Source organism: Agelaius phoeniceus (assembly GCF_051311805.1).
Source record: "Agelaius phoeniceus isolate bAgePho1 chromosome W unlocalized genomic scaffold, bAgePho1.hap1 SUPER_W_unloc_2, whole genome shotgun sequence".
Taxonomy (NCBI): Eukaryota; Metazoa; Chordata; class Aves; order Passeriformes; family Icteridae; genus Agelaius; species Agelaius phoeniceus.
Genome location: NW_027509867.1, coordinates 9,756,564 through 9,827,719, shown reverse-complemented (window position 1 = coordinate 9,827,719; position 71,156 = coordinate 9,756,564). Strand labels below are relative to the sequence as shown.

Genomic DNA, 71,156 nt, shown 5'->3' with positions numbered 1-71,156 from the left:
AACAAACCCCAAAATCTTTTAAAAGCCTGCTGAGGTCAGTAAGATGGATCCATGGCATCAGCCATACATTTACATCATCCATACATTTACAATGTAAATAACAGTTCTCTTTTTCAAAAGATCATTTACCTCCTAATGCAAAGAATGTAACTTTGCATTTATGTTTTGTTTTTTTCACTAACATTATGTTATGTTTTTTCACTAACACTTGGATTTTATTCTTATCTTTTACAATTTACCTATTTTTTCCCTTTTCCTTTTTTTTCCTTTAAATAGAAAACATGTCCTATCAAAGGAATGTCCTTTGCTCCTGGTTCCCGTGTGGAGCAGCTCCCTCCCTGCTGGCTGAGCTGCTCAGGCAGAGCCCGGCAGCTCCTGGCCCTGCAGGGCTGAGGCTTTTCCCCATTGCTGGGCACAGACTGATGGAGCAGCACTGCTGAACACGGGCACACAGAGGGACCAGCAGCAGCTGCCTTTGCCCACCTGAGGCTCCAAGGCCCAAACTCTGAGCAGCCAGGGCTGGAAGAGACTGGCAGGATGTGATCCCTGACTCTGGGCCAGGGCTGCACAAATGACCCCACAGCAGCAGCAGCAGCAGCAGCAGCAGCAGCAGCAGATGGAGCTGACTTTCAGCACAGCCCTGCCCCTGTTCCCTCCCGTGTGCAGCGGTGTCACAGCAGCCTGAGGCACCTGGGAGCCCCCAGTGCCAGCAGGGACTTGAGATGGCAGCCCTGGGCTCCTGGAGGCTGTGCAAGGAACGGAGCTGGGCACTCGCTGTCCATGGGGAGCTTGCAGATGGAAAAGGCTGCTGTGCCCAGGCAGCTGCAAGGGCACAGAAAGGAGGCTCTGGAGCACTGGATCTGTGCCAGTGCCACAGTCCTGGGCAGCAGCCAGCCAGCCCTGGGGGAACAGAGGGCACAGCACGAGGGACAGAAGCAGGCAAGGGCAGAGACTGGAGAGAGCCAGAGCCAGGAGCAGGAACAGCTGCTCCATTGCACTCTTGGAGAAAGCTCTTGGCTGGTTCCAAGCGCTGAAAGGCGTGAAGGGCAGAGAGGAGGCCACAGCAAACAATGCTCCTGTTTGCACAGCCTCCCCTCTCCGTGTCCCAGAAGGAATTGCATGGACTGTGCTCTTCTCTCCGAGTCGTCTCGTTCAGCATGAGCAGCTCAGCACCAGGAGCTGAAGGAGCTGAAGCCTCAGGCCGCAGGAGCTGGGCAAGAGGAGACTTTCTGAGCAAATGAATGCTGCTAACATGGACCCAGCTGAATGCAGTGGATAGAATCATGGAATCACAGAATCCTTTCTGTTGGAAAAGCCCTCTGAGCTCACCCAGTGCAGCCGCTCAGCCAGCAGTGCCAAGCCCAGCACTAAACCACGTCCCTGAAGTGCCAAGGCCTGGACAGCAGCCCTGAGTGAGGCCTGAACAGCAGGCCCTGAGCCCAAGGTGGCCTCTGGATGAACCTTCCAACCAAAGGTTATCTTTCTATCTGCTCCCTGATGAGATATGCATGGTCATTAGCACTGTGATAGATGTAGCCACTCCTTAGTGAAACATGTGTTGACCTTTGTGTATTTAGAAGCCAGACCAGGCCATGAAATCTGACATCTGGCCTTGTTTGGGGCTGAATGGTCAAAGTCACCTCCCTTGGTTCCTCCTGGGGCCCTGGCCAGCCTTTGGGAGGGAGCCAAGAGGAGGATGAAACCAGATGTTGCCACACTAGCAGTGCTGTCAGTTTGTTCATTCAGCACTGTCAGAGCTGGGCCCTCTCCCAGCGGGGTTGGAGCCTCAGCTGTGGCTGGAGGCACCTGCAGGAATTGCCAGTGCCCAGGAGTGGCTCTGCAGCCCTTGGCTGTGACAGCTTCCCCAGCTGCTGTGTGGGTCTGGGGGATGGTAAAGGCTGAGGGTAACTGGGGCTGGATCTTTCTCAATCACTGCAGGCAATCTTTGGTGGGGATGGTTGGGTGCATTGCTGAGCTGCTCCTGTTGTGATTCTTTGCTGCTTTGAGCTGCAGGAAATGACACTGATTCCTTCAGTTGGAGTCTGTGCCTTTGGTGCTGACCCTGCCCACTGGCACAAAAAAACTGGCCCAGTCTGGTCAGATCCCAACAAAATGTCACTTGTTCAGTGTAAATGTGAGGAATCAGTGCCATCAGAAATTCCCAGATGGGAAGCCCTTCCCTGGAGTTCCCTGGCTCTGGAGTGGGCTGAGGTCGGAGCCCCGTGGGAGCAGTGGGGCAGTCAGGTAAAAGAGGCTGAACCCCTGGATGGCTTCAAATGCATCCAAAAATTGCACATGGAAAAGGAATAGAACTTGTGGGTGTGGGAAAACGGGGGTGAATTTTGTTAACAACACATTGGAAACAGCAGCAACAGAAGGAAAAAACTGTTGTTGTAACACTCCCACATGGAGTGACAGAAGGTTTTAATCTTGAGCTCAGGTTCATTTGGACAAGTGAAATATTATTATTATTATTATTATTATTATTATTATTATTATTATTATTATTATTATGTAATATAACACAATAATTTATATTTTTATCTATGTATTTAAAAATTGATAATGTGAAATAATGCTGACAATACTAATTTGTCAGCTTTGGCTGCTCACTCTGACACTAAATACTCTACAGAAAAGGACTGGCCAGGACCCAAATGTCAGTGGTAAACTTTGTGAATTGTATACAAGGAATAAATGAGGAAGGGATGAAATTGGCTGTTTTTACAGGATCTGCTGATACTGTGATGCAGAGTGCTTTGTCTGTTAATGTGAAAAATGCAGTGATTAAGACTGCTGGATTTTTCATATCCCAGACAATCCACAAGCTGCAGGATTGGTTGAATGGGTGAAGGGGTTGTTAAAAGAGCAGTTGAAAAAATGAGGAGATGGGAACCTGTCCCCATGGAGAACCCATCTCCCAGATGTGCTCCATGCCATTAACAATGGCCCACTGGGGAAATGGAAACCCCTGGCTGTGCATGGCTGCACCCAATTTACATTAATGAACTAAATCAATTATTAGAAGAAGTAAGAAGTGATGCTGTTAAAATATCCAACAGCACATCCTGCGAGCTCCAACAAACACAAATGGGGCTCTGCAGAACTGCACGGCCTTGGATTATCTGCTTGCTGGCCAGGGAGGATCCTGGGCTATGCCAGGACAGGAATGTTGCAGGAATGTCTATCAGTGCTGGGTTTGAGGTCCAACAATCAGGAATCACCTCAATAGAAAGATCAGGAGAAGAGAGGCAGAAAGAAGAAAATTCCTCATGGTGGGATTGGCTCCCAAATTGGAGGCTGCTGTGAAATGCATTTGTGGCAGTCACTGCAATCATTACATTGTGAGCACTTGGTGTGTTACGATTCCATGTTGGAGTTATTGTGACACCTTGTGCTGGAAATGGAGTACTGGGACTTGTCTGAAAAGAGACACAGTCTCAAGGAAAAAAGGGGCATTTGATAAAGAACAGAGAATAGCAACTAATTAGGCATGTTTTAAAAGGAATTAAAATTATAGCTCTGAGTAATGAACTCAAACAGCACTTAATTGAAGAACAAGAGGTGATGCTTTTGTGCCTAATACCTAAATTTAAACTATGTTATTGCAATTGTTCTGAAGGTTGCAGTTCATCTGTAGGTCAAAGCACTGAGTGAAGCACTGAGGCCTCACCAGGCCCTGACTGAGGCCTGAACAACAGGCCCTGAGGCAAAGCTGAGCTCCAGATGAACCTCTCAACCAAAGGCTATATTTGTATCCACTCATCAATGAATCATTATTAGCAATATGATCTCTGTATGTGTTCATTGGTGAAATATGGATTTACATTCCTGTATTTAGAAAGCAGGCCAGATCCCATCTGGCTTTGTTGGAGGCTGTGGGATCAAAGTCACCTCCCTTGGTTCCTCCTTGAGCCCTGGCCAGGCTTTGGGAGAAGCCAATCAGGAGAATGAAACCAGATGTTCCCACACCAGCAGTGGTGTCAGCTTGTTTGTTTAACAGTGTAAAAGCTGGGTCCTCTCACAGTGAGGTTGAAGCCTCATTGTCTGCAAAGGTGGGTGCACCTGCAGGAATTCCCAGGGTCCAGGAGTGGCTCTCCAGTCCTTGGCTGTGAAAGGGTTAAAAGCACTGTGCCCCGGCATACTTGGGCAAGAATAAGAGACACTGCACCCAATATGGAAGCTTGCAAATATTCAGCCACAAGCTCAAGACACAGGATGAAACTTGGCAAGAAACAGAGAACAAAACTGGCAGAAATGAAGGGCAGAGCTTGCTAAAACCAGTGAGGAAATTGCTGAAACTGCCAGCAAGAGACTGTGCATGCCTAGAGGAGAAAGGTGCAAAGGGCACGGCGATGAAGACGTCCAGCCTTCATCAGGAGACCCCCGAGGAAGACGCGGAGCCTTCCTCAGTGCCAGCACCAGTGCGCGCTGCGCCTGCGCCTGGCGCATGCTAATGATGGTAATGAGTGCTGAGAGATCGTTTGCATAACCACACCTTTTCTAAGGAAAACCATGAATGTGCATAGAGTATAACCATCCATTGTAATCTCTGTGTGCTGTGTGCTGTCAGGAGGAGATATCCCCGCACACCCGGCGCTGAATAAAGCAAATCCCCCTCCCTGGGCTTTGTCTGGGAAGTGTCTCTGGGCCCCGTTTGGGGCCATCCACGTCCATGGGGTTCTGTCAAGTCCCAGTGGAACCTTGGTGCCACGTTGTTCCACAGCCTCACAGTGCTCTCCTGCTGCCATGAGGTCCCTCCCTGTGTGACACCCTGCAGCCCTGGCTCCATCAGGGTCTCTGGGGTTCCTTGGTGCACGCCTTTCTCCCATCTGAGCCTTGCTCCCATGGGTTCCATGGACTGACAGTGGCCCTCTGCATTCCATGGGCCCAGCTAGATCACAGCAGAGCCTGGCTTTCATCAGGTTCTGATACCTGTTCTGCCAGCTGACAGGGCTGATTTAAAGAACACAGAAACCAATGGGAAGAATGGTCTTATTTTACTGTGAGGGTTAAGGCAACACAAAATTATACATTCAATACAACTGCATGCTTGGCTTTAGCAACAAGCAAAAAGAAGCAAGGTAATGCACCTAATCATTATTACAGGAGAGAAAGGATAGGGACTGAGAAAGACACATCCCCAATTGCCTAAATACTTTACCATCACACAGAGTCTACAGTCGCTGGGGAGCCCCATTTCACAGCGAGGACCTGGAGAACTCTTGCAAGCACTTGGGAAAATCCCACGTGGTGCATCCACCCGTAGGTGAGGTCTCCAAATTTGCTCCAAAAGTGGGTCCAGGTTTTTAGGCCCAAATCAGCAAGTCAAAGGAACTGGATTATATTTTTAGCCCATGAACTCCTGGGTCTCCTGGCACTTTTGCTGACCAGGAAGACCCAGGGCTTCGCCAGAGCTGAGTCCCTGGCTTGGAGGGTTTCCCCTAAAATATCCTACAAGCGTCTATTCATGTCAGTTGGGAAAATTTCTCAGAGTGATACATTTCTTGCAGGTAACTACACAAGATTATGTGAAAGTCTCCAAAGCAGCTGGCTTGGTGTTAAACAGCTGCAGAAGCACCTTGGTCATCTATTTTTAGCTAACTAAAACTGATGGTGTTAGTCACATAATGCCCAGGGTTTGTCCTGTAAGCCAGCTCTGGCTGAGGGCTGCCACTCAGGCCTGAGCACATCAGCAGCTGAAGTGACCAGGACTGGGAATGGCAAAAACACCCCCTGGGACTGGCCCAGAGGCCCTGGGACTCCCTGGCATGGATCACCTCAGGAGACAGGATTTCAGGGAGCCCAAAGGACTTTTGGGAGAGCTGCTGTGGACACAGAGGGAATGGCACAGCTGGATCCCTTGCCTGGGCTCCCAGAGGACCCTTCTGCTGTGGGGCTGCTGAGGGTGGAGGAGCAGCAGGTACCCATGGCCACCCCAAAGCAGGGCCCCGTTGGCAACACGGCCCCGACCGGGGCTGCGGGACCCCATCCCTGGGATGAGTCAGGAGCTGCAGAGCTGGGAGTGCTCAGCCAGAGCCGCTGAGCCTTCAGCAGCCCCACATGGCCAGAGCGTGAGCCCAGTGGGGAGTGGGCACTGATGGGGACTGTGGGGCCTGAACCAAGGCCCAGCCCCACTGAGAGCGGCTGTGCCGGACACGCTGCAGCTCCAGGAGCAGCTGGAGCCCCAGGCAGCCAAGGGGTGCCACCATGGATGTTCCTTTCTTCCCCCTCAGAAAGGACACTGGGAAGCTGGAGAAGTGTCAGTGAAAGGTGCAGGGATGGTGGGAGCTGTGGAACAGCACTGACACGAGAAACCCAAACTCTCCTGAGAAAGGAGGGCAGAAATCGCTGGTGTCCAGCATCCTGCCAGAGAAACCCATTCCCAGAATTACCAACATAAAGCCATCCTCCAATTCTCTGGATTGTGCTGCTCCTGACCCACCAACACCTTCCCCCCAGAGTGAAGCTCTGAAGTGGGATTGATGGAGGAAAGCTGAGCCCTGAGCAAGGCCAGGGGCAGTGCCAGGAGCATCCCCTGGCGCTGTGTGACAGCGGCTCTGCAGGAGCTGGGGATGCAAACAGGACAAACCTGAGCATCTCCCACCATCAGATACCTCAGAGCTCACACAGCAACACGGCCGTGGCTCTCCCAAACTGGATTTAGGAATGGCACACCTACTGCAGCCATTGGATCCAGATCAGCCCAGATCCCTTTGGGACTGTTATAAATGAGAAACTTGACTGGGCCATTATTCAAGCACAAACCAGTGCCAGCAGTGAGCGGGGCCTGTTGTTTCAGGACTGGTTCCTATGGGAAACATCCCGCTTCCCATGGCAGACATCCCGCTCCAGTCAGGCCAGCACCCCTGGGTTAGAATTTGAAGGGTCTCAGCCTCAGTCCTCGGGGAGGGCTTCAAGCTCCGTCCTTGACAGCACTTGTGAGGCATGTTATGAATAAGAAGCTTGACTAGGCCAATATTGAAGCAGCAATCAATTTATTAACTAATATGGTAAAGTATGAGCAATACAGCGCTGGGGACAGTGGGGGAAGTTTTCCCTCCAACTGCACCCCGATAATTGAGGGTTACAGGTATTTATAGGGGTACTCATCAGTTTTTTTCAACAGTTTCTATTTCCAATTTTTACTCATCAGCAATTTTTATTTCAAATTATTACATCACAATTCTATACACAATTGTGATTTTAATTTCTCAGGATGTATTTTCAAAGGAGTATCCCCAGATGGTGATGGTCCGGTTTCCAAAAGAAGAAAGACGAATCCCATCTGGTGGAGTCCAGCTCCCCAGATGTGTCCACCTTTTAATTGCAGAGACTATAAATCTCATAACAGTGATGTCCAGCTTCCCTTTGGTCAAAATCATAAATCCTTGAGGTGATGTTCATCTTCCTTTCTCAAACTGTTTTTCTCTGCTTCAATAAGGCGTGAGATAAGCATATTTCCTATATATATGTTCCAAAGCTATAGTTTCAAGGATACAAGTAATATTCTAAAATTATACTTCAAAAGGTTATTATTGCAGAGCTCTTTTATGGATTAAATAGAAGCAAAAAGCAACATCCTTAACACCTTCATTCCAATGCTCTTAAATCAACCAGGGTTAATTGCAAACAAAAGATAGGTTCAAAGGCCTTTTTCCATGCTTTATTTTCCTCAGTTATTATTCGAATTCGCATCTATCCCATTGTTGATGTCCACACATTTCGCATTAGCAAGTACACACTTCGCCTGTTTGTACCTGACACGAAACACAGCTTTGCATCTCACAGGCACATAAGGGATCTTTGGACCATCCTTTTAAGACTGACATCCCAAAACGTAAAAATAATTATGCATTTCCTCTTAAAAATAAAATTTACTGAATTAATAACATTAAAATTATTTTTCTTATTTATAAAATTATGCCATATTTGTATTACCAAATTTGAATATTTATATTAAAAATTCCATACCTTTTTAGCAAGCAAAAAATTTATTGGTCATTGGTTCTAAGGAACACAATTCCCTTCATTAATTCATTGACCAGTGTGGCTATTGATTTCTCCTTCTTTATGCTAATTAGTCCCATTTTAAATCCTTTTTGTCATCTTTTTTATCATTTTCACAGACAGGGTAAAAGGGGCCACTTTGGGGTCCAGGGAGAACTTTCTGGGGCACATTTGGGGCAGTTCTGGGTCTAGGGAGGGAATTCAGAGAGAACTTGAGGGTCTGGAGGACACTTGGGGGAGCTGGGTGGGCAATTCGAGGGGCACTCAGGGATTCCGAGGGACAGTTCGGGGTCCGGGGCAGCACTTGGGGGGCTCTGATGGGGCTCTCTGGGGCGCGGGGTGTGATGGGAGTTGTAGGCACGGGTCTAATACAGTTTAACGGGGCCGGGGAGCATCACGGGAGATCGAGGCGCAACTGCAAAGGCTCTCGGTGGAAGCGCGGGGCATGACGGGAGATGAAGTCTCGGCTGGAAAAGCTCTGGACGTGCGCCGCGGAGCATGATGGGAGCCGTAGTCCCGGAAGTGGCTCGAACGCTTTGTTTAGGGGTCCGGGAAGGCACTTGGGGGACACTTTTGCGTCCGAGCCGCGACTTGAGATCCTCGTGGTAACGTAAACGGTTCAGGAGAACTTGCGGGGATCTCAGGGAGCTCTACCCAGGCTCTTTAGGGCGTGGGGCACAGCAGGAGTTTTCGGCGCTGGACTGTGTTATGAGGGGTCTGGGGCCGCGGAGGATGAGAGGAGATGAATTCCCAGAAGTGGCTGTACCGGGCATCTGTGGGCTTGGGAGCACTGAGGGGTCCGGGGACGCTTCTGGGGGGTGCCGAATGGGCGCTGAAGGGGGACTGAGGGATCCTGGGGGGTCTGAGGGACACTTAAGGGATAGAGGGGTTGCGGATACCGGGGGTTATGTGGAGTGCGGGGCATGACGGGCGTTGTAGGCCCCGCTCCAATGGGGCTCAATCGGCCCGCGGGGCATGACGGGAGTGTAGGCAAAAAGGAAAGATGGCGCCTAGCTGAGGACCGCCTTCAAGGCCCCTTTCCAGGCGCTGATTGGCTGTGGGTGCTGATGGGCGGAAGCCTCGGCAAATGGGATGTGGTGGAGGCGGGAACAGCCCATTCAACCTCTCCCAGTACAGCGCAGTTCATCGCCAGTACTACCCCAGTACAGCCCCAGTGCCCCTCCAATCCCTCCCAGGACAGCCCAGTAAAACCCCAGTTCCTCCCCAGTCCCTCCCAGTACACCTGAGTGTACATTGCCTGTCCCTTCCAGTTCCCACCCAATGTCATCCACAGGATGCCCCAGTGTCTCCCAGTCTTCCCCCAATGTTCCCAGCATCCCCAGTATGTCCCAGTCCTCCCCAGTGTCACTCCCAGTATGTCCCAGTGTCTCCCACAGCGTTCCCAGTGTTCCCCAGTATGTCCCAGTCCCCCCCAGTGTTTCCAAGGACAGTTTAATTTCTCTCGGTGCCCGTGGCAGCCAAACCCAGCAGTGGGGTCAGTGCAGTGCCCATGGCCACAGCCCCTTGCAGTGGCCCAGTGCAGCTTGGGCTGATGATCCACCCTCACAGCCGGCCCAGGGCAGCTCTGCAGTGGCTCTGGTGGCACCTGGGGCTGGCACACACCTGAGCAGTGTGTCTGTTTGCACTGGGGAAACTCAGGAGTTTGAGATTGCTGCAAAAAGCACAAAAAGGGAAAACTCTTCTTATGCTGGGTGCAGCCAGCTCTCCAAGCACAGCAGCTCCCAGGGCACTGAGGACAGACAGGATGGGGCTGGGCAATGTGGAGCAAGGCTGTCCACGCTGGGTCAGAGCTCCAGGCACAGCTTCTGTGAGCAGGCCAGGGCTGCTGAGGAGAGACCCTGGGTCAATATCAATCACAGAATGCTGCAATCACCTCTGCTCTAAAGAGAAATTTAATAAAAGACACCCTTTAAAATAGGAATGTGTATTTCTTACAAGTTCTTTGAAATCTTTTTCCATAACTGGACTAGGAAAACTTTAATGACCCTCTCAGGGCTTTGGTGTTGTTTACATCAGACTCAGTCCCTGAGAGTGTCTTAAAAAAAATTGTCAAAAACTCCAAGTCGGTTTCAAACTCCAAATTTTCTTGAAGTTTTAATGGATCCCACTGAGGAACTTGACTGGGAAAATGTCCCCAGGTTCCACTCTGAGCAGAACACGGGAGGCAGTGATGACCGGTGGGGACAAGCAAGGCAAAGGTGTCTCTGATGGTGGAGCCCTGGAAAATGTTACAAATAGTCTTTGAAAATATTGGGCTTTGTGTTTTCTCAGATCACTGCACCTGCGTAAGCAGTATGATAAAAGATATAATTGTTAGATGTGGTGATTGTTTAGTAATTAAATATAATTATTATATAACCATAAGAAGAATCATGAGAAACTATGTTGGAAATTTAAAGGGGGCTATGTTTAGGTGAAATCTGTGTATACAATAGAAAAATATAAGTTTAATAATTAACATGAAAGTTATGTAATGATAGAGTATAAAACACGTTCACCTCGAATGTATGGTCGGAATCAGATTTGGGTGGAAACTACCCCGATTCCCAGAGCTCTTGAATAAAAAGCACAGCATATAATCGCTGATGTGATTATGTGTTTGTGAACGCTAACATCTCTGGTGCTGAGCAAAGCTGGATGTGTTTCAGGAATGCAAAGGGCCAAGGCCTGAGCCCCAGCCCCTGGCCAGGCAGATCCTGTCCCTCCCTCCTTGCTCAGGGCTCTTCCCGGGATGGGCACTGGCATGTGGGGATGGGCAATGCCAAGGGCAGGAGCATGGGGCGGCCCCTGCCAGGCTGCTGAGCAGGGACAAGGAGGCAATGAGGCCCCAGGCCTGCAAGGGTCACTTGTCCCCTCGTGGCCTCAGGCCCAGGGCCAGCAGCCATGGCCAAAGTGCTGCCCAAGTTGGCTCTGGCAGGGCTGTCTTGGAGCTGCTGCCCATCCCTGTGCCCTGTGCAGCCCAGGCTGTCCCACGGTGTCCCTGCCCTGTGCCTCTGTCCCTGCAGGCTGTCGGCCCTGAGCAATGAGAGAGGGACAGGATCTGCCTGGCCAGGGGCTGGGGCTCAGGCCTTGGTCCTTTGCATTCCTGAAACACATCCAGGTTTGCTCAGCAACAGAGACACCTTTGCCTTGCTTGTGCCCAGCTGCCATCACTGCCTCCTGTGTTCTGCTCAGAGTGGAACCTGGGGACATTTTCCCAGTCGTGTCCCTCTCTGGGACCCATTAAAACTTCAAGAAAATTTGGAGTCTAAATTTAAATTTGAGTTCTTGAGAAGTTTTTTCAAGACACTCTAAAGGACTGAGTCTGATGTAAACAACACCAAAGCCCTGAGAGGGTCATTAAAGTTTTCCTAGTCCAGTTATGGAAAAAGATTTCAAAGAACTTGTAAGAAATACACATTCCTATTTTAAAGGGTGTCTTTTATTAAATTTCTCTTTAGAGCAGAGGTGATTGCAGCATTCTGTGATTGATATTGACCCAGGGTCTCTCCTCAGCAGCCCTGGCCTGCTCACAGAAGCTGTGCCTGGAGCTCTGACCCAGCGTGGACAGCCTTGCTCCACATTGCCCAGCCCCATCCTGTCTGTCCTCACTGCCCTGGGAGCTGCAGTGCTTGGAGAGCTGGCTGCACCCAGCCTAAGAGGGGTTTTCCCTTTTTGTGCTTTTTGCAGCAATCTCAAACTCCTGAGTTTCCCCACTGCAAACAGACACACTGCTCAGGTGTGTGCCAGCCCCAGGTGCCACCAAAGCCACTGCAGAGCTGCCCTGGGCCGGCTGTGAGGGTGGATCATCAGCCCAAGCTGCACTGGGCCACTGCAAGGGGCTGTGGCCATGGGCACTGCACTGACCCCACTGCTGGGTTTGGCTGCCACAGGCACCGAGAGAAATTAAACTGTCCTTGGAAACACTGGGGGGAACTGGGACATACCGGGGAACACTGGGAACGCTGTGGGAGACACTGGGACATACTGGGAGTGACACTGGGGAGGACTGGGACATACTGGGGAACACTGGGAATGATGTGGGAGACACTGGGACATACTGAGAGTGACCCTGGGGATGACTGGGACATACTGGGGACACAGGGAACATTGGGGGAAGACTGGGAGACACTGGGGCATCCTGTGGATGACATTGGGTGGGAACTGGAAGGGACAGGCAATGTACACTCAGGTGTATTGGGAGGGACTTGGCTGTACTGAAGGGACTGGGGAGGAACTGGGGTTTTACTGGGCTGTCCTGGGAGGGATTGGAGGGGCACTGGGGTTGTACTGGAGTAGTACTAGGGATGAACTGGGCTGTACTTGGGATGAACTGCGCTGCACCGGGAGAGGTTGAATGGGCTGTTCCCGCCTCCACCACATCCCATTTGCCGAGGCTTCCGCCCATCAGCACCCACAGCCAATCAGCGCCTGGAAAGGGGCCCCGAAGGCGGTCCTCGGCTGGGCGCCATCTTTCCTTTTTGCCTACACTCCCGTCATGCCCCGCGGGCCGATTGAGCCCCATTGGAGCCGGGACTACAACGCCCGTCATGCCCCGCACTCCACATAACCCCGGTATCCGCAACCCCTCTGTGCCTTAAGTGTCCCTCAGACCCTCCAGGATCCCTCAGTGCCCACTCAGCGCCCACTGGGGACCCCCCAGAAGCGTCCCCGGACCCCCCAGAGCTCCCAAGCCCACAGATGCCCGGTACAGCCACTTCTGGGAATTAATCTCCTCTCATCCTCCGCGGCCCCGAGCCCCTGAGAACAGTCCCGCGCCGAAAGCTCCTGCTGTACCCCGCACCCTAAAGAGCCCGGTTAGAGCTCCCTGAGATCCCCGCAAGTTCTCCTGAACCGTTTACGTTACCACGAGGATCTCAAGTCGCGGCTCGGACGCAAAAGTGTCCCCCAAGTGCCTTCCCGGACCCCTAAACAAAGCGTTCGAGCCACTTCCGGGGCTACGGCTCCCATCATGCTCCGCGGCGCACGTCCAGAGCTTTTCCAGCCGGGACTTCATCTCCCGTCATGCCCCGCGCTTCCACCGAGAGCCTTTGCAGTTGCGCCTCGATCTCCCGTGATGCTCCCCGGCCCCGTTAAACTGTATTAGACCCGTGCCTACAACTCCCATCACACCCCGCGCCCCAGAGAGCCCCATCAGAGCCCCCCAAGTGCTGCCCCGGACCCCGAAGTGCCCCAAATTCCCCTCCCTGACCTTCAAGGGCCCCCCTGGACCCCCAAAGTGCTTCCCCAGACCCCGAACTGTCCCTCGGAATCCCTGAGTGCCCCTCCAAGTGCCCACCCAGCTCCCCTAAGTGTCCTCCAGTCCCTCAAGTTCTCTCTGAATTCCCTCCCTAGACCCAGAACTGCCCCAAATGTGCCCCAGAAAGTTCTCCCTGGACCCCAAAGTGGCCCCTTTTACCCTGTCTGTGAAAATGATAAAAAAGATGACAAAAAGGATTTAAAATGGGACTAATTAGCATAAAGAAGGAGAAATCAATAGCCACACTGGTCAATGAATTAATGAAGGGAATTGTGTTCCTTAGAACCAATGACCAATAAATTTTTTGCTTGCTAAAAAGGTATGGAATTTTTAATATAAATATTCAAATTTGGTAATACAAATATGGCATAATTTTATAAATAAGAAAAATAATTTTAATGTTATTAATTCAGTAAATTTTATTTTTAAGAGGAAATGCATAATTATTTTTACGTTTTGGGATGTCAGTTTTAAAAAGACGGTCCAAAGATCCCTTATGTGCCTGTGAGATGCAAAGCTGTGTTTCGTGTCAGGTACAAACAGGCGAAGTGTGTACTTGCTAATGCGAAATGTGTGGACATCAACAATGGGATAGTTGTGAATTCGAATAATAACTGAGGAAAATAAAGCATGGAAAAAGGCCTTTGAACCTATCTTTTGTTTGCAATTAACCCTGGAATGAAGGTGTTAAGGATGTTGCTTTTTGCTTCTATTTAATCCATAAAAGAGCTCTGCAATAATAACCTTTTGAAGTATAATTTTAGAATATTACTTGTATCCTTGAAACTATAGCTTTGGAACATATATATAGGAAATATGCTTATCTCACGCCTTATTGAAGCAGAGAAAAACAGTTTGAGAAAGGAAGATGAACATCACCTCAAGGATTTATGATTTTGACCAAAGGGAAGCTGGACATCACTGTTATGAGATTTATAGTCTCTGCAATTAAAAGGTGGACACATCTGGGGAGCTGGACTCCACCAGATGGGATTCGTCTTTCTTCTTTTGGAAACCAGACCATCACCATCTGGGGATACTCCTTTGAAAATACGTCCTGAGAAATTCAAATCACAATAGTGTATAGAATTGTGATATAATAATTTGGAATAAAAATTGCTGATGAGTAAAATTTGGAAATAGAAACTGTTGAAAAAAGCTGATGAGTACCCCTATAAATACCTGTAACCCTCAATTATCGGTGTGTAGTTGGAAGGAAAACTTCCCCCACTGTACCCAGCGCTGTATTGCTCATGCTTTACCATATTAGTTAACAAATTGATTGCTGCTTGAATATTGGCCTAGTCAAGCTTCTTATTCATAACATGCCTCAAAATTGCTGTCAAGGACGGAACTTGAAGCCCTCCCCGAGGACTGAGACTGAGACCCTTCAAATTCTAACCCAGGGGTGCTGGCCTGACTGGAGCGGGATGTCTGCCATGGGAAGCGGGATGTTTCCCATAGGAACCAGTCCTGAAACAACGGGCCCCGCTCACTGCTGGCACCGGTTTGTGCTTGAATAATGGCCCAGTCAAGTTTCTCATTTATAACAGTCCCAAAGGGATCTGGGCTGATCTGGATCCAATGGCTGCAGTAGGTGTGCCATTCCTAAATCCAGTTTGGGAGAGCCACGGCCGTGTTGCTGTGTGAGCTCTGAGGTATCTGATGGTGGGAGATGCTCAGGTTTGTCCTGTTTGAATCCCCAGCTCCTGCCGAGCCGCTGTCAAACAGCGCCAGGGGATGCTCCTGGCACTGCCCCTGGCCTGGCTCAGGGCTCAGCTTCCCTCCATCAATCCCACTTCAGAGCTTCACTCTGGGGGGAAGGTGTTGGTGGGTCAGGAGCAGCACAATCCAGAGAATTGGAGGATGGCTTTATGTTGGTAATTCTGGGAATGGGTTTCTCTGGCAGGATGCTGGACACCAGGGATTTCTGCCCTCCTTTCTCAGGAGAGTTTGGGTTTCTCGTGTCAGTGCTGTTCCACAGCTCCCACCATCCCTACTCCTTTCACTGACACTTCCCCAGCTTCCCAGTGTCCTTTCTGAGGGGAAGAAAGGAACATCCATGGTGGCTCCCCTTGGCTGCCTGGGGCTCCAGCTGCTCCTGGAGCTGCAGCGTGTCCGGCACAGCCGCTCTCAGTGGGGCTGGGCCTTGGTTCAGGCCCCACAGTCCCTGTCAGTGCCCACTCCCCACTGGGCTCACGCTCTGGCCGTGTGGGGCTGCTGAAGGCTCAGCGGCTCTGGCTGAGCACTCCCAGCTCTGCAGCTCCTGACTCATCCCAGGGATGGGGTCCCGCAGCCCCGGTCGGGGCCGTGTTGCCAACGGGGCCCTGCTTTGGGGTGGCCATGGGTACCTGCTGCTCCTCCACCCTCAGCAGCCCCACAGCAGAAGGGTCCTCTGGGAGCCCAGGCAAGGGATCCAGCTGTGCCATTCCCTCTGTGTCCACAGCAGCTCTCCCCAAAGTCCTTTGGGCTCCCTGAAATCCTGTCTCCTGAGGTGATCCATGCCAGGGAGTCCCAGGGCCTCTGGGCCAGTCCCAGGGGGTGTTTTTGCCATTCCCAGTCCTGGTCACTTCAGCTGCTGATGTGCTCAGGCCTGAGTGGCAGCCCTCAGCCAGAGCTGGCTTACAGGACAAACCCTGGGCATTATGTGACTAACACCATCAGTTTTAGTTAGCTAAAAATAGATGACCAAGGTGCTTCTACAGCTGTTTAACACCAAGCCAGCTGCTTTGGAGACTTTCACATAATCTTGTGTAGTTACCTGCAAGAAATGTATCACTCTGAGAAATTTTCCCAACTGACATGAATAGAGGCTTGTAGGATATTTTAGGGGAAACCCTCCAAGCCAGGGACTGGGCTCTGGCGAAGCCCTGGGTCCTCCTGGTCAGCAAAAGTGCCAGGAGACCCAGGAGTTCATGGGCTAAAAATATAATCCAGTTCATTTGACTTGCTGATTTGGGCCTAAAAACCTGGACCCACTTATGGAGCAAATTCGGAGACCTCACCTACGGGTGGATGCACCACGTGGGATTTTCCCAAGTGCTTGCAAGAGTTCTCCAGGTCCTCGCTGTGAAATGGGGCTCCCCAGTGCCTGTGGACTCTGGATGATGGTAAAGTGTTTAGGCAATTGGGGATGTGTCTTTCTCAGTCCCTATCCTTTCTCTCCTGTAATAATGATTAGGTGCATTACCTTGCTTCTTTTTGCTTGTTGCTAAAGCCAAGCATGTAGTTGTATTGAATGTATAATTTTAATTTTGTGTTGCCTTAACCCTCACAGTAAAATAAGACCATTCTTCCCATTGGTTTCTGTGTTCTTTAAATCAGCCCTGTCAGCTGGCAGAACAGGTATCAGAACCTGATGAAAGCCAGGCTCTGCTGTGATCTAGCTGGGCCCATGGAATGCAGAGGGCCACTGTCAGTCCATGGAACCCATGGGAGCAAGGCTCAGATGGGAGAAAGGCGTGCACCAAGGAACCCCAGAGACCCTGATGGAGCCAGGGCTGCAGGGTGTCACACAGGGAGGGACCTCATGGCAGCAGGAGAGCACTGTGAGGCTGGGGAACAACGTGGCACCAAGGTTCCACTGGGACTTGACAGAACCCCATGGACGTGGATGGCCCCAAACGGGGCCCAGAGACACTTCCCAGACAAAGCCCAGGGAGGGGGATTTGCTTTATTCAGCGCCGGGTGTGCGGGGATATCTCCTCCTGACAGCACACAGCACACAGAGATTACAATGGATGGTTATACTCTATGCACATTCATGGTTTTCCTTAGAAAAGGTGTGGTTATGCAAACGATCTCTCAGCACTCATTACCATCATTAGCATGCGCCAGGCGCAGGCGCAGCGCGCACTGGTGCTGGCGCTGAGGAAGGCTCCGCGTCTTCCTCGGGGGTCTCCTGATGAAGGCTGGACGTCTTCATCGCCGTGCCCTTTGCACCTTTCTCCTCTAGGCATGCACAGTCTCTTGTTGGCAGTTTCAGCAATTTCCTCACTGGTTTTAGCAAGCTCTGCCCTTCATTTCTGCCAGTTTTGTTCCCTGTTTCTTGCCAACTTTCATCCTGTGTCTTGAGCTTGTGGCTGAATATTTGCAAGCTTCCATATTGGATGCAGTGTCTCTTATTCTTGCCCAGGTATGCCTGGGCACAGTGCTTTTAACCCTTTCACAGCCAAGGACTGGAGAGCCACTCGTGGACACTGGGAATTCCTGCAGGTGCACCCACCTTTGCAGACAATGAGGCTCCAACCTCACTGTGAGAGGGCCCAGCTTTTACACTGTTAAACAAACAAGCTGACACCACTGCTGGTGTGGGAACATCTGGTTTCATTCTCCTGAGTGGCTCCTCCCAAAGCCTGGCCAGGGCTCAAGGAGGAACCAAGGGAGGTGACTTTGATCCCACAGCCTCAAACAAAGCCAGATGGGATCTGGCCTGCTTTCTAAATACAGGAATGTAAATCCATATTTCACCAATGAACACATACAGAGATCATATTGCTAGTAATGATTCATTGATGAGTGGATACAAATATAACCTTTGGTTGGAAGGTTCATCTGGAGCTCAGCTTTGCCTCAGGGCCTGTTGTTCAGGCCTCAGTCAGGGCCTGGTGAGGCCTCAGTGCTTCAATCAGTGCTTTGACCTACAGATGAACTGCAACCTTCAGAACAATTGCAATAACACAGTTTAGATTTAGGTATTAGGCACAAAGTCATCAGCTCTTGTTCTTCAATTAAGTGCTGCTCAAGTTCATTACTCAGAGCTATAATTTGCATTCCTTTTAAAATATGCTTAATTAGTTGCTATTCTCTGTTCTTTATCAAATTCCCCTTTTTTCCTTGAGACTGTGTCTCTTTTTAGACAAGTCCCAGTACTCCATTTCCAGCACAAGGTGTCACATGGAATCATAACACACCAAGTGCTCACAATGCAATGATTGCAGTGACTGCCACAAATGCATTTCACAGCAGCCTCCAATTTGGGAGCCAATCCCACTATGAGGAATTTTCTTCTTTCTGCCTCTCTTCTCCTGATCTTTCTATTGAGGTGATTCCTGATTGTTGGACCTCAAACCCAGCACTGATAGACATTCCTGCAACATTCCTGTCCTGGCATAGCCCAGGATCCTCCCTGGCCAGCAAGCAGATAATCCAAGGCCGTGCAGTTCTGCAGAGCCCCATTTGTGTTTGTTGGAGCTCGCAGGATGTGCTGTTGGATATTTTAACAGCATCACTTCTTACTTCTTCTAATAATTGATTTAGTTCATTAATGTAAATTGGGTGCAGCCATGCACAGCCAGGGGTTTCCATTTCCCCAGTGGGCCATTGTTAAGGGCATGGAGCACATCTGGGAGATGGGTTCTCCATGGGCAAAGGTTCCCATCTCCTCATTTTTTCAGCTGCTCTTTTAACAACCCCTTCACCCATTCAACCAATCCTGCAGCTTGTGGTTTGTCTGGGATATGAATAACCCAGCAGTCTTAATCACTGCATTTCTCACAGTAATAGAAAAAGCACTCTGCATCACAGTATCAGCAAATCCTATAGAAATAGCCAATTTCATCCCTTCCTCCTTTATGCCTTGTATAGAGTTCACAAAGTTTACCACTGACATTTGGGTCTTGGGCAGTCCTTTTCTGTAGAGTATTTAGTGTCACAGTGAGCAGCTAAAGCTGACATATTAGTACTGTCGGCCTTATTTAATAGTATCAATTTTTAATTACATAGATAAAAATATAAATTATTGTGTTATATATAACTATTACGAATAATTTATTATTATTATTATTAATACTATCAATATAATTATATCACTAGCGCAAATGAACCTGAGCTCAAGAATGAAACCTTCTGTCACTCCATGTGGGAGTGACAACAACAATTTTTCCTTCTGTTGGTGCTGTTTCCAAAGTGTCATTAACAAAATTTACCCTCGTCTTCCCAAACCCACAAGTTCTTTTCCTTTTCCATGTGCAATTTTTGGATGTTTTGAAGCCATCCAGGGGTTCAGCCTCTTTTACCTGACTGCCCCACTGCTCCCACGGGGCTCCGACCTCAGCCCACTCCAGAGCCAGGGAACTCCAGGGAAGGGCTTCCCATCTGGGAATTTCTGATGGCACTGATTCCTCACATTGACACTGAACAAGTGACATTTTGTTGGGATCTGACCAGACTGGGCCAGTTTTTTTGTGCCAGTGGGCAGGGTCAGCACCAAAGGCACAGACTCCAACTGAAGGAATCAGTGTCATTTCCTGCAGCTCAAAGCAGCAAAGAATCACAACAGGAGCAGCTCAGCAATGCACCCAACCATCCCCACCAAAGATTGCCTGCAGTGATTGAGAAAGATCCAGCCCCAGTTACCCTCAGCCTTTACCATCGCCCAGACCCACACAGCAGCTGGGGAAGCTGTCACAGCCAAGGGCTGCAGAGCCACTCCTGGGCACTGGCAATTCCTGCAGGTGCCTCCAGCCCCAGGTGAGGCTCCAACCCCGCTGGGAGAGGGCCCAGCTCTGACAGTGCTGAATGAACAAACTGACAGCACTGCTAGTGTGGCAACATCTGGTTTCATCCTCCTCTTGGCTCCCTCCCAAAGCCTGGCCAGGGCCCCAGGAGGAACCAAGGGAGGTGACTTTGACCATTCAGCCCCAAACAAAGCCAGATGTCAGATTTCATGGCCTGGTCTGGCTTCTAAATACACAAAGGTCAACACATGTTTCACTAATGAGTGGCTACATCTATCACAGTGCTAATGACCATGCATTTTCATCAGGGAGCAGATACAAAGATAACCTTTGGCTGGAAGGTTCATCCAGAGGCCACCTTTGGCTCAGGGCCTGCTGTTCAGGCCTCACTCAGGGCTGCTGTCCAGGCCTTGGCACTTCAGGGACGTGCTTTAGTGCTGGGCTTGGCACTGCTGGCTGAGCGGCTGCACTGGGTGAGCTCAGAGGGCTTTTCCAACAGAAAGGATTCTGTGATTCCATGATTCTATCCACTGCATTCAGCTGGGTCCATGTTAGCAGCATTCCTTTGCTCAGAAAGTCTCCTCTTGCCCAGCTCCTGTGGCCTGAGGCTTCAGCTCCTTCAGCTCCTGGTGCTGAGCTGCTCATGCTGAACGAGACGACTCGGAGAGAAGAGCACAGTCCATGCAATTCCTTCTGAGACACGCAGAGGGGAGGCTGTGCAAACAGGAGCATTGTTTGCTGTGGCCTCCTCTCTGCCCTTCACGCCTTTCAGCGCTTGGAACCAGCCAAGAGCTTTCTCCAAGAGTGCAATGGAGCAGCTGTTCCTGCTCCTGGCTCTGGCTCTCTCCAGTCTCTGCCCTTGCCTGCTTCTGTCCCTCGTGCTGTGCCCTCTGTTCCCCCAGGGCTGGCTGGCTGCTGCCCAGGACTGTGGCACTGGCACAGATCCAGTGCTCCAGAGCCTCCTTTCTGTGCCCTTGCAGCTGCCTGGGCACAGCAGCCTTTTCCATCTGGCAGCTCCCCATGGACAGGGAGTGCCCAGCTCCGTTCCTTGCACAGCCTCCAGGAGCCCAGGGCTGCCATCTCAAGTCCCTGCTGGCACTGGGGGCTCCCAGGTGCCTCAGGCTGCTGTGACACCGCTGCACACGGGAGGGAACAGGGGCAGGGGCTGTGCTGAAAGTCAGCTCCATCTGCTGCTGCTGCTGCTGCTGCTGCTGCTGCTGTGGGGTCATTTGTGCAGCCCTGGCCCAGAGTCAGGGATCACATCCTGCCAGTCTCTTCCAGCCCTGGCTGCTCAGAGTTTGGGCCTTGGAGCCTCAGGTGGGCAAAGGCAGCTGCTGCTGGTCCCTCTGTGTGCCCGTGTTCAGCAGTGCTGCTCCATCAGTCTGTGCCCAGCAACGGGGAAAAGCCTCAGCCCTGCAGGGCCAGGAGCTGCCGGGCTCTGCCTGAGCAGCTCAGCCAGCAGGAAGGGAGCTGCTCCACACGGGAACCAGGAGCAAAGGACATTCCTTTGATAGGACATGTTTTCTATTTAAAAGAAAAAAAAGGAAAAAGGGAAAAAATAGGTAAATTGTAAAAGATAAGAATAAAATCCAAGTGTTAGTGAAAAAACATAACATAATGTTAGTGAAAAAAACAAATCATAAATGCAAAGTTACATTCTTTGCATTAAGAAGTAAATGATCTTTTTAAAAAGAGAACTGAGTTATTTACATTGTAAATGTGCTGATGCCATGGATCCATCTTACTGACCTCAGCAGCCTTTTAAAAGATTTTGGGCTTTGTTTCCAACATTGCCATTTGAAATTGTGGTCGAAGCAAGAGGAAATTGCTTTGTGCCCTTCCAGCTCCAAGCAGGACTGGGAATGGAAACTCTGTCAAAGCCCAAATCCTTTAGAAGATGCCCTTCCTTCTCATCCTGTGAATGAGCTGCACATTCCCTTTGAAACTGTCAGGGGTTTCTTAAAGACACAAAGTCCCACTTAGGGCTTTTTGCTCTGGTTTGGCAATGCAGAAGGGCAAGTCTCCATCCACCAGCTCCAGACTGCACTGCCTCAGGAGCACGGCCCACTCGCCAGCTTTGGCCCACTCGTGGCACTGCTAGAGGAGGAAGAAAGTGCAACTGCACAATTCCAGCCAATCAAGAAGGAAGAATGGGACAGACAAACAGCCTGTGCAGATCCAGGCGTTCAGCTGGGACTGTGGAGAGTTTGGGTCCTTGCCAATTGGATGTGTGTCCCCAGCTGCAATCTCTGGGCCTGCAGCAGAGTCTCACTCACCTGCCAAAGCAGAAAGCTCAGGCGCTGTGCTCGCAAGGGGCTCGTCTGATGCAGAGCTGTCAGAGCAATGTGAGGGCAGAGCCAGCCCAGCTGGGCCCAGGGCTGAGCCCAGCAGAGCCCTGGCAGAGCCCAGAGCAGCCTCAGCAGCCGCAGAGCCCGGCTGCAAGGAGAGAAAGCAGAAACCGCCCGTCAGCTGAGGGCTCCTGTGCCCTTGTGCCAAGGCCTGCGGGGCCCAGGCCGTGCTGGCTGTGCCCAGAGCTGTGCCCAGAGCTGCCCATCCCTGCTGCCTTTGGCAGCAGAGCAGGAGGGCAGGACATGTGCCCAGCCTGCAGCCAGCCACGGCACATCCAGCCCTCAGCAGCTGCCCAGAGCCAAAAAGCAGCTGGGCAGCGACCGAAGAATTCATTGCATCTGCCCCAGCAAAGGGGGAACCTTTGGTGCCCAGCCAGGCCGTGCCAGGCCCAGATCTGGGAGCATCCCCCTGCCTGTGGACTCACCTGCAAATTGGGCCTGGAGCCTGGCTTTGAAGAAGGTGCCAGAATCCAAGTCCATCATCTTCAGCTGGCCAGGCCGAGGAAGAGATTGTCACCCTTGAGGTTGTCCTTGGTGTCTCCAGCAGCAGCCCCACCTGGTACAGCTTCTCCAGGGGCTCCTTCTCCTTCCCTGGGGCCAGACCAGGCTATCAGGGCTCTGCCCAGGGCCCCAGCCATCCATGAACCAGACAAACCAAACCAGGGGGGATGGTGGCCACCAGTGCTTGCCTCACCAGGTCTCCAGCTCAGCTCCAGCCCAAGAGCTGCGTGTTCCCTTCTGCTGACCCCTGCTCAGAGCTACAGGCAGCACAAAACCAGCCTGGTTTGCTTTGCCACTGAGTGCCAAGAGATGTGTGGAGCTGGTACCTGCCAGGCCCCTGGATCCAACTGTGCATGTGGATCTCTCCCATCTTCTAGGGCAGAGGAACACCCTGCACCCAAGGATGGCAGAAAAGCTCTTCTAAGGACGGCCTGTCTGAGGGTTGCATGGACAAACTCCTCTTAATGATATCCTGGCACTCTGGGGAGAGAAACCAGAAATCACCAGTCAGTTGGAGAAGTTGCCCCCCTGTTCCCGTGCCCAGGCCATGCTGGGTGTGCCCAGAGCTGGGCCTAAACTTCCCCATGGATGCTCTGTTTGGAGGAGAGCAGGAGAGCAGGACCTGTGCCACCTCCTCAGCAGCTGCCAGAGCGGGATGCTCACGAGCCCGCTGCTGTCTCCCAGCACTGGGATTCCCCCCGTGCCCAGAGATGAGGATCCACCTTGAGAGAGCCATCGTGGGAACAAGATCCGCCCCCGGATGATCTCCTGGCCCCTCCTGAACGGGTGCTTGCCCATGACCAGGTGGCACAGCAGGAGGCCCAGGGACCAGATCGTCGCTGCCTCGCCGTGGTAGCGTTGGTGCTGGATCCACTCTGGTGGGCTGTAGGACAGGGTTCCTGTGGAACACAGACACAGCTCAGCAGGGGGATGCTGCTGCTCCCAGAGCCCGGCCCCAGCATCCCTGGCCATGTGGGGGCTGCCCCACAGGCACACGGGGTGAGCGCTGCCCTCTCACCAGCACCTGGGACTTGTGTACAAACTCGGGACTGGAAAAGAAGCCACAGGTGCTGGAAGAGGGCAGCAGAAACCCTGGGAAGGCCCAACCATGACACACAAAGGAGAAACCCACCCAGTGGTGGAGAAAACCCACTCTCCTCCCCATCTGCATGGCCCCCAGAAATGTTAATAAGCCAAGGCAAACAAGGGGAGCGGAGCAGTCCAAGCCCTTCCTCGCCTGCACACCAAACCATCCAGGGCACGGGGTCAGACCCCCCTCTCTGCTACCCCCATGGGGGTTTGTGTCGGGCTGGCTGCCCCAGCTCCAGCCCCAGCCCAGGCCACAGTGGGTGCTGAAGGCTGTCGGCAGGGCCGGCAGCTGGCCCCCCTCACACCCCACCCAAATCAACTCGGCTCCAGCATCAATCCCATCCCGGCTGCCATAGGGGGAAGCCCCGGTGCTGCACCCAGGCTGGGCCATGAGATGCCCAGGAGCATCCCCTGGAGGGCTCACCTGCAAACTGGGTGTAGGCTGTGTCTTGGAGGAAGGCGCCACAGCCAAAGTCGATGAGTTTCAGCTGCCCGCTGGCCAGGTCGAGCAGGATGTTCTCGGGCTTGATGTCCCTGTGCAGGACCCCGCAGGCGGTGCAGTGCCGCACGGCCTCCAGCACCTGGCAGAACAGCGCCCGCGCCTCCTCCTCCGGCAGGAACCCCCGCTCCGCCAGGAAACGCGAGAGCTCCTGGCACCGCTCCGGACGCTCCAGCACCAGCAGGAAGCTGTCGGGGAGCTCGAGCCACTCCAGGAGCTGAATGACAGCGGCACAGCCACGGGACACCTTGGCCAGCAGCACGATCTCCAGCGACGCGCTGCTGCCGTCGGGCTGCGGGAGGAGCGCGGTGCCGTCAGTGGGGCTGAGGCCGTGCCGGGGCTCTGGGAGCCCTCAGCCAGCCCGGGATGCTCTGCACGCCCCGCTCAGCCCACGCCCGCTCTCCCCGCAGGGCTCCGGCGGCTCCCACCCTGCCGGGCCCCGGCTCCTCGCCGCCCGGCCCGGCCCGGCTGCTGCCGCTGGCTCCGCTCACTCACCAGCTCGCCCCAGTGCCGGATGCGATCCCGCGGCACGCGTTTGATGGCCACCTGCGAGCGAGGGAGAGCAGCGGGCTGAGCTCGGCGCCCTGCCCGCCGCGCTCCGACCTTCTCCTCCTTGTCCACCTTCTCCTCCTCCTCCTCCTCCTCCCCCTCCGCCCGCCGCCGGCCCCGCCGCTCACCGGGGCGCCGTCCGAGAGCCGCGTGGCCGCGAAGACGCTGCCGAAGCCGCCGCGCCCCAGCAGCGAACCCACTCGGTACCGCTCCTGCAGGGCCTCGTGCGCCTTCCCTGCGGGCGAGACGCGGCTGTCAGCGCTCGGCCCGTGGCCAGCAACGGCCCCCGGGCGCCCCCCGAGCGGCCCGGGCCGGGCATCCCCACCCGCCCCGGGCCCCGGCGGCCGCGCTGCCGAGCGGCGGAGCTCGGACCGGGGAAGCCGCAGCGGAGGCGGCGGGAGCGGCCGCGCCGCCTGTGTCCTCCGCGGGCCCCGAGAGGAGCCGGGGCCGGGGACGGGGCCGGGGCCGGGGCCGAGGCCGGGATCGGGACGGGACTTCACGTCGGGTCCGGGGCCGGGCTCGGGCCAGGCGGAGCCGAAGGGCGGCGATGCCGCCCCCGCACCAGGCACTGACGCCCGCCCAGCAGCGCCACCGCCAGTACGGCCAGAGCCGGGCGGAGGCGAGAGCGCGGCGGGACGGCCGGGGCCGGGCACGGGGCAGCCCCGCCCGGGGCCGGGGGCGGGCCGGGGGCATGGCCCGGCCCGGCAGGGGAGAGGGAGGCGGGGAGAGGAGAGGGACGCCGGGCAAGGGACCCTGAGAGAAGGGTCCCCGACCGAGGGAAAGGGAGAGAAAGAGAAACAAAAACAGAAAGAAAAAGAGAAGGAATGTTGAAGCGTCTCTGCTTTTGCTGCCGCTGCTGCTGCCGCCGCTGCCGCCGCTGCAACTGAAGCACCGGGGCCGTTCGTCCCCGTGTCCGTTCCCCGCTCGCCCCACGAGCCCCACGTTCGAGCCCCGCGCGCCCCGGGCACAGCCCCTGAGTCTGTCCAAACACGGGAACTTTGCAGCGGTGAGCCCAGATGCAGAGCCCTGACTCCTGCACACTGGCACAGCAATCCCCTCGCTTGCTGCTCTGCATTGTCCTGGCTGAGGGTCAAACACTGTCGGGCCACCTTCCCTTGCTGTAGGATTCCTACCTGACCCCAGCACTGCACTTACATCTCCAATGTTGCCTTCCAGTAAAACCAGGGGAAGGAAAACTGTGTGTGGCTCATGGTATTTTCGAGTGTCTAAAAATCACTAAGTCACCGATCTTAGAGGTGCGGTGCATCTGGAATTCCTGGGATGGAGAAGTAGTGCAACATGGAAAAGGGGAGCATAGAAATAAATAGAGGAAAACATCTTGGATTGTTTCTTTCATTTTCATTTCACTTCTGGAAGGCTGTTTCAGTTTTCCAGGAATCTTCTCCTGTCCCTCTTCCCAAGAATGTCTCATGGAGAACAAGGTCAAGCTTCTGTCACAAGATTTGCCAGCAGGAAATTATGCCACTGGTGAAATTTTCATGATGACTGTTTGTGCTGGCTTAGGGCAAATTTGGGGAGGAAACCTCCAAAAGGGATCTGTCTAGAAAGCAAGTTCAAGCAGCCCCTCCCCCTACTAGTTCAGGAAAAGACTTCCCTCGAGAAAAGTGAAAAAAACCCAGTTTATTTAACAAGTAAACTATTCACAAGCATGAAAAATGAATAATATTAAATAAAACCTCTGACAGTGCTGAAGAGATGGCAAATTCAGAAAGTCCTTTTTGTGGGTTGTAGTTGGCTCACTCAGTCTCTTCTAAGTCCCTCTGGGGCTGGAATGCAGCATCCCAGTGCTCAGTGGGCCACAGGTGTGAGCTGCCGGTGTTTTTCTGGGTTTTCAGTCCAGAGCAGGTTTAAACAGTTCCAAGAAAAAGGAAAGTCACAGTCCCAGGAACTTCTCTGCCTAAGCTAGCTAAAACCAAATTGCTGGACCTGGGCTGTGAAGGCATCGGGAAATTTCCAAATCTGGGCACTGGCGGTCCCAGCAAACACCAGATCTGGATGGTGCTGGAGCCAGAACCTGGTAAATGTCCCAATTTTGGCTTTCTGTGCCAGAAAATCACTGGACTTGGGCTCTGCCAGCACCAGGAAGTTTTCAGATCTGGGCGCTGGCACTGCCAGCAAACACCAGATCTGGGTGGTGTCGTTGCCAGGGACAGAAATCTGCCAGATTTGGGCTCCGCTGGCACCGGGAAATTTCCAAATCTGGGCACTGGCACAGCAAACACAAGATGTGGGCAGTGCCAGAGCCAGTAGCAGAAAGTTGCCGGGTTTTGGATTTCTGTGCCAGTAAATTGCTGCTGCGCTTGGGCTGTGTCAGAATAGGGAAATTTCCAGATCTGGGCACTGGCAGTGCCAGCAAACACCAGTGAAACCTTCTGGCCCTCGTCCGGACCATTGGCCTGTGGTTTCCCTGAGAACCAGCTCTGGCCACTTTACAGACAGAGACTGCTTTCATCTGGTGCTCTGGAAACAGAACTTTGATGAAGGCAAACACAACAAACAGGACGGCGTGCACCGTACAGAGAGTGAAGCAGAAAAAAGCCTGGGTCCAGGGTCTAGCAGGGATATTTATCCATTTATTTATGGGGAGGGGTTAAGGTGGGATCTGAGGAAAGGATCCAAGAGGAAGGAAGGATTAAGAATATTACAATTTTTGCAGTAAAAAGTAACCAATGGTAGCAAAGAGAACTCAGAACTTTCTAGTAACAATCTGCATAACTGAACAAGAGAATTATGGGCGGGAGCTCCTGCTGACCCTGACTAAAGAGGGTTTTCCCACGGCCTTAAGCTGAGGTCTCCTGTGGTAGGCCAGGGACAGGCGTTCGGAAGATTTCGGGCTGTAATGGAAAATTACAGGAATCCTTCTACCCCCCTCCCCATAGATAAGGATCACCCTTGGAATGTAGCCAGACGTGTAGCCCCCCTAACCTATGCATGCCAGTAACTTTCCACTCCACACTAACCCTAGAAAGTATAGCCAAACCCCTGTCTGACGTAGAGAGACCCCTTAGTCCATAAATACCCTTGAGACCCCCCAATAAACGCCTTTAACCGTCCACCACATTGGTGTCAGCGTCCGTTATTGGCCACAAGGGATCCCACGAAGGAGATCGAAGTGCTGGACTCTGAAACCAGGTCGCCGTGGCCTTCACAAGAAGGCAACAGTCTCCCTCTTCTTTTAAACCAATCCCAACACACCAGATCTGGGCAGTGCTGGGTTTTGGCTTTCTTTGCCAGACAATTGCTGCATTTGGGTTGTGGTGGCACAGGGAAATTGCCAGATCTGGGCACTGGCGGTGCCAGCTAACCGCAGATCTGGGTGGTGCCGGTGCTATCACCAGAAAATTGCTGGGTTTTGTCTTTCTGTGCCAGCAAATTGGTGGACTTGGGCTGTGCTGCCACTGGGAAACTGCTGGATCTGACCACTGGCAGTGCCAGCAAACACCAGATCTGGATGGGGCCAGCACCAGGTATTTGCAAGGTTTTGGCTTTCTTTGCCAGAAAATTACTCGACTGGGGCTGTGCCGGCACCGGGCAATTCCCGCATCTGGGCACTGGTGGTGCCAGCAAACACCGGCTCCTGGCATTGCCAATGACGATAGCAGGGAATTGCCAGATTTTGGCTTTCTTTGCCAGAAAATTGTTGGACTTGGCTCTGCCAGAACAGGGAATATCCAGATCTGAGCACTGGCAGTGGCAGCAAACACCAGGTCTGGGCACCTGTATTGGCATCAGGAAATTGCCGGATTTTGGCTTTCTGTGCCAGCAAATTGCTGGACTTGGGCTGTGTCAGCCCTGGGAATTTCCGTATCTGGGCACTTGCTCAGCAAACACCAGATCTGGGTGGTGCATTGTAGTGTGTTTTTATACTTTGTAATAGTTTTGTAAGAGTTTTGGGTTTGAATCCCCGTATTTTTCCCAAATGGTTCATCCCAGATGGTACCCCCTTCCCTTTACCTGTGTACTCCCTTTCCCTTGCTGAGATCATCCCCAAACCCCCACCCTGGCTCTCTGTCAATCACTCAGCATCCCATCCCTCCATCCAGAAGCTTCGGTCCAGGATGTCGAGTGATCAGCCAGAGGCCAGGGGTCAGCCCCCCAAGCCTTGCCCCATACGCTGTCCTAAATGTCCATCCCCCAGTACCCATCCCTTAGGGTCACTTCTTGGTTAGTAAAATGTTATCTACTTTGGGTTTCCACCTCCCTTAAAATGTAACCTTGGCACATCTCCCGGGGCTCTTGGCAGGAGGCCCCTGAGGTGTAGGGGCTCCTTTGGGACTCCTAGAATAAAACCTTGGATTAACCCCTGCTAAGAGCCGGCCCTTTCTCTTCTACCGATGTCTCTGGTGTCTCTTGTGCTGCACAGGCGCCCAGCCCAGGTGCCCTCAGTACCCTCAGGGCACAGAGAGTGTCTCCCCGCTGTCGGCTGTGTCGGGGCTGCCCCCGGTGTCTGCCGACTCGGGACTGGCCCAGGGTTCCTGAGAGGCTCCCAGATGGACAGAGACAGCACCCATATAGGTAAACTGAATCGCCCTGGGATTTTGGAGGTAATTACAAATGGGCCTGAAGGTGAGAATTTTGGTGTCACAGATGAAGAACAAGAACCAGTGACACGGGCTGAAGAAGCTCCTCCATATAACCAACTGCCCCCAGAGGAAACACGCTCTGCTCTTTTCACTGACGGTTCCTGTCGCATCGTAGGGATGAACCGGAAGTGGAAAGCAGCCGTATGGAGCCCCACACGACAGGTCACAGAGGCCACTGAAGGAGAAGGTGGATCAAGCCAACTTGCAGAACTCAAAGCCATTCAGCTGGCCCTGGACATTGTAGAAAGAGAGAAGTGGCCAAAGCTCTACCTCTACACTGATTCATGGATGGTAGCCAATGCTCTGTGGGGATGGCTAGAGAGGTGGAATGAGTCCAACTGGCAGCGTAGAGGAAAACCAATTTGGGCTGCTGAAGAGTGGAAAGACATTGCTACCAGGGTAGGGAGGCTACCTGTGAAGGTCCACCATGTAGATGCTCATGTCCCCAAGAGTTGGGCTAATGAGGAACACCAAAACAACAAACAGGTAGATCAGGTAGCAAAAGTAGAGGTGTCGAAGATAGACTTAGATTGGCAACAGAAGGGGGAGTTGTTCCTAGCTCGATGGGCCCATGATGCCTCAGGCCATCAGGGCAGAGATGCCACCTATAAGTGGGCATGAGACCGAGGGGTGGATTTAACCATGGACAGTATTTCTCAGGTTATCCATGACTGTGAGACGTGTGCTGCCATCAAGCAGGCCAAGCGAGTGAAGCCCCTATGGTATGGTGGGCAGGGGTCCAAGTACAAGTATGGGGAGGCCTGGCAGATTGACTCCATCCCACTGCCCCAGACACGCCAGGGCAAGCGCTACGTGCTGACCATGGTGGAAGCCACCACTGGATGGTTGGAAACCTACCCTGTGTCTCATGCTACTGCCCAGAACACCATCCTGGGCCTTGAAAAGCAGGTCCTGTGGAGACATGGCACCCCTGAGAGGATTGAGTCAGACAATGGGACTCATTTCAAGAACAGCCTTATCAACACCTGGGCTAGGGAACATGGCATTGAGTGGGTGTACCATATCCCCTACCATGCACCAGCTGCAGGCAAAGTGGAGAGGTACAATGGACTACTAAAAACCCAGCTGAAAGCTTTGGGTGGGGGATCTTTCAAAAATTGGGAGCAGCATTTAGCAAAGGCCACCTGGTTAGTTAACACCTGGGGTTCCACCAACCGAGCAGGTCTTGCCCAGTCTGAGTCCCTGAATATAACAGATGGAGATAAAGTCCCAGTGGTGCATGTCGGAGGTTTGTTAGGGAAGAATGTGTGGATCAATTCTGCCTCGAGTACAGACAAACCCATTTGTGGGGTTGTCTTTGCTCAGGGACCAGGTTGCACATGGTGGATAATGCAAAGAGATGGAACAACACCATGTGTACCTCAGGGAGATCTGATTGTGGGGTGAGAATGATATGCAAATATCACTATTTGTTGGATGTTACTGCCATTGTCTGTACATTACACCATACAGACATGAGACAGAAGGAAATGTGTAAGTGCTGAAGGTCTGGGCAAGTGGAAGATGGAGAAGGAAATATGCAAGTGTCGAAGGTCTGAGCAAGTGAAAGATGGAGCTTTGAGTGAGTAAAGTGAAAGGGGGGAATCCTGCCACTCTGTAGTATAGGGCATGGATTCACTCGTCCAGTGTGGGGATGTGATGAGGGCATGATGGGTATTGCTTGTAAATTTTGGGGGAGCAGATGGAAATTTTGTGTGAATAAATGCATGATGTGTGGTAGTATGTTGATGATATGGGGAAAAGGGGTGGAATGTCCCAGGGTGACGTTATGATGCTTGTATCCCCATTCATGTGTTCTGTTAATGTTGGCTATTATGTTCTGTACCTTTAAGACCGGCTCTGAAGCGGGAAAGTTTTGTTTTGGTTTTCTTATCAGCCTGGCGGGACACAGAGACTGCAGCTTTTGCTTTTGCTGCTTTTGCTTTTCGCTTTGCTCTCTCGCTCTTGCTTGCTTCGCTTCTGCTTGCTTTTGCTCATTAGCTAGTTTAGCCAAACTGTCCTACTTGCTTCCTGGACTGTTTCTCCTTTCCTTTTTCTGACCATTTTGAACCTGCTACGGACTGGGACCTGGGAAACACCAAGAGTCTGCACCTTGTGGCCTGCAGCAGCTGCCCCAGCGCTGGAGGGACTGAGAACAGAGCAACCACCCCCAAGAGAGAGTTTCTGAATTTGTCATTTTTTTCAGAGCGGTGTCATCTGGTATTGTTCATTTTGTGTGCTGGGGGTGCTGTGCCTGTTAAATAAACAGGTTCTTTCCACTCCTCTCCGAGGAATCCTTCCCGAACCAGTTGGGGGGAGGGGCTGTGTGGGTTTGCTTACTGGAGGAGCCCTAATTTGGAAATTCTCCTCCAAATTTGCCCTAAACCAGGACAGAGACCAAGAAGAAGAAGGAGAAAGACTGGACAACACCCAGATTTCTCCATCTTGCCTCCTGAACCCCCATTCTAAAAACTCCCAAAAATCTATTTTTCACCCCATGACTAACTATTATTCTACTTAGAATTTCGTGGCTTGCAGATCTTCATATAAAGGTTGGTAATTTTTTTTTCCATGGGTCAAAATCCAAGTTACAGGGGTCATGGGCTCTGTGCCAGCGTCTCTGAGCCCCCTGGGCAGGGGCTAGAGCCCTCCAGGGCAGCCAGAGGAATTTCCTGGGTTCTGACACTTACCAGTAACTCTGTGTGGGGATTTGCATCCCTTGTCAATAACCCAAAGGAAAACAATTTAAATGATGCCTTCACTTAGGCCAGGGATCTTGCCTCAAGTCCCTGAAGGTCTAAAGTTGAGGTTCTCCCTGAAAATTCCTCAGTGCTGGCTGGAGATCTGTGGATTCATTGAAGCTCTAGGCTGATCTTCTGGCTGGCTCTCCAATTTACTGGCACAAAATCTCCAAAATACTGGAACAAGACTCCTTAACACTAATTTGGTTTAAAGAGGCATAATTTATTCAGGCCTGAGGTCACACAAAGGATACTCCTAACCATTCGTGCACACATGATTTTACAAGTAAGCAATTTACATATTACAATTTACCCATTACCATCAAGCTCAGATTCAGTCCTTGTTTTGTCTATTCCTACATTCTTGAGCCGGATGTCCTTCTTCTTCTCTTCCAACTGTTCTTGCTGGGAAAAGCAGTTTTTGTGTGCCTTGTTTCTCTGCTGGAAGTTCACAGGCCCAGTAAAAACTAAATTAATTCCTTTGCTGTCACATAGCACGGAAGCCTCTCTCCAGCTTCCTTCCCTGAGCCCTCCTGCTCCTGCAGAACCACCCTGATAATGGATCTGCGTGTGTTGGACATGGTGGCTGTCACCTTGACGTGGCCAACACTCACCTGGACAGGCTCCTGGCAGGTGTCCAGGGTGATGTGGCAGCACGCAGTGGTCCCGTTGGTGGTGAAGGACGTTCTCATCTGGGACATGCGGTGGTAGGTGTCCTCCAACCTGCCCAGGTGAGCTTTGAGCAGGGACAGCTCCAGGCCCAGCTCCATGGCAAAGCGGTTGTAGTCCAGGGGGTTGGAGAAGAAGATGGCCACGGTGAAGGTGGGGGCCTCATAGACCAGGACTCCACAACAGCCACGGAACAGGGGGCTGGAGAACTGGCAGGTGTCAGAGGAGCCTGGGGGCACGCAGGGGCTGGGGGGGACGGAGCTGTGCCCGCTGTAGAAGTAGGTCCTGGGGAGGAGAAATGGGGGTGTGCCATCAGGGGAGGATGGTGAGACCACCAGTGTCACAGACATCTTTTATGAAAAATCCTTTTCTTGGGATTTTTCCTCCTGAGAAGCTGAGAGGCCTCAGGAACAAAATGTAAACATTGATTATCTGCTGCTGTGGAATGCAACAGGTGCATCTGTGATTGGTCTCATAGTGTTATTTCTTATTCATGGCCAATCACAGTCAGCTGGCTCAGACTCTCTGTCTGAGACACAAGCTTTTGTTATTCATTCTTTCTTTTTCTATTCTTAGCTAGCCTTCTGATGAAATATTTTCTTCTATTCTTTTAGTATAGTTTTAATATAATATATATCATAAAATAATAAATCAAGCCTTCTGAACCATGGAGTCAGATCCTCGTCTCTTCCCTCATGCTAAGACCCCTCTAAACATGGTCACACACCAGGAGATGCTGGTGGAGCAAGTGGTAGGTGGTAGAACCAGCAGGAGACAGTCTCAGCACCACTGGGAGGTGCTGGGAGCACTGGGAGGTGCTGGGGGCACTGCTGGGAGGTGCTGGGAGCACTGGGAGACAAGTAGGAGATTGACCAAGCCCTAGGAGATGCTCCCACCATGGGATGATGACCCCACCCTGTGGTGGTGTTCACAGGGGTCTCAGGATGAGGGAAGAAATGAGAATGTTGACTTTATGTTTTAGAAGGCTGATTTATTATTTTATGATATAGATTACATTTAAAGAAAATGATATATTAAAACTTACTAAACGAAGAGAAGATTTCATCAGAAAGCTAGCAAAGAATAGAAATTATAATAAAGAAAGCATAGAATGATAATAAAATCTGGTGACTGACCAGAGAGTTTGAGACAGCTAGACTGTGATTAATTATTAATTAAAAACAATTACATGGGACCAATCAAAGATGCACTTGTTGCATTCTACAGCAGCAAATAATCATTGTTTACATTTTGTTTTTGAAGTCTCTCAACTTCTCAAGAGAAAAAATCTTAAGGAAAAGATTTTTCATTAAATATGTCTGCGACACCACCCTGTCCTGGTTTGGAATGGGAGGAAAATTCAGGGAAGTGATGCAAAGCTTTTTGTGTAACTGACGGGCTGCTGAACCACTGAGAAGCTGGGAACAACTCTGTGAAACACACACATTAAAAACCAAAAACCCCAAAATCTCTCTCTTTCCAATCAACAAAATGCAGCAAACCCCAACCTCAACCCCCATCTCAACCAAACCAAGCCAAACAGTGTCACCGTGATATTTTATGGAAAATCCCTTCACCAGGATTTCTTCTCCTGGGAAGCTGGGAAGCTTCAGCTTCTCCCTGTTTTGCTGCTTTGGAATGTGATTTGGAGGATTGCTTACCCAGCATGGGAATTGTTTTAATTTAATCACCAATCCCAGTCCAGCTGTGTCAGGACTCTGGTCAGTCACAGGTTCTTATTGTTCATTCTTTTCCAGCCTTCTGATGTATCCTTTCTCTTTCTTTAGTGTAGTTTTAGTATATAATTTCTTTTAATATAATATTGAGGGAACCCAGGAAATTCCTCTGGCTGCCCTGGAGGGCTCCAGCCCCTGCCCGGGGGGCTCAGAGACCTTGGCACAGAGCCCAAGATCCCTGTGCCTTTGATTTAGCCCTTGGAAAAAACAATTTCCAACCTTTATAGGAAGAATTACAAGTCAAGAAAGTTTAAGTAGAATAATAGTTCATTTGTCATGGGGTGAAAAATAGATTTTTGAGATTTTTAGAATGGGGGCTTGAAGTCCAAAGATAGAAGAATTTAAGTGTGCCTTGTCCCTTTTCCTTCTTCATTCCTTCTTTCCTTCTTCCTCCATCTTTTAAGTGATGTTGGCATTTTTAGATTAGTTTAGAGTAAAAACCCACTGTCTAACATAGGTGATAAGTATTGAGAAGTTATTGTAAATAGTGTACACGTAGTTTTTAGTATAAAAAGATAACACCACCCCAAGGATGGGCAGGGTGCCTCAGCCCGACCTGCCAGACAGAGCTCAGCGAGGCAAAAAAAGAATTTTATAGATAAAAACACCATTAAACAACCTTAAGAACAAGAATAGAAGAGTTCTGACTCCTTCTTCAACTACAGGGCTGGGAAAAGAGACTTTCTAACACATCTCAGGGTCACTGTGACCAGCAGAGATTCTGAGATAATATAATATCATAAAATAATAAATCAGCCTTCTGAGGACATGGAGTCAAATTCAAATGTAATGTTAACCCTTTCAGTGCCTCAATCCTCCCTCAAATGAGAAAAAACCCCAAAATACAAACATGTAAAAGAACAGCATAAAGTCATCAAAGTCAGTGTAGAAGAAGTCCCAAATAAGAAAGAAAAAGAAATGCCTTGTTTTTTAGAGCTAAAATCCTCTAATAAGCAATAGAGAAAATGCTCTTTTTCCTTGTAGCACATAAAACTATAAAGAGATAAAAGTGTATCAAATTGATATCAAACAAAAGCCTCCATACTAAAATAAACAAATGTTTATGGAGCTAAAATCCTCTTATAAGCTATAGAGAAAAGACTCTTTTTCCTTATAGCCCATAAAACTATAAAGAGATGTGTTCAAATTAATATCAAACAAAAGCCTCCATACTAAAATAAACAAATGTTAAAATAGCTGTAATTCCATAAAAAGTTTAAACAGAAAAAAAGAGTAGTCATATGCTTCCAAAAAAAAGAAAAATCTCTATTCTCAAAAATAAAGGTAATTTTAAAAATAGACAATAAAGAGAATTTTTGCTTTTAAACAACTCATCTTTAAAACAATCATCATAAATCAATATAACCCATCAATAAACTATGAAAGTGCTTATAACAATAAGAAAAATTTCATCATAGCAAAATTCCACAAAGAACTGTTGTTCGTAACCAATTAAGAACCACAAAAAACCCTGTTTCCTTTCCTCTTATAAAAAAGTCTCCATAACCTTAAAAGAAAAGACTTCTCTCCCTCAGTAAACTAAAGAAAAACTATTTTAAAAGTCGTAAACTAACTAAAAATCTTAAGTGTAATTTCTTTACATTATCAGTGAGGAAGAAAAGTTGTGAGAAGCAAAGTGCTCTAAAAGGTTTGTTTTAATTCTTACTACTTTTTTGCTTCTAATTACTTCTAATAAAATTTGCTTTATACCCTCTTAAAGTTTTAAACCTACTTTATCTTTCTCCTAGTCCTATCTCACAACAAAAACTAAATGTATCAGTAATTAGCCAACACCAAACCTACCACATTCTTTAGTACATCAGCCAAAAAAACTTCCAATTAAAAAAATCCTTAATTAGCAAACCTAAACCACAACACACAATTAGCTTTTCCACCCAATTTCAAACTAAAACCACCACATACCCAGGGGTCCTCCCACGCCTTCCCCTCACCTGGGGTTCTCCAGGGTGACATTCCGGGTGCTGTTGGATATCTGGATCTCCACAGCCCTCTCCAGGAAATTCCACATCTCGGCACGCGATTGGCTGCTCCAGGGGGACAGAATCTACTCCTCCAGTCTGGGGTTTCCTCAGATCTGGGATCGTGACCTTGGAGACAGAATTTTCTCAGCTCTGGAGTCTCCTTGAATCCGTAATCTTCTCACTCCAAGGTCTCCTCCTCAGCTCCAGATTCTCTCTGTTCCAGAATCTTCTTCCTGAATCCAGGATCTTTTCCGCAGCTCTGGGGTCTCCTTGGATTCAGAATCTTCTCAGCTCTGGAATCTTGTTCCTGTCTCTGGGAAATTCTTGAATCTGGAATCTCTTCAGATCTGGAATCTCCTCAGATTCAGTGTCTCTTTGGATCCAGGGTCCCCTCAGCACTGAAATCTTCTCCTCAGCTCCGGGGTTTCCTCAGTCCCGGGCTCTCCTCAGCACTCCTTGGATTCAGGGAGATCCTGGATCCAGAATCTCCACCCCAGCCCCTGACCTTCCCTGTGGTCTCCCCCTCTGAGCACCTTCTGGGTCTCCGCTGGTGTTGGGAATGTCCTGGGGCAGGGAAATCCCTCCCCTGGCTGGAAAAATCCTAAATTACAACTTCCTGGTGATAAAATGGAACCAACTTCCTGGTGGTGAGTCTGGGGCAAAGTCCTCCAGGGCCTGGCACCTTCAGCTGGTGTAACTGGTTTAACTGGCTGAATTGTCTAATGTAACTTGTTTAATTGATTTCTCTAATTTAAGTAATTTAATCTAATCTATTTTACCAGATCTAACTCAGCTGGTTTAAATGTTTTAAATTATGTAAATGGTTCCACAATAAGTTTATAACTGGTTCAACCGGTTTAACTGGTTCATCTAATTGAACGAGTTTAATTGGTTTATCTAGTTAAACTGGTTGAATTCTCTCACTGCCTGAATTGGTCTAAGTGGTGTAGCTGACCAGAGGAGCAGATGATTGGCTCAAAGCAACCCAGTGGGGAATGGTGGGTGATTTGTGGGAAAAAACTCCTCAACTTGTAAAAGATGTAAAGCTGGTATGATTTATTTCATTGCTGGACATGCTCCCCAAGGACATGAGCACCCCTGAAAATTCCCGAGTCTACTTTATCCCCTAATCTGTGCATTTGCATTAAAAATATGCCTATGTATTCAACTTATCAATTTTATGAGCCTGTGCAGTTCTTCAGTCATGTAGTTGTAATGTGGTGTTTATAACCCAGATTCAGTTTTTCTGTTTGCTTCAGTCTCAAGATCAGCAGGGAGCCTCTTCTTATCTCCAGCATTACTTTCTTGCCACATTCACATTTTCTGAAAAATCCCTTGGCCCAGGATTTTCCTCCGGGGAAGCTGAGAAGCCTCAGAGGAAAAGGAAAGCAATAATTATCTGATTTGCTTCTCCTGTGTTTTGCTGCTTTGGAATGTGTTTGGAGATTGTTTATCCAACAGGTGACTGTTTCATTGGTTTCATGTGATTTGTTTTGACTTATTGACCAATCAGGGTCAAGCTGTGTTGGAGCTCTGGAAAGAGTCATGAGTTTTCATTATTATCTTTTTAGCCTTCTATAAGTATCCTTTCTGTATTCTTTAGTATAGTTTCCTATACTATTCTTGAATATAATATAGTATCTTAAAATAATAAATTAGCCTTCTGAGGACATGGAGGCAGATTCATCATTCTTTTCTTCATCTGGGCACCCCGCAAATCAAATACAATATTTTCTGAGTTGCCTTGAGTCTCCTTTGTTCTCTCTCTGCAGGCCTTTTGGCGAGCATGCAAGTTAAAAGACTAAACAAAAAAGTAAAAAATTGGTTTCTACCCTGAGTTAAATTTCCAATCCCCTGTTTCATTCCTCCCTTTTCTAGAAACAAGTAAATTATTTTACTTAGTACAAATTTCTACGATAATAGGTGTCCCTTAATGCTTTGCCATGTACATTTGATAAGGAGGTCAACACTGCTATTTGCTGTAGTATTCTCCATTTCCAAATTAGCACTAGATAACCCTAAACTCACCCTAACTAATACCAATAAATTTGTAAGGCTGCCAACAACAGTCTCCTTGGTTCCACAGTGTCACAACAAACCCTTTGCTCCATGAGGTTCATTGGTGTAACATGGACGCCCTGATTCTATGAGGTTGTGTAGTGTCACAATGATCTCCTTGGTTCTGCAGCCCTGCTGTGGCTGCCGTGTAACAATGGACCTGTGCTACCATGAGATTCCATAGTGTCACCATGGTCCCTTTGGTTCCACAAGGCCTTGCTGTGCCACAGTGGCCCCTTGGTTCCATGAGGTTCTGTACTGTCAACAATGATCTCCTTGGTTCCACAGTGTGACAATGGCCCCTTGGTTCCATGGGGTGCCTGGCCTCCCACAGCCCCTCACAGACTCTTATGGCCCTTCATGGCCCCTCACAGCCCCTCATGGCTCCCTCACAGTTCCCCATTGCCCTTCATGGCCCCTCACAGCCTCTCACAGCTCATGGCCCCTCACGGCTCCCTCACAGTTACCCATGGTCCCTCACAGGCTCCCCATGGCCCCTCACAGTTGCCCAAGACCCCTCACGGCCCCTCACTGTGGATGCCATGGGACAGAGAGAGAGAAACAGCAAGTGTTTCTCAGAGCAGCTTGTGAGAATTATTAGCAAGTTGTAAGAATGTGAGAACTTAAGTATAAACAATCTGCAGGTGGTGTTCTTCTACTTCGTCTTTCTCTTCTTCTCGAGGACAGTGTATAAAGAATGGTTTTTGTTAACTAGCCAATCAAACAGAATATATCATATCACTCTGTAAAAACTGCACGGTTCTCTTGAATAAAACCTTCTTTTAGTCCTTCTGCAATACTGCCTCCTGCCTGTTCCTGTGTCATTCTCGGCGCAAGAGTGACACCTCACGGCCCTTCATGGCCCCTCACAGCTCAAGGCTCTTCACGGCCCCTGAGCCGCCTCCGGCCCCGCCATTGGCGCCGCTCTTTGCTGCTCGCCAATGGCGGTCCGAGTCTGACGTGACGTCACCAGTTGCCGGTCAAAGGAAGGCCTGGGGCTGAGGTGCCCCGGGCTGGCCGGGAATGGGGTCTGGGGGTCCCCGGGCTCATGGAAACGGGGGATCCAGGGGCTGGGAGAGGAGGATACCCGGGAAAGGGGGTGCAGGGGGTGACGGGGCAGGATAAGGGGGTGCAGGGGGTCCTGCAGCTGGGGAAGGAGATGCGAAGGGTCCCAGTGCCCAGGAATGGGCATTCAAGGGGGTCCCCGGGGGGCTCCCCAAAGCCCCTCCCAGGGGGCAGCAGGAGCTGGCTCAGGAGCTCTGGGCAGAGAAAAAGGGGTGACCCCGGCTTGGGGGGGACATGTGGGACTCACACACGCTCCCGGGGGGAGGCCGAGCCCCAGCCCAGGCAGACGAAGCCCCCGAGCCCCGGCAGCATCTTGGGGGCCGTGCGGGGCCGGGAGGGGCAGGATCCGGGAAAGGGCGGCGGCTGCCGGGTTCCGCGAGTGCCTGGAAACCACGAAGGCGGCGGCAGCGTCTGTGACAGCGGCGCGGCCTCAGTTGCCTGAGAACGCGGCCCTGGCTGGTTGTGCGCAGCCTGGGCTCCTGCAGGCGGCTTCGCTGGGCGATTCGCCAGGGGAATTGTTCGCGGAGCATTGGCCTCTGCAAAGTTCCTGAGCGTGCAGAGCATTGGCCTCTGTGAAAAGTTCATCAACGTGCAGAGCACTGGCCTCTGCAAGGAGTTCATCAGCGTGCAGAGCATTGGCCTCTGCAGAAAGTTCCTGAATTTCCTTTGAAGGTAAAGATTGACTCAAGTTGAACTTTTTGGTTTTGTCTCATCTGCACTCTGAGAGAGAATGCCAAAGGGAAATACAGGATGGGATAATGCCCGTCTTCCGGTGCAGCAGTTTGGTGGTATGCAATGTCACAGACATGTTTTATGAAAAATCCTTTCCTTTGGGTTTTTTCTCTTGAGAAGCTGAGAGACCTCAGGAACAAAATGTAAACAATGGTTATCTGCTGCTCTGGAATGCAACAGGTGCATCTGTGATTGGCCTCCTAGAGTTGTTTCTAATTAATGGCCACTCACAGTCAGCTGGCTCAGACTCTCTGTCTGAGACACAAGCTTTTGTTATTCATTCTTTCTTTTTCTATTCTTAGCTAGCCTTCTGATGAAATAATTTCTTCTATTCTTTTAGTATAATTTTAATAGAATATATATCATAAAATAATAAATCAAGAGTCAGATCCTCATCTCTTCCCTCATCCTAAGACCCCTGTGAACACCACCACAATGCACAGCTGAGTGGATGAACAATGTATGTTCTACTGATTGTGCTTTTTTTTTGCACTGAAGAAATGCAACATTTTCTAAATGTACTGGTCTATACTTTTTTTCCCATATAGTGGTTGCCTAAACTGCTTAAAGGTGAACAAGGTCTGTTCAAGTTTCAGTGGGTTGTTATCATCTGGTTATTAAAATTATTATGGAGAGGCCTGTGAATTGAGGTGCAATTGAGACCATATGCCAAAATCAATAGTCTGGATTTTATTTAACAGTAAATAGGAGGAAGAGAGAGAGAGGAAAAGAAAAAGAAGGGGGGGGGGGCGGGGGGGAGAGAGAGGGGATGGGGATGGGGGGTTGGGAAGAAAGGGAAGAAAGAGAGTGACAGAGACAGATTAAGTGAAAAACATCACCATTCCATGGATCCCATTGGCATACCATAAAATCCTCTTCTGGTCTTCTCTGTGGTGAGGTCTGGCAAAACGTAAGACTCCAATGGATTCATGCAGATTTGGGCAGGGTGGGACCTCCCAGGTGCCTCCCTGGGGTGGGGCAAGTTGGACTGTCTATTGCTACTTTCAAATAATATAAAATCTTTAGCATCTGTCTGTCCTTTGAGTCTGCCATCAATTGGCTTCTGGATTTTCAGATCTGTTGTGTTACTTTGCGTGCCCTGCAGTCGTCTGGTGCAAGGCCTCAGGAATGGGTCTGGGGGCACTGTGGAGGTCTTTGATGGGAGGTTTGTGTGCAAACCTGGCCTCAGCAGACGAGTCTGTGGCTATGACTTGCCCACCTTGAAGCCAGACAGAGCTGATTTTCAGCACAGCTGCTGGGTTTGGCTTTGTTGTGGATAGGTTTTTCTCCTCAGCCTTGTTTACTTCTCCCCAGCCCTGAGCTAATGGGACAATAGTGTCACCTTTGTCTTGTCTCAAGTTCCCTTAGGCAGCTTAACTCACAGTGCCAAGTTCCAGTCAGGAGGCATTTTCAGGGAAGGGTGGGCTTGGGTGGTCTCAGCTTCTTTATACAGTTTTGTCCCAATGGGCAGAAAGTCCTTTATAATGATATTTAAGCCATTAGCCATAACATTCCAGTCTCTCCCAAGTCCTGTGAGAAGCAGCTGAGAGAGCAGGGGTGCTTTAGCCTAAAGAAAAGGATGTCCACTCTAGCTATTTTAAAGTAATATTTAAGCTGCAGCTTTGTCTGTTCTAACTATTCTTAATGTTCAGATTTTTAGCTCCAGGTTTCAGTATGATCCATCTGTGAATTGCACAAGGCAGCCCTATAGTTCAAATAAAGTCCAACTAGAGGCCTAACATACTAGCTACTTACACCAAACAAGCACTTAGCTACTTTCAAATCATAGAAAATGTTTAGCACCAGTATATGCCTTGAATCTGCCATGAATTGGGTTCTGGATTTTCAGAGTTCCATTGTTGCTTCTTCCAGTTTTGTTGAGGCATTGTCACTCATCTGGGAGATCCTGCCTTCAAAATGGCTTCTGGATTCCCAAAGAAGACCTCGACACCTCGTCTTTTGTCCAGGGAAAGACTGACATCTTTCACTGTAAGTACCCACTGGGCTGTGTTAAGGCTGCAAACTGCCCTGGTGTCCCTGCTCTCCCTGCCCCTGCTTTAGTGCAAGCAAGAAAATGCTTTAAGTAGGTAATAAGCTGAAATATTCTAGTAAGGCTACGAAACGCAAGTAATAAACGACACAATTATGAAGGTTTCTTTTTAGCTGAAAAGAGAGGAGGAATTGTGGGAATCCACAAAATTAGAGGGTTTTGGGAAAGCTGCAAAAGGCAAGCCTCTGAGACAGCAGAACTGTGATTAGAGCTAAGCAGCAGCCATGAGATAGGTCAGCAGAAAAATTATTTAAAAAGTAGAAAAGCAAGGACAAATAGAACAATGGTCTGTGTATTAATGCTTGTCTAGAATAACTCCCTAAGCTACAGAAAAGTTTATCTAGCAAGATATTAGGAAAGTTGAAGCTTAACAATGGAGCTCTGTGCATTGTGCTTTAAGGCTTACAAGCAGGTATTGTATTCAAAATAAGCAAGCAGCATTTTAACCAAAGGTGCGTGTGGTTATAGTGCTTGGATAGAACTACTGTCAACGTGCTTTTGCTTTGTGTGATTGGTCAAGAAACTTATAAAGTAAGTTGTAACATTAAGTTCTTGGTCTGCTGCCTGGGATGTGAGCTGCTGGCATCTTCCCATTGTCATAACCATGTAATGAGACTGATGCTGGAAAATAAAACAGCTCAAGGCAGTTCCACAGCAGTCCTGTCCCGTTTGTGATTTGTAAATAGCCCCCTGCTGGTGTCAAGACCAAGCTGCCCTTGGGCACCTGAGCATGTTGGGGGGAAGCTCAAACTCTGCCCAAAGCCCTGTGAGACAGGGCTGGTCCCAGCTGGAAGAGCTTCCAAAGCAGCTGTTCTCTCTCAGCTCCTGTGTGGGCACAGATCCAGCCCTGCAGACACAGTGTACAGCAAAGCAAGTTATCTGCTGCAGCACGTCCAGAAGAAAATGTCTCAGCACCTTTGTGTCCCAGATATCTTTTATGAAAAATCCTTTCCTTAGGATTTTTCCTCCTGAGAAGCTGAGAGACCTCAGGAACTAAATGTAAACAATTATTATCTGCTGCTGTGGAATGCAACAGGTGGATCTTTGATTGGCCCATGTTGGATGTTGGTAATTAATGGCCAATCACAGCCCAGCTGGCTCAGACAGAGAGTCCAGGCCAGAAGCCTTTGTTATCATTCCTTCCTCTTCTATTCTTAGATAGCCTTCTGATGAAATCCTTTCTTCTATTCTTTTAGTGTAGTTTTAATATATTATATATCACAAAATAATAAATCAAGCCTGCTGAACCATGGAGTCAGATCCTTGTCTCTTCCCTCATCGTAAGACCGCTGCAAACACCATCACACCTTTGTTCTGCAGGATGGTGGAAATCTTCCTGTGCTGGGAATTGTCCCCTGATTTTGGTTTACCATGTGTTGATGGTATCTCTCCCAAAGGAGTTGGCTTCTCTTGAAAGCTCTGGATTGGTAGGAATCTTGAGGGCTGTACAGTTCTTACCTGCTCCCTGGAGCCAGGGCCACAAATGTCCCTTGGTGTCTGGAGCTCACTTGACTGAAGATGCCCCACTGCTGAGGCTCTGTCCAGGAGATCCCTCTGTTTTCTTCTGTGGAGGGGTCTGTGAGCCCAGAGAGAGAAAACAAATGCTAATTAACAGAGAGAGCTACAACTTGGACACATTCCTGTGCTCCTCACTCTTGGTACAACGTTCCTTTCTTGCCTCTCTTGGACTCAGCCAGCAGTGATATCTCCTTGCTGTGAGTTCTCAGTGCTGTACAGGGATGGAGTCAGGGCAGTTCTGAGAGCTCCTCCCCATTCTTTGAAAAGGTCACTGCCTCAATCCAATGAACCTAAAGAGGAAACAAATGCCCAAAGAGCAGAAATCCCCAACCATGTCACATGCAATCACGGAGAAGCTGATGGGACAGAGCCATGTGGTTGGAGTATGTGTATTGCACTCTGTATTGTTAATTTATTGGTGCTGAGTATTTCAGCAAGCAACTTCCAGGGCTTCCAGGACTGTCCTGGACAATGTGATCACAAATTGTTCACCAGTGCCACTTGTTCAAGAAAAGCCTTTCTGAACAAGCCCAACTCTGAGGCTCTAGCTGGTTTATTTTTGCCTTTCAGCTGCTTCCCCCTAAGTTCCTGTGGCAGAAGTTTCTCAACATGAAGAAGAAGGCCAGCAGTGGCGGGAGTTTTCTACCCAGAATTGGCCCATGTGTAGACCTGGGGAAGACTGGTCCAAAGGTAGCCTTTTCCTGCTCTTCTCCTTTCTGTTTGATGGGAAGTTTGAAGAGGGTGTGTGCTTGTGACAGGCTTGCCTCCAGCAAAAGACCTCAGTGTGCAGGTGCTGTTGTCATTGCAAGCTGCTGATAGAGGTGGGCTGGGAGTCCTGATCTGCACTAAGCCAACACAAATAAGCTCTGCTGAAGCTGCCTAAGTGTAGCTGCCATTGCTGAAACAATGGGGGGAAGGCTGGGGACACAAAGGCACAGCATTGCCATGTGCCATTCTCCTGCTTAAGGAGCCACCTCTTGCTTTGGTGTGGTCACCATCAAATGCTCGGGGTCACAGGATTCCCTCCGGAGTGGCAGTGTTGGCCTTGGAAGGCCAAGGACCTGCAGGAATTACTTCAGATTTAACAAAACAAATTGCCTTTATGCTTTAGGCTGGAACAATGTGTTGGACCCTGAGGGGGTGTTAGATTTTGCAGGCCGCCAGATGTAGAGGGGACTGGCCCTGGGCAGAGGGGAATGGATGGGCTTTATCTGGATCAGTGCCTTCTTAGAGGTGTGTTTAAAGCTGCTTTTCTGGCAGGACTGGCTCAGTAGAAAGCACAGTCCCAACGGGTAGGTGACTGAGGTGGGCTGTTGTTATGAATAAGGTCCCTATATGTCTAATTTAATAAACCAACATTAGAATTTAGCAGCAATTTTAATTGAGCAGCAATTTTATATGAAATCATGCAATCAAATATAATCAAGCAGATACAAAATAATCTGGCAGTGGTTTGGATAAAGCATAAGCAAAACCAGTCAGGATACAGGGGGCTTTTCTCACCCTGCCTCCCATTCAAAAGATAAAGAATCCAAACACAACTTATAGACTGCATGCTAATACATATTCATCAATAATTTTCTGTCAATCTCCTCCTATTTTTGATTCTTGAAATCTATGTCACTGTACTGCACAGTGCATGCTCTGCTTGTTTCTAAGGGGTCTTTTGGCTTTTGGTGGTCGCTTCCCACGAAGGCTTCTCCTCATCATCACTGTCCTTTGAACCACCCCACAAGCTGCACATGCACCCCAAGTCTTGTGTTATAGAAGCCAGCATTATATTCCAAAAAGAAGCCTTATTATTTCATCGATACCTGGAATCATCCCAATTTTGTCCATTTCAAGGCCGATTCTTTAATTATCCTGAGGCCTATTGCCTTTTGGGATGTTACTTATCTCCAACTACATCCTGCATCCTGTTTTCTCATGAACATCTGAAAACATCTGTTTTGTGACACTAATTCCATATCCTTTTCCTCTATTACTTTTTAACAAATATTTTCTAAAATATTTAAAATATAGTTACAATTGTTAGCACGAATCACATTCATCTATCACACTGTTGAGCAAGAAATTGGCAGCAAGAGCCATGTAACACACTGGTTAAGGATTGCCAGACAAAGCAAAGGGGAGAGTTTTCTTCAAGCAATGCCTCTGCTCCAGAATCATTTGCTGTTGTTGTGTCATTCCAGAAGTGCCTCTACAATGGTATCAATAATATAGCAATAATTATAAGATAGCAATAATGACAAGAAAGCACCCATTTAAAGCACATGGAAAACAGAGATAGCAACTCTACTTTTAGCCAAGTTGCTGAGAAAATAACTGAACCTTTTCCTCATTCATCATTCACCTCATTTGTCTTTTTCCTAACTTCTGTGTTACTTGATTTTTGCCTTTACCTCTGTTAGAAACACACTAACTTTTAAATACAATTAAAGGGGACAAAATCATCGAAGCAAAAGGAAACTTTTGTAACGATTCAGCTGAGCCGGGTGTTTCTTCCTCCCTCTGGAGATGAACAAACACAGCCTCTGAGAAAATGGCAATCTTTCTATCCCCTTTATACCCAGCCAGGGCTGCCCCATCCCCTTTCCCCTTGGATGGGTACTTGGGAACTTCCATTCTCTCAGATCTCCAGCTTTTCTGTCCCCTCCTCTCTCCCCCTGCTTCCTTTTGGTCAGGTCTTCAACCCTGTCCCTCTCCCAGTTCACAGCAACACCCAACAAACCCAAACGATCCAAACACAACACACAGAACCAACAACTTTCATTCTTTAACTTAATAACCTTTTGGCTTCAGCAAAATATCACCTCATCTCTCACTCCTCCTCCTCTGGTCCTGTTCTCTTCTTACTGATGCCTAAGTTCTAGATCAAAACAGATCTTTGCAGTTGTGTGGGCCTCAGTTTCCCTGTCTCAGAGTAAAGGACATCCCAAAATCGTTTCCCGTGGAGTTTGATGTAAATTTGTGGGTTTTTCTTACTCCACGAGTGTTCAGTCAGTGCCCCAGAGCTCTGTGACCACATGGGCACAGGGCTGTGCTTAGGGAAAGTGCTGCCTGGCACTCTGGAGAAGGAAACCTGGAGAAATCCATGCCAGAAGAGCAGCTTGGCTTGAGGCAGCTTTGTGTGGCCCAGCAGCTGTGGATCAGCTCAGAGCAGAGGTGGGTGAGCCACTGTTTGCCCAGGTGTGCTCACCCAGAGCCTGTACTTCACTGTGGATCAGTGCATGGGATCCTTCATGAACCTTCCTCCCAGCAGCTGAACCTCTCCCTGCTCTCTCTCGCCTCTCCAGCTGCCGTCAGATCCCCCCAAGCAGAACTTGTTTCAGATTTCCCCACCAGAGGTGGTATTTCAGAACTTCGACACGCGTGGTGTCTCTGAAATGGCTCTGTCTCTCACCAATGTGGGCAAGGTAAGTGCTGGGACGTGGAGCTTTCTTGGTTTCTCTGGGTCTGGATTGAAGGCACTTGAGATGGTAGTTCATGTTTGGAATCAGGTGTTTATTATTTCTTATCAGTAAAGCAGTCTCACAACCATGAGTTCAGCAGCTTTTCATTAGCAAGGCACAAAATGAATAACAATCTCTTGTTACAAGGTCTTTTAAGACTAAACTATCCAGTTAAGAACTAACACTTAGATTATTTTCCCTTTTAACCCAAGAACTGATCCCAATGAGCCTGCAATGCAGACTTTTCTGTCCAATTACAAAATGCCACCCAAACCCATGAGGAAGAAGGAAGAAGAAGCACGAAGAAGAAACTCAGGATGACACCCTGTGCCCTCCATCCTGCTTCCATCCATGACATACTAAAAATCCCAAAACCTAAATTTCTCACCAAGTGATACACCTACACTACTCTCTATAATCTATTGCACACTTTTGTGGATTCTAGTCTATCTTGAAGTCTAGAAAACTTTCTCTATGCATGAGGGTCAAGGTCAGTGCTCCCCTGGGGGTCAGGACAGCCCAGAGCAGACAGAGAAATGCTCCCATTGTCCTGGGTTTCCACAGAGCTTTAACGCTGTGCTGGAAGAGGAGAGAGGTGTAATTCCCAGAGTGTACAGCAAAGCAAGTTATCTGCTGCAGCACGTCCAGAAGAAAATATCTCAGCACCTTTGTTCTGCAAGATGGTGGAAATCTTCCTGTGCTGGGAATTGTCCCCTGATTCTGGCCATGTGTTGATGGTATCAATCCCAGAGGAGTTGGCTTCTCTTGAAAGCTCTGGATTGGTAGGAATGTTGAGGGCTGTGCAGTTCTTACCTGCTCTTGTGCTTTGCCTTGAGTCTGTACCTCATTCTGTGTCTCCTTGGTTAATCTTGGCTCCTCTGCCTCTCTCAGCCTGTTTGGCTCCCTTTGTGCAGCTCACAGCCAAAGCTCAGGGGCTGAGTCTTCTCCACTTTGTGCTGGAATCACTTCTCATTCATGGCATTGGCACTGCAGGAACCGTGTTCTGAAAGAGCCCTGCAATGAGACTGATGGAGCAGAAGCAGTCAGAGGCCTTTAGGTGCCACTTGAGGCTCCTGCTCAGCTTTTCCAAAAGCAACACGGTGCTCTGCTTTCCCTTTGGAGAACCACAGCACATCCAAAGCCATGTGCTCCTGGAGGCTTTTACCTTCACTTGAAAAAATTGGGATTGTTTTGCAGTTTCCCAAGAGAACTGAGAGGGAAAAAGTTGAAAAAAGTCAGCAGTTGTGTTCCACTGTAAAGAGGAAAACGGAGACCATTGGAATTTCATTCAGGGAAACATTTTCTCAAATGAAGCTTGTGGCAGGAGTGGGCTGGTGGGAAGAGACAGGAGGGAGTCCAAATCATCTGGTTTAGACTTTTGGAGAGCATTTTGGTGCTTGGGGGTTGATACCTATGTGCTAGAAAATGCATGTGTGCTGTGCCTGTGTATCCCAGAGGGCAGCACCTGGCCTGCTGGCTGCAGGCAGGAATGCCCAGCAGCCCAGCTTGCCTGCACAGGCAGCAGGAAGCCCTGGAGAGTCAAGATTGGCTTTGCATACTGGAACCACACTGTCACTCAGTGCTGGTCATGTTTCTCCAGGCAGAAAATGCCTTTGAAGCCCATAGTGATAGGCACAGTCTGTCAGTGTTTCTGTCACTTTTGGCCAGCTGATTGCTTTCATGGTTTTATGATTCTTCCTTGCTGCTTTCATGCCCATTTAAATTCTCTTTGCCATCTCCTTGTTTTAGGGGTTGCCTTGCTGTGTTCCTTATTTTGCTTTTCAGGTTTGCTTTTACTCCCAGTAAGGCCACAGGGTTTGGTGTCCTCTCTTGCTGGTCTGCCTGCATGACTCTATCCCCAGAACTGCCCTGCCCAAACCTGATCTGCTAGAAGGGAATTTCTTCCTTCCCGCAGGACAATGTGCTGGTTTGCTTTCAGGTAGCACATTCCCCCTCTGGACCATGATTGCATGGCTGTGTGCAGGCAGAAGCCAGCAGGTTTTTTGACCTTGTTGAATTTCAGTTTATCACCAGGTGGGGGCTCTGTACAAATCACAAACGGGACAGGACTGCTGTGAACGTGCCTTGAGCTGTTTTATTTTTCAGCATCACTCTCATTACATGATTATGACAATGGGAAGATGCCAGCAGCTCACATCCCAGGCAGCAGACCAAGAACTTAATGTTACAACTTACTTTACAAGTTTTTTGACCAATCACATAAAGCAAAAGCACATTGACTAGTTCTATCCAAGCACTATAAGCACATGCACCTTTGGTTAAAACACTGCTTGCTTATTTTGAATACAATATCTGCTTGTAAGCCTTAAAACACAATGCACAGAGCTCCATTATTAAGCTTCAACTTTCCTAATATCTTGCTAGATAAACTTTTCTGTAGCTTAGGGAGTTATTCTAGACAAGCATTAATACACAGACCATTGTTCTATTTGTCCTTGATTTTCTAATTTTAAATAATTTTTCTGCTGACCTATCTCATGGATGCTGCTTAGCTCTAATCACAGTTCTGCTGTCTCTGGGGCCTGCCTTGTGCAGCTTTCCCAAAACCCTCTAATTTTGTGGATTCCCACACAGATGACTTGGTTCAGGTGCTCGGTCTCCATCCTGCTGGTGCTGACCTGCTCGGCCTTTCCGTCCCACCAGGCACTGCCCAACTGCCCCTGGCCAAAATTCTGGACCCAGACAGAAGGGATTTGAGTTCACCAATGTGAATGATGTGCCTGCACCTGCACAGCTGAAAGTGCTTTGGAAAAGGGGCCAAGGAGGGATGTCAGCAGGGCACAGACAGGTCTCCTCTCGTCCTGTTTCCACAAGTGGCAAAATTATTGTTTCAAAAGTGGCAAAATCATTATTTCATTGTTGGGAAGGATGAAAGTTTGACAAGAAAGTCTCACAGATACGTATGCTTAGCAGAAAGATTTTTAAATGTGGAGTCTGATGAAGGAATAGAGTTGGAAGCAAGTTTTGATATAGAAGAAAAGAATATCTGAGCCAGTCTTACTGGATAACCAAGGAGCCAAAGGGTGTGTTAGTTAGAAGGGGTTTTCATGGCTTAGATCAAAGGCTAAACCCACCTCAAACAAGAAAATGTTTTTACCAAACAAGAAGATAGCACAGGCAAACAAGCCTGCTAATGTGGCAAGTAGAAAAAAGGTCTCAGAATTTTCCACTGCAAGAAAACTGAAAAACAATTTCTAGCTTAAACTGTAATGTACTAACTTTTAGTGATTGGAGAATAGTAACATGAATGTGGTAATGATGGTAGTTATGATAGGCTATAGGTAATAGTTAAGGTATAGATTGGTTCTACTGTATGAAGATGCTGAGCAAAGAAAAGTATATAATGGATTGTAACCAAAATTAAAGGGTCTCCAGGCTTGCCTGCAGCTGGGGCTGACAGCTGTAGGCACAGGCTCTGTCACCCATGACCCTGGACTGCTGTAACCTCTTGGATGGAATGAACTGCATTTTGGAGAGCTGCCTGGAGTCCCACATGCCTCATTCAGGCTCTTACATTTCATGTCTTTGCTGCAGGTTCCTCAGGTGGTGAAGGTCTCCATGGAGAGCTCCCCTTACTTCCAGCTCTCGTGCTCCAGCGATGTTTTCCGTCTGGTGCCGCCAGGCGCGTCTGCCCCTGTGCGCATCCGCTTCACCCCCGGCGGGAACAAGGTGAGGCTGGAGGAGCCAAAACACAGAATGATCTCCACAGCCACTGTTTTCCCTGCACTCTGGGTATAGAGCCCATTGCATGCTGTGAGCTGGGCTCCAGGCCGTGGGCAGGCAGCCTGCAGCCAGTCACACCTTGGCACTGCTGGCAGGTGCTGCAGCCAGGCCTTACAGGCTCTGCTTCCCCTCCCTGCACATCCCTGAGCATTGCCAGGGGAAGATGCACAGGGTATGGTGAAAATGACAGAGGGCTGTTGGTAGATCTTTGGCCATCTCGAGGTGTGACAGTGTTCACGGGGTTTCTTGGATGAGGGAAGAGATGAGGATCTGACTCCATGTTTCAGCAGGCTTGATTTATTATTTTATGATAGATATTACATTAAAACTATACTAAAAGAATAGAAGAAAAGGTTTCATCAGAAGGCTAGCTCAGAATAGAATAGGAAGGAATGATAACAAAGGTTTGTGGCTCGGCTCTCTATCCAAGCCAGCTGGGCTGTGATTGGCCATTAATTAGAAACAACCTACATGGACCAATCACAGATCCACCTGTTGCATTCCACAGCAGCAGATAATCATTGTTTACATTTTGTTCCTGAGGCCTCTCAGCTTCTCAGGAGGAAAAATCTTAAGGAAAGGATTTTTCATAAAAGATGCCTGTGACATCTAGGTACAGTGGAAGGGATTTCATTATGATGGAAAACAGCAGAGGAACAAAGAGGTCAGAGAGCTTTCCTCCTTCCTGACTGCCAACAGCATCCTGCTGCCTCTTGGCACTGTTCTTCTCCTGACTTGGTTGGAGAGGCAAAGTTAGAGGGGAGTTCTGAGCCAACTGATGTTTCTGCACCAGGCCTGAGGTGCAGGATCTCTTTGGGTACAGCTGCTTTCTCATCTTCTTTTTGCTGCTTAGAGTCAGTTCAATACTTTATCCTATTCTCAGACAGTGGGAATATAGAAACCTAAAGAGGAATGTCCTGTGTTCCCCAGCTCCATGTGACCGTGTTCCCAGGGGTCTTAGGATGAGGGAAGAGACAAGGGTCTTACTCGATGTTTCAGAAGGCTTGATTTATTATTTTATGATATATATTATATTAAAACTATACTAAAAGAATAGAAGAAGGGATTTCATCAGAAGGCTAGCTAAGAATAGAATAGGAAGGAATGATAACAAAGGCTTCTGGCCTGGACTCTCTGTCTGAGCCAGCTGGGCTGTGATTGGCCATTAATTACAAACATCCAGCAAGGGCCAATCCCAGATCCACCTGTTGCATTCCACAGCAGCAGATAATAATTGTTTACATTTAGTTCCTGAGGTCTCTCAGCTTCTCAGGAGGAAAAATCCCAAGGAAAGGATTTTTCATAAAAGATGTCTGTGACAGCTCCATGTTCCTTAGAAGGGACTTAGGAATTATTTAACATCATTGAAATTTAGAGTAAAAATTGTGGTGGCCTAGTGCATTTCTCTGGATGACCCAAGTGACAAAAGGGCTTAATGCTACTGAGATAGGTTTTGCAAAGTGCACTGGTGCCTTTAAAATGTGACACATTAGTAGAACTTAGTGTTCATTTTAGGGTGGAAAAGGTAAATTGATGCCCTTGAAGGGTTCTAGGAAATGGTTTTTCTTCTGCCATGGGGATGGCACTAAATGTCCTGTGCTGAGCCAGTTTCTTTTCCTGCAGGATTATTCCCACGAGCTGGTCTGTGTCACTGACAATGAAAGGATAGTTGTGCCAATTCGGGCCATCGGTGCCCGAGCTACCCTGGACTTCCCTGCCCAGCTGGACTTCTCCAAGTGTCCGGTCAGGTACAGAACCCAGAAGACTCCGCTGGTGCGCAATGTTGGTAACCAGGCAGCTCGGTACCAGCTGAGCACCCAGAGCTGAGGATCTGTCCTTGTGCATATCTTGGTTTGGAAAGACAGGAGTCTGCTAAGGAAGGCAGGAGCCTCTCCTGAAATGGAGAATGTAAACCCTCCCCACCCCTCCGAATTGCTATAAATTTTAAATTAAGGGGCTCTCAGGCAAAAATACGGGAGCAGGAAATAGCAGTCCCTTAATAGGGAAAAGAAAAAGAAGGATAAAATCAACAATGCAGTACACTAGAACAACACTGCCAGAATCAGAACCCAACCTGACAACCTGTGGGGTGTTGGTAGCAGTCCAATTGGAAATGTGGCTGCAGCCCTCCTGCAGTGTCAGGGGTGGTTCTGTTGGAGCAAGGGGCACCTGTAGAGAAGGATGTATTCTTCCTCTGAAGATCCAATGGAGGAAGAAGAGGCAGCTGCTGTTCCTCTGGGGAATCCAGTGGAGAAAGCCGTGCTGGTGTCTCAAAAACCTCTGGATTCTATCTGGGTAGCAATGCTTGGCTCCTCCCTCTGGGCGGAGCATCTCCCAATGGGATGTTACAGTTCTTATCAGTCGTGCAGTGACATTCAATACCCTGTTATCAGCAGATGTCCCCTCCCCAGGGAGGAGTGATTGTGGTCACTCAAAGAGAGAGATAAAGCAAACTGCCCACTTGACAAAGGTAGTCTGCCATACAGATGGTAATGGAAAAGATCTTGCATTGCAATCTGGAACACATGGCAAGAGACAATCCTGGCCCAGCCAAAGGGAGAAGGGGTGGTCATAGGGGAGGCAGAGCTCAGTCCTCAGCACCACAGTAGCGTGAGGCCTTGTCCCTGCCAGCCTGAGCCATGTGCTGGCAGGATAATGCAGTGTGAGCAGGAGAGCTGATGCTGGCTGCTCTGCAGCTTTGGAGCTGGGCTGCTGCTCTTGGCAGGCACTGGCTCAAGGCAGTCAAGAAATGAAAGCAATCTGCACTGGATGATAGCAATAACATAAGGGAGATGGATAAAAAAGAACAGGGAAGTTATTCCTTAGCAAGAGAAAAGTGGTGAGTAGGTGTGCCCATAGTGGAGAAACAATGATGCTGGCTTTGTTTTTGGAGGAAAAGTGCTGCTTTTGTCTTTTGGAAATCAAGAGGGAACCTTTCACCATCAAAGAATTGATTCTCCTCTGTCCCTCCCGCAAAGTGGTCATGGGGTGTTTGTGCATAAGCAGCTTTCTCCTGGAGCGAGGGCAGGTGTCTCTTGTTGAGATGTGCAGAGCAGAGCCAGGGCAGTCCTGTGAATACAACACAAGGCCCAGGTCACTGCTCCTTGATTTGGAACCAAAAGGCAGAGTGGGCACTGATTGGCATCAACCATGAAATCAACTGGTGAGTGTTGTGCAGCTTCAAGTGCTGATTTCAGTGGATGTTGGTGGCTTTTGGAGTGTGTCTGCTGAGTTCAAGGACTCTGAGTGTGTCTGCTGTGCTAGATTCAGGACAGCCTTGTTTGGTTGTTGAAGCTGTTGCTCTTGGCTGTGCCAGCTGGGGCACTGCTGACAGGCTGGTCCTTTCCTCTAGGATTCATCTGTCCCCTGGGTAGAGCTGTTGCTGCTCTTTTCAGAGGATGTTTGGGAATGCCCTGGATTTGTGTCTCAGAACTGTGTCTGTAATGATTGGGTGGGTCAAACTCTCCTGGGAAAGCTCCTCCATGGGAACAGCAGTTGCAGCTGAGAAGGAGCAAAGCAGGGAACCTGTGGCTGGAAGGGCTGCTTACAGAAGTTTGTGGGGACACCTTGATGTCCATCCCATTGCAGATGGGGAAACTGAGGCACGGAGCCCTGTCTGGGTGTGTGTTCAGGGTCCTTCATGGGACCCCCAGCAACCCAGGGGCTTCTCCTGCCTGCCCTGTGCCCAGAGCCCATCAGGGGCTGTTGGATTGAGCTGCCCCCTGTGCACAGGGCCCTGTGCTGAGCACACGGTGCTGTGTTGGTTGGAAACCCAGGGTGCCCTGAGCCCAGGTTTTGTGCCCCCAAGCCACGACAGCCGGACCTTTGCAATCCCTTTAACTGAGCCCTTTCCTGCTCTGTCCTCGGCCTCCAGGGGCAGCGTCACTGCACCGAGTTTACACTTGGACCTCCCTGAGCTCGACTTCGGGGACATCTCCTTTGGTGAGTGTTGCCTGGGCTGGGACACAGCGTCAGGGATCTGTGCCTTCCAACAGAAAAGCATCCCTCACTCCTGGTCTGCCCCAGCAGCCTCTTCAGGCTGTGAACTGCAGGGCTGCTGCTGCTGCTGCTGCCTCAGGGGGCATTTTGCCATTGTGAGATCCAATAGAAGCAAGGAATAGAAAGTCGGTATTTTCTGGTGTCTCTGTGCTGCTTGAAAAGACAGATGTCTGCCAAGGAAGGTGGGAATCTTCCTGCAATGGAAAGATGAGCCATTCCCTCCAAATTATTATCCCTTTGAAATGATAGGGCTCCCAGGCAAAACTATGGGAAAAGGAATAACAGTTCTTTCCTAGACTATCTCAGGAGAGCACAGACAAGAAGGCAAGAACAGACGTTTGCCAGGGGCCAAGTCCCGTTTTTCCCCTTTGGTGGAGTTGTGGTCACAGCAGGAGGAGCTGTGGGCTCTGGCAGGGCAGGGATCCCCTCCCAGCCGGTGCGGGAAGGGAAGGGAAGGGAAAGAGGAAATGCTCCTTGTGCAGACCCCCAAAGGGCAGGGGGATGTGGGCAGTGCCCAGCAGCAGCAGGCAGGAGCGGGGCAGGCAGGCAGGGTCGATGGCAGCGCTGAGCTGCAGCCAGGGCAGTCCCGGGCCAAGCACACAACCTCCCGCAGCAGCAGCGGCTGAGCTGCGATCCCCAGCGGGAGGAAGGGAAGCTCCGCTCCCTGCCCAGCCTCAGCTCCCACTGCACAGCCGCCCACGGCATCACGCCACAGCTCCCAAAAACCCCAGCGGAAAAGCCCAGCCCAGGGCCAAAACCCCCCAAAACCCCTATCCCCCTTCCCAGACCAAGGGCAACATTCACTGCCAGGCCTAAACCCAGAACAATGAAATTTATGAACTTCTGATGGAAACACATTGCCTTTCCTGAGCTGCTTCTGCCCCAGCCTGCATCACCATGGAGGCACTTGTCAAGTTGCCTTTTGAAGAAATGAAACAGGAAAGGCAACAGATGGAAATATGGTTCTGAAGCAGGAGATTGATCCTGCTGAATGCCATTTCATTCCTAAAGTCTCTTCAGCTGAAGGCAGCTGTTGTATCTTTGCTTCTTTGTAACTGTTGACTGTTGTCTGCATGTGCTGGCCTCAGTCTCATTTGAGGTTTTGACACCTGGGTTTGTCCTTTTTGTGCCTCTCTTGCCTCCCTGCTGGAGTCCCTGCTGGAGCTGGCAGTGGTCACTTGGATGGGCACAGAGAAGCTCTGGGCTGCAGCTGCACTTGTTTATTCTCCCCATCTGTGTTCCAGTGACTCTTGGTGAGCAGGCCTGGGGAGAAGTCTCCTCCCCACAGAGCTGCCAGCCCAGCCAGATGTGCACTGCAGAGCAGGCTGTGGCTGCTCTGCGGGCTCTGCAGGACATCCCCACCATGAGTGGCTGTATCTCTGGCTTTGCAGGATGGAGAGCAAATCTCAGAGCTAGAGTGGGGGAAACCCTTGCAGGCAGCAATCACAGTGAGCAGCATGGCTGTGATGTCCCCGTTTGTTGGGGAGGTGGGACCTGGTTCCTAATCTCAAAGCAAGGCTTGGTGTGCCCCCAGTTGAGTGGGCTCTGAGCTGTCACGTGCTCAGTCTGTTTGGCCCAAACCAAGAGATGCCTTAAGGATCCTGCAGAGACAAGCTGCATTAGGGTGCTTTGCATCACGTTCTAGTTCCTGATTCCATCCTCACTTCCTTTTGCTGTAGCTTCTTCTCATTGACAACTCACTGTTTATATATCTTGAAAACGGTGGGAGTGTTGGCAGGCTGACCAGGGAATTTGACAGCTTGAATTCTCAGAGTAAATGCTGGGTCTGGGTGCACACTCATCACTGAGAGAGAACTGGTTCTGGTTTGGGGCAGGTGAGGGAGCTCCTTCCCATCACAAAGAGAGAAGCTTGCAGTGTTCAGCAGGGCTAGGAGTGGGCATTTTCAAGGCTGCAGTCTGGAATCTGTGTCCAAGGGAACTCAGTGACGATTCATTCCTCACGCAGCTTCTCACTGAGCTGTAGTTCAGCTAATAAAGAGCTCAACTGCAATCCCACTTTCATCCTGCCAGGATATTCCCCCAGGATCATGCCCTAGTGGGTGCCTGAATGGATATTTGTGTCCTTCCCCAGGCTTTCCCTACACGCGGCGCTGCCACCTCACCAACAGCTCCCCGGTGCCCCTGACGTTCCAGCTCCGCATGTCGGACGATGGCACGCAGCCGGCTGTGGACAGCGTGGATCAGATCCGCAGGGACACTGACCCGGCCTGGAGGGAGGGAATCCATTTCTATGTGGAGCCCAGGGAGTTCACCATGAATCCCAGCCAAGGCACCATCCTCCCCCAGGGACACCAGGACATCGAGGTACGGCCAGAGCCCAGCCACAGACGCTGCAGCACCAGGGCTGGAGCTGCACTGCAGTGTGGGAGGGCTTTAGCTCTGGTGCCAGCTTTGAGCATCCTGGCAGTGAGAGATCTGCACTGCTGGGAGGCCTCTGCTAGCTGGCTTACTCGGGATGTTCCTCAAGGAGCACTGTTTGGTTTCCAAAATCATATGCTGAGGTCACATACCTTATGGTCAAGGCCTGAAGCCATTCTTGTGTTTTTGAGAGCGAGTTATTTGATTGCAAGTGGGCAGCAGAAGGATGAGGGCAGAAGGTGGCTGTTAGAGAGATGTTATTGGATAAAGCAGTTAGCTTTTCTTCTTGGTCTCATTTCCCCCCTCCTGGGGAGCAGAATGATTTGTGTTCACTGCAGGAATCTCCAGTGGGGACAAAAAACTCTGCAGCCATGAACTGCCCAGCACCTGCTGGGCCACACTTTGCCCTCAGCTTCCTGCTGTGAAGCTGAACTCACTGTGTTCAAGCCAGGTTTCCTCTGAATGGATGTCTTTGTAGTCAGATGAAAAATTGGCCCCTTAATTTGAATGCAGTGGTGCATAGAGCTTTAGTCTAATGTTTTAATGTAGCTGACCTGTGCCCTGATAGCAAGGGGTGTTTAACAAATCTGGCATTGCCAGAAGGCTTTTGTTACTCTGAGACTGTGCTCTACACATGGAGCAGCAGAAGAATTAAGGCCAAATCCTCCCTCAGGAACTGGAGGATATCACACGTGGGTAATGAGCTTATGTAAGGAAGAATTGACTGTTCTTCTCTTGCACCAGGTGACCCTGTGCTCCAACACGGTGATGGAGTTCTACAGGAGAATGCTGGTGGACCTGGAGGGTATTGGCAGGGGAGTGGCAACCCTGATCATCACAGCCAGGTACCAGCCCTTGCCTGGCCCCCCCAGGCACTGCCTTGCCCAGGCTTTGCTGGCTGCAGCTGCCAAGGAGAAGTGCTGCTGAATGCCCTCATGTTGTGCCAGCTGGACATGAGAACAGCAGTGCTTGGGCAGCAGCCTGTGGTGAAAAGCACCCCTGCTCACAGCCCAGCACAGTCCTGGGCCCTCTGCTAAAGGCACCAGGAATGATATCATTTCTTGGCCTGGTTTTTGGTGGTTGAGGTGGAACAAATTTCCCGAGGGCCTCCTCTCCTTCTTCTGCAAGAGGTGGAGTTGTGCTGGTTGTGAGCACCGTGCACTGGTTTGGGCCACACCAGGCAGCTGCTGAGAGTCAGGGTCTGGCTCTGTCCATGAGGGCCCATGGCAGGGGGGAAGTGGCTCCCAGCAAGAGTGGGGAGGGCAAGGTCTGACGAGGGGAAAGCAGCCCTTGATGTGGCAGGTCAGCTCCAGTTATTCTCCTTCCCTCTGTTCCCATTTTGAGCTTTAATGTTGTCAGAGTTGAGACCAAAAGTCGTTGTTGCTGCAGCAGAATTCCATGCTGCTGTGCTGCTGTGGGTGTCAGTGTGATGCCCAGAGGGATGCAGCTCCCTGGGGCTGTTCCCTGTCCCAGGCAGAGCCATGCAGGCAGTGCCTGGGCTGCCATTCTGTAAAGCAGGTGGAGCTGGGGCCAGGCAGGGCCTGGAGCTGTGCAGTGCAGGAGCCAGGGAGCTGCAGGGCCTGGCAGGGGCTGATCAGCCCCTCTGTGGGGCAGCTGCTGTCTCGTGCCCTCCAGGGCTGGGGCAAAGAGCTGAGTTCTCAGGCAGGGCAACAGCACCATGGGAGAGAAGGGAGTCATTTGTACTGAGACACTGGAGTTGTGTGTTCCTTGAGCCTTAGGGAGCCCTGATCCTTGTTGGGAAGGCTCCCCCAGAGCTCGTGGCTCACTGGGACTGTTCCAGGAGTCCTGTCAAGCCTTCTTGGGTAAAGGAGGGGCTGAGGCAGCTGTGGCTCAAAGTGCTCTGCCTGGGGCACTGGGCAGCCTCTGGGTGCTGCCTCTCAGGGTTTGCCCCTGCTTGACAAGACATGTTGGAGTGGGAAGAGGTAGAAGGCAATTTATCCCTGTAGGGCTGTTCAATGTGCATTTGACAGTGACCAATGTGTTCTGCTCCATTGCACAATCTTTGGGGGGAAACGTTCTCCATTCTCTCAGGATCTCTGATTGCCCTGGGGTCATCTCTCTGCCCAGATGTCTCGTTCCTGAGCTCCAAGTGTCCTCCCCAGTCCTGCTGTATGATGAGTGCCACCTGAAGGTGCCATATGAGAGGAAGATCATCATTAGGAATCCCAGCCACCTTCCTGGCTGCTACGGGCTCATTCCCCAGGTTTGGCATCACATCCACCTCCTTCTGTCAAATATTACTGAGGAGATTATTAGGGGAAAAAAGGGTTTGGATAAGAACTTGCTGGTTTCTATTCAGTCTTATAGATCTGCTGAGAGCAGGATCCTACCCGACTGTAAACTTTAGGAGGCAGTTGAAGCTCCTGAGGAAACAGTTGATGTTCTGGTCTTCAGGGTGTTTTCATGTGGGAGATCTTAGAGGGTTGTGAAAAGCTGCTGCATCCTCAGACACCAGTGCCTGTGCTGGCAGCCTCCTTGCAGGTTCCCCGGGGAGTGCTAAGCCTACAATTCTTGCATCTTGTGTGTGCCTTTTACCTTTGTGCTGGGGAGTTTTAAACGTGTGTGTAAGTTGCTGTTGCAGTGGATGTTAAGGAGTCTAAAGTTTCTCCAGAGGTGCCTCTGAAGTTGCATTTCATTCTGTCCCTTCCAGAAACGCAAGGAGGACTCTGCTGTGCTCTACTCCAGCCCCAAGCCCTGTGGGATTGTGTAGCCCCAGGGCACAGCAGAGATCCCAGTTGTGGTGGAAGTGCAGGCCCTGGGCACTCATCACACCAACGTTGTCATCGGCGTGTTCGGGGATGAGAGAAACCCACTGGTGAGGGCAAGGGGAGATGTGAGCCTGTGTGCAGCTGCTCCTGGCAGGGTGCACAGGGACAGGGATTCTGCCGGGGAAAACAGGCCCAGGCTGCTGGGGAGAAGGACAGGAGGGATGGGTGGCACAAACAGCTCCTGCCTTAGAGGTGGCAATCTCAGTGTCTGACACAGAATGGAGCTCGGCTAAGCTGGAATCCAGAAGCATTTGAGTTCATTCTTCTTTCAAATGCTGTTAACTTTGGAAACATCTGTTTGAAAATGTCATCCCTCTGAGCACAAAATAGGACGTCAGAAGACTTCTGGGAACCTTGAGCTTTCTGTAAAAGAAAGGAAAGCTGGCATTTGAAGGGTGGTTGCAAGGATTGAAACTTATATTAAAACATATGGAAATGGCAATGCCAAATTCCCTGGATGGCACCAGACATCGGAACCTGTGCCATTGTGGCACTGCCTGTAAATCAGTGAACAGGAAGGACAGGCAATGCAGGTGTGCCAGGGAGCCTGAAGTTTGACAAAACAGTTGCTTTCAACTATCAGGCTGCTTCCCTTAAAGAGGAGGGTTTCTCCCCACCAGAAGGACCAGTTGTTTAACTGTCAGCCTGGTCTTAACTAGAGATTTCTTGCAAAGGTAAAAGCTTTGGGCCAATAATTTTTAGTTTGAAAGGTTCTCTTACCTTAATCCTTTTTGATTTGGAGGTGAACATGTAATTTTCTTTTTCCCCAAAAGCCCAGCATTTCAGCTGGAGAGCAGTAGCTGTCCCTAAAGAAATAACTTGAGCAAGGTTGAGCTGTTGAAAGTTTTTAGGTTTCCCTGTTGTGGTTTGTTTTGTTGTTTTTTTTTTTTTTAATCTTTCTTGCTTGCTTCCTGGAACAGAGAGCACAACTGCGGAGCTCAGGACGGCTGGCAGAAATCTCCCCAAGCCCAAGGCTGGCAGAGCTTGGCAGGATCCCAGCACCACAGCCTGTGTATGTATGGATGGATGGATGGATGGGGAATGCAACCTGAGTCACCTGGGAGTGTTGGAAAATGTCAACCAACCCCCCAGCAGTGTCAGGGGAACATTCCTGATAAATCCCTGGTGGAGCTGCAGAGTTTCTGGCCTTGGGCACTGGGGGGGCTCTGCTGGCTGGGCACTGGCTGGGTCTGCCCCTCGGTGCCTCAGATCTCACCTTTTTGCTGCCTTCTCTGTCTTTCCCTGTCCCACTGTGCTTTTTGCATCCCCACCAGGTGTTCATGCCTGTCCTCTGTAGTTGCTCAATGCAAGCAGTTGCAGCTGCTGCAGCACCTCAGTGTCATCCCTGGGCTGCCTTTAGAACAGACCTGCTCCAGCCTGGATTGGGAAGGGCTGGATCAAACCATTTCTCAGGTCAACGTGCCAGCACCCACCCAGGGGCTGCATCCTGGCCAGGAGCTGCTCGTGCAGGTGTCCCTCCCTCCCACTGCAGGTCCCTGTTCATAGTTATCTTATTTTCCAGAGATGAGCTCTACCCACATAAATTCAAACCCCAGCCACCGAAAGAGAAGAAAACCAGTTTGGATTCCCTGGCATCTCAATGGAGGCACTTCAGGACTGGACAGGAGGATACAGCCAGAGCCCTGAAAGAAGTGCAGGATTTTACCCACTCTTCAGGAGCAGAGGTAGATTTTCTTCTACATCCAGTGCTTGTGTTGCCTCCCCAGCCTGCCAGCACCAAGTCCTGCTCGTGCTGAGCTCCCTTTTTGCTGCCCTGCTGGGCTGTGCCCTGACAGTGGGCTGGGCAGCAGGGCCAGTGGCTGGACATGGGCTGAGTGGGAGGGAGAAACAGGAGAGTTTTCCTTGGAGAAGCTGACTCAGAACCTACAGACCTGTGCTGAGTGTGGGATTTTTTTGCCTTGTTTCCTTCCCAAAGTAAGATGAGGCTTTTCTCTGCATCATCATGGTAATACCTCCAGCTTCCCTCCCAGAGCAAGCTGGGATGATCCTGATCTCCATGGAGCCTCTTCCCAAGGCAGCCAGACTCCCTGTTTGCAGGGCTCTGCTTTCACCCAGAGCTGCTGCTGCACTGCTGGCCCTGGAGCTGTCTTACAAAGGGACTTTGCAAAGTGGCTGTCTCTTCCTCCCAGCACAGAAAATGGCATGTTTTCCAGGTGCCAGCACCAACTCCTGCAAACCCTCACCTGCCACGAGGCTTGGAGGGATTCAGGTGCTCCCTGGACGTGGCGCACGCTCCCCTGGGAGCGGAGAAGGCAGGAGGGAATCTGTCTCACTGCCCATTGTCAGTGTGGCAAGCAGGGCTGGAGCTGCCAGTGCCGCTGGGGGCCCTCAGCATTGGCCACAGAGGGGCCTCCCATCCCTGCAGGCCCATCACAAAGGGCTGCTGAAACAGCTGCTTGTTGGAGAGGCCGTGCAGGACACGTTGCAGGGCTGCCTAAGGACGCTGTGCAGCACCTGTGCAGGGCACTGCTCCCCCTGGAACTCCTCAGGTGCTCCACAGGAAGTTTTTGCAGGTGCTTTTGCTGTAGCACCTTGAGAAAGCAGCATTTAAATCAGAGAGAGAGGGCAAGAGCCTCAGGAGTCAGATGAGCTGGGCTGGGCTCCTTCCCTCAGCTCCAAGAGCTCTCACTCTGAGTCTCCTCCTTTTCTAAAAGCAGGAAGTTTTGAAACTTTTTAAAGGCAAGTTGTGCATCAGAGAGAATTTCTACTGCCAGGAGACATCCCAGGTCACTTTCATGTAATGTACTAATTAATGCATTGACCCTTGAGGATGGGAGAGGATTTTCCCCATGGTCCCTGCACTGGTCAGTGGCATGGATGCAGGATGAGGTGAGGGTGATTCTGGCAGTGTTTGGGGAATAGGCCCCTCTGGCTACAGCTGCACTTTGCTCCAAGATGCTCTTCTGCATCCATTTCCATGCTCAGCACCTCAATCTCTCCTGTCTTCCACCCAGGCTTTCAGTCTCCTGCCCCTGCCAGGTGTGCTGCAGCCAGGAGAGAGCCAGCAGGTCTCCTCCACCTTCTCTGGCCACCTCAGCAGCACCTGCAGTGTCCCGGAGCTGTGCCACGTGGAGGGAGGCCCCAGCTACGAGGGGCTGGTGCCCGGGGAGGCCTCACGTGTCAGCTCCTCCCTGAGCCCCCGGGAGATCAACTGTGGCTCTCAGGCCCCTCTGAGGGAGAGGTGAGTCAGCCTTCCATGGGCTCCTGCTCTGCCATGGGTTATTGTCCCTGCAGGGCCTCCCTGCTCCAAGGACTCTGAGCTCAGAGGTGCTGCACAGCAAAGGCCAACAGCAACACAGGGAGGGCCACTCTGAGCTCCCTGACTGCTAAGAGAGGAAGGACCTTCTCCTGTTGAGACAGAACATCATCTTCTTTATTTGAGTGCTGAGCCCTCCTGGCTTAGCTGCTGCCTGCAGGGAGCTGGGCTCTGGGCTTGCCTTGGCACTGCCTCTAGAGGTGGCTTGAAGTCCATGGTGTTGAGTGGCATCTTCTCCATCATCTCCCTTCTTCACCAAAGCACTGGGATTGTGCTATGGGCAGGCGTGGGGCACAGAGCAAACCTTGCTTTGGGCCCTGCTGCTGCCCCAGATGAAGCCCTTGCAATGCTGATCTGCCAGGGTTCTCCTTATGGTGGGACAGCAGCCAGAAAAGCTCATGTCCTTTAGGCTCCCCTGCATCTGCAGCCGTGGGCAAGCACAGGAGAAGCTCAGCTCCAGCAAGGCAGCCCAGCTCAGGACACACAGGCCCAGGCTGGAGCTGGGAGTGGCGGTGCTTCAAGCCAGCCTGTGTATCAGGACTTCTTCAGGCCAGGCTGAAGTTGGTTTCAAGGGGAGGAGAGGGACGAGGCTGCTTCCAATGGTTTCCATGGCAGCCAGCACTGGTTTGCTTGGTCACAGCTGGGTTCCAGAAGGAAATCTGGCTGACAAGAGCCTGCCTTGCAGGAGAGGAGTTCCTGCAGCCTTTGCTTTCTGACTGATAGGATTGTTCTCATGAAGGAGCAGGCTAGGAGTCATTAAAACCAAAGGTCACGGACAGAGACTCTCTAACTATTTAAAGTTAGACAGTGGTGTGTTTATTAACACCGGCGGGCGGCACCAGAGCCGTCCCTAAAAGGCGTGACTGCGCTGTCCAAGGTTCTTTGCCCTCTCTTTATTGCCCAAGATCTTACATACAATACATCTGCACAACCCCAGCACCTCCCATCCCCGCTCTGTATTCAAATGAGCTCATTGGTCCTTCACACCTGTGCAATTCCTCCCTTGAATTGGGTCTCGAATTGGGTCTGTGGTCTTAAGGGATGAAGTCAGGAATGTCTTCATCAGGTCTCTGTGACCCTCTGGGATGATCCAAGGTCCCCTGCTTAGTGACTGATCGACATCAAGCCCAGGTGCTAACCATTGTTCTACTGGTTTCAAGATGTTCTTATAACAGTTCACTTCCTCCACTTCCTTCTAGAAAGAAGCTCCTCATGGTAAACAATAGAACATTCAGCTCCGGCTTAAGCATCTCATAATCATTAACCTATGGTCTGCCTGTCTAACTTACATCCTGATCAATGGGAATTGCTTCTAAGCCTCAGCTGAAGTCTGAAGATGAAACAGGAAAGCCTTATAAATATGATTGCCTGGCAAAAGATTTTGAGAATATGGAAACTATAAGCGAGATTGAAATGAAAGCAAGCTTCGAGATCCCTTAGTTACTGAACAACGGGAAAACAATGGTGTGGCCGGCTGAAGGTAATCCCCTTTTGATGAAACAAGACCCTCTGCTTGCAGGCAGGTCCAAGGGTCCGAGCAGACCCTGTCAGCTTGGCAGAAGGGGTCCAAAGAGGAGTTTTTAGGGTTTAAAATGTAGCACAGTATGGTAATGTAGTGATTCTTATAGGCTGTATGGAAATGCTATAGGATTTGTATGTTGTACAAGATTGGTTAAGTGAGAATCAGAATATTCAACACAGAAGATGATTTATTGTATTGTAACAGGAACTTGGCTCTTACTTTTCTATGCTCTTAGCTCTTAGCTCTTAGCTCTTACTCTTACCTCTTGTCTCTTAGCTCTTGCCTTTTATCCTCATACCCCTTTTACTCTCTTATGCTTTTACTCTCTTACCCTCTCGTCCTCTCTACCCCTCTCTTCTCTCAGGCCTGCTCCGAGCTGTGGCTGGCAGCTCCAAGCAGGGCCCTGCACCCACGCCCTTTGCAATAAACCGTCCACGACCTGGCTTCAGAGATCTCTCGTCTCCGTTCGTCCCGACTGTGCTACCCCCGTCAATCCTACAGACGGGGATTGGGTGCCTCCTGTGAAAGGAGTTCCCAAAACCAATCCCTGCAGCTGGGACAGCCCAGCTCCTGCCAGTTGGTGTCCTGTGCACAGGGACCTGCCTGGTGCCATGGCCAGCACACCTGGCCGTGGGGACAGAGCCAGCAGATCCAGCCTGGTGGGATGGGCTTGGGGCTCCTGCAGCAGGTGGACAGGAGCTGGCAGGGACATGCCCCTGCAGGCAGCACTGCCAGTGCCCTCCCTGGCACAGCAGGGTGATGCCCTGCATGCCACAGGCCTGGGCACTGAGTGTCCTCTGCCCCATCCCACAGGAGGCCGCTGGTCCGTGCCAGTGTCCCCGAGTGCTGCAGAGCTCTGGGGACCATCAGAGCAGCAGCTCCACGATGCAGAACATCAAGGCTTCCCCACATACAAGTGCACAGCTGCAGTGTCTCCTGGTACACAACAAGGTAGGTGTGATGTAGGTGGGGACACAGAATGGTGACTGAGGCTTGATGGCATTGCTGACTATCCAGGGGGAATCTGTGCCTTCAGTCTCCAGAGAGACCTGAGTTGGATTATTGGGGTGTGCTGGATTGGGCCCTGCATTGCAGCCAGCTGCCCTCTCCTCCTCAGCCCAGTGTGACCCTGCTGCACGGTGATGGACACATCTCGAGGGGCCGTAATGACCAGCATCGTACGGCGATCAGGACACAGGATGCGTCAGGTATGGCCCTGTCAGGGCAAGGGGATCAGTGACGACAGGGGCTGATTATCTGCAGGGTGCCAGCTGGGGGATGAGTAGGGCTCTGTGTACAGAGCTGGGTAATGTGGCGTGGGTATTTTGTGTCTGGGGTAAGAAGGAAGGGGCAGAATGGAGCAGGAGGACTGGCACATGGGGCAACTGAGCTTGGAGCTGGAGTAACGTGGGAGAATGGCCATGCCCAGCGTGGGACAAGAGCTTGAGTCCTGGTGCGCTGGGGCCAGCACCTGTGGCGGCTCACCCTTGCCCTTCACGCCCAGGCCCTGCCACCTCAGGAGAGCACGGCCAGGCACAGCTCCTCGACAGGTCTCATGGGCCCCAGGTCTCGAGCAGCCTCTGCAGCCCCACCAGACATCAACAGCCCCCGGCCAGCTGGAAAGGACTCAGCGCCCAGTGCTCGACCTGGGACATCTTGTCCAAAGCAAGAAACGCCTGTGACAATTGTCATAAGAAACTTGACTTTTTACTTGTATATAGTAATTAAGTTAGTTGTATATAGTTATTTGTCGTGAACGGCGGGAGAAATGCGACACACCATATGCGATGAATAGCAAATCCCGAAGTTTATTGAAAGCTCACCCATATTTATATTGGTGTTAATGAAGCTTATACATATTGCAAAAGCTGAGCTCCCTATTGGTTAAAGCACACTTAGATCAACCACACCTACTTCTATGCTCTAATGATTATTTTGCTTCTATGTTTGCATTCTTCTAACTTTTCTACCTAAGATAACTACATTTTCTGGTAAGCGATTTTCTCCCCCGTCTTCCCGTTTCAGAGAAGGTCACTGTGACCTTTGTCAGTGATTGGACACTGGTTGCTCAGTTCCCAGCTTGTTTCCCCTATCCTTATCCATCGGTATCACATCGAAATGTCCTTTCTCAGCTAACCAATTATCCAAAAAGCTCTCTACATTTCCCCCGTTTTTCTGTTAAACAAGCATGGTTTGATTAAATGCGGTAATTATCATCTTTCGCACCATATTCTGTAAGCATATACAAAAACAAGGCAAAACTAATATTAACAGCAAAGCAATTGCCACTACAATGCTAACCTTAACAATAGAGCGTAACCATGATCCTAAGTTTAAAGATTTGAGCCATCCATCAATACCAAGGCCTGATTCCACCTGTAAGTTCCCAGTTAACCTTCGTAACTCAGAGAGCTGTGAGTGTACAGATCGTGCATGATCAGAGAGATTCATGCAACACATGCCCTCAAATTCATCACAACCATGGCCTTGTGCAAGTAAGAGAAAATCAATTGCAGCTCTATTTTGAAGCGTTGCATGGCAAATAGAATCTACATCAAGCAAAAGACTGGAAATTGCTAAAGAAGTTGCATTTGTTTGTTTAGCAAGCTAACACCCTAACTTATTTAAAATAGCATGAGCACCTGCGGCTGATACCCCTGGAGTTAAGAAAGATGCCGCGATTATGGCCGCTGGGGACCAAAACTTTACATCGTCCCGGCAGTCTGCAGTAAATGCATGAGCCATTCGTCTGCCTCTACGATGGCGGCGGCTCATGTTTAGTATCATGGACATGTTGGGTGTAAGTAGAGACAGCCGTCCAAGTGTACATGGTCCCCCGTGCAGCATTGATGGGATACCGGCCCAGGCACGGTCTCCACATATCAGGAAATATCCTGCTGGCAATTGAATAGGGTCATTTGATGAGACTGACACTCTCTTTGTTGTATAATTGCACCAGGCCGATGCATTTCGGTAGACAGTCATGCTGGAAGTTACAACATTAGAGTGGTTCTTGACTGACAGCAGGCTTCTATGGTTAAAATGAATGCATGCATCTGCCATCACTGACCCTAACAACTCTAACTCTTGGGGCTCTTGTGGTGCTATAGGAAAGTGGGAAATCCACTGATCCCAATTGTCTACATTCATCCTAGCATTGCTGACCTTACAAGTTGGCACATGTAAAGGGCACGGCCAGGGATCTGCTGGTAATCCAACCAAACAAGTTGTGAATGGATTGCCAGGAGAAGACAATGACAGGCAAATAGTCTCTTGTTTGGTTAAGTTTGCCAGGGTGACCCATATGTTAGTTTTGGGCTGTGGTGGGGCCCATGCCTGATGGTCTACACTGTCCCCAAAAGAAGCAAAAATTAATAAAGCAACAACATAAAGTTTCCATCCCATCTTGATTTTCTCAGGCACCCTTTTGGGCCACTTGGCCATCATGCCTGTCACAAACTCTTAAGAATGTCTCTTTCTCCTCAGCTTCAGCTTCTTTAAGTTCTTCAGACAATCCTCTCACACTTGGTTGGGACCCTGACCTCCCAAAATAGGACCTATCACGTTCGACTGTGCCAGAGGAATATTTCTACCACACAAGTGGAAAAAATATACTGTAGCCAAAATACCACTTTTGAAATGAACAAATAGTTTAGATGCCTGATCTGTGTGAAGCCTTTGTTTCAGTGAAGTCTGATGTATCAACAAAGTCCTTCAGCATCTTGGTTAGACACAGGAAACAGAGAAAAATGACTCAGAACTAACTCACCTATAAAATATTAAGAAATACAAATCAGATGACGTGTTTTAAATCAGATGTTTGAGACAAATAAGCAGTGTAGAATAACTCATGTGCTTGTGAATCTCCTTATGCAAAGCCAGTGAAGAACTTAACACATGAGAGACAAGCTACAGCTCACACTGGTCATTTTCAGAGGGAAAAAAAATATAAGAAGTGATGGAGAAGTTACAAGTTGAGTCAGGTGCTTAGAGTATTGTGGGTTTGCTTTAAATTGAACAGGTATAAGAAATATGTTTCTGAGTGCAAAGGGACGTTAATGCTGTGGTATGATTTTTAAACCCATATTCTCTTTCAGATTAAAATGTAAATTAAATGAGAAAATATTTTAAATGACATATTGTGTTCTCACTTGGACAAAAAAAAAAGGATAGCAACTAAGTACAAAATACTCTTTGTTCGATGTTACAGGAAAAGCTAAGCAACAGTTTTCCTGTAGACTGAAATAATTATTCAAACAATAGAATGAATGTTTTCTAGGCCTCAAACATCAGTGTTTGTGTTTTATGTTTTAAAAGTCAATTGATGCTTAAACAGTAGGGATGAATATATTCTTTGTGGTAATTATTTATCAGAATTGTCCACAATAATAATAATAATAATAATAATAATAATAATAATAATAATAATAATAATAATAATAATAATAATAATAATAGTATTAATATTATGGTTGGAAGTCCATTATATATTTTAGTATCTGTTTTGAGTGGGAGTTTTGTTGTTTTTGTTGTTTGGAGGGAGGTTTTTTTTTTGTGCAAACTAACATTCAGGTCAAATTATAATTCTAAATGTTACATGACATCCAGTCCAGTTTTCTAAACATATAAATATGTACAATGAGTAACAGTTGTTTGGATTTTCTTCCTGCACCTGTGTAAGCAGTTATAGCATCCGATAAGGGCTTTAGTGATCTTTTTGGGCATTGAATCTAACTCCACTGTCCTATCACGACCCTTTTTGAGCAAATCAGCTACAATGTCAATTTTCTGAAGAAGGGTTTTATGTTGTTGAAGTGGAGGAGATATCCATTCCAAGGCCCATATCTCCCCCGTTTTTCTGTTATGCTGAGTAAGTGCACCCAGTAAAAATTTTGGTCCACACCAAACCGTCAGCTGTATAGGAAGATCGAGATCACGTCTCCGAACACTGCCTTGTGTAACACAGTCCAATATCAGCTGCAGTGTCTTAACCTGTTCAGGGGTTATACGAACAGGCTGTGCCGGATCAGTTCCCTTTAACAAAGATCAAAGTTCATCTAACAGTTCATTGTTCGATTCACATAGGTGGAAAAAGAGTATACAGCATAATAGAACTCTCCCCTATATAGCCAGCGTCAATTATTCCAGACAAAACAAATAATCCCATCACTGTAGCCGAGGAACGTCCTAAAAGCAAAGTTCCCATAGGTAATTCATCAATAATGAGTTGTCCCTTTAGTCCAGTTGGAACCTTTTCCGGGTGAGCAGTTATCAGGGTTACTGTCCGCTGCTGCTGCCAGGTCCACCCCGAGGCTCCCGGTGGTGGCGGGCTGGAGGCAGGTTGAGCTGAAGTGGTGACAGCTTTTACTGGTGTCCGGGCGCAGGGAGCTGGTGGCCGGGAAGCAGAACTGTGCCGGGCAGCCGTGGGGCGGGCGGACCTCCCGGAGCCCGCTGCTCCACGGGGAGTGGGAGGCCCGTCCTGCCGCCCCCCCCTGCGGCTCGGGGGTCGGGGCGGCTGCGGAGTGGAGCGGGAGGCGGCGGAGCTGCAGCTGCTAAGCCGCTTAGGGCTGGGGCTGGTGTGAGCCTCCCCGGCAGGGCGGCTGCGGGCTGTGCGCTGCGGCGGGAGGAGGCGGAGGTGGTGTAGGGTTTAACACCGGGGCAGGCGGTGCGGACGGCATGGCTGGAGTACGCACGCGGGGGGGGGGGGGGGGGGGGCTGCTGCCCGAGCAGGAGCTGAAAGCTGCAGGGAGCTGCTGTTTAAAGCAGGAGCTAGTGTCGGCGGGGACCCAAACCAGTCTCCGTAACTCCTGTTTCTTTCATGGGCTGCACTAGCCTGCTGGGCAGCTCTCTCCTCTGCCTGGTATTTCAACAATTCATCATGCATGACTCGCCATAACTTTCCCAACTTTCTCGCGGTCTTATCATCATCTATGACTGCCTGCCACAACTAATCCCCAAATATACGCCACTCTGATAACCTATGCACTGTGTGAGGAATTTGAAACGGTCTTTGTGCATACTCATGAGCTAACAACCCATGAAGCTCTTTCTGCAAATCTATACCCTTAACCTTACGCTTTTATAAAAAGCCAGTAAATAAATCATATGCTGCTCGCCTTTCTTTA

At 49.9% G+C, this 71,156-nt stretch overlaps 1 pseudogene; it reads right to left on the bottom strand.

Annotated features, from left to right (window-relative positions):
* Positions 1–16,947: 16,947 nt before the first annotated feature.
* On the bottom strand, positions 16,948–36,493 carry LOC143692719 (serine/threonine-protein kinase pim-1-like; annotated as a pseudogene).
* Between the last annotated feature and the right edge of the window lie 34,663 nt (positions 36,494–71,156).